This window comes from Helianthus annuus, chromosome 15, assembly GCF_002127325.2.
Source record: "Helianthus annuus cultivar XRQ/B chromosome 15, HanXRQr2.0-SUNRISE, whole genome shotgun sequence".
Taxonomy (NCBI): Eukaryota; Viridiplantae; Streptophyta; class Magnoliopsida; order Asterales; family Asteraceae; genus Helianthus; species Helianthus annuus.
In genome coordinates, this window is record NC_035447.2 from 33,031,496 (window position 1) to 33,103,584 (window position 72,089).

General features: G+C 38.5%; 4 protein-coding genes across 5 annotated transcripts in view; all 4 read left to right on the forward strand.

Moving 5' to 3' along the window:
• Positions 1-14,403: 14,403 nt before the first annotated feature.
• Positions 14,404-19,313, forward strand: LOC110911203 (probable protein S-acyltransferase 7). Its single transcript, XM_022155805.2, has 5 exons — positions 14,404-14,815; positions 15,758-15,940; positions 17,185-17,478; positions 17,562-17,795; positions 18,543-19,313. The coding sequence occupies exons 1-5, from the start codon at positions 14,717-14,719 to the stop codon at positions 19,065-19,067; spliced, it is 1,335 nt and encodes a 444-aa protein (XP_022011497.1). The 5' UTR covers positions 14,404-14,716; the 3' UTR covers positions 19,068-19,313.
• A 3,472-nt stretch (positions 19,314-22,785) lies between these two features.
• On the forward strand, positions 22,786-23,536 carry LOC110913514. The gene is made up of 2 exons (XM_022158336.1): positions 22,786-23,338; positions 23,454-23,536. The coding sequence occupies exons 1-2, from the start codon at positions 22,786-22,788 to the stop codon at positions 23,534-23,536; spliced, it is 636 nt and encodes a 211-aa protein (XP_022014028.1).
• Positions 23,537-24,665: 1,129 nt separating this feature from the next.
• LOC110911202 (glycerophosphodiester phosphodiesterase GDPD2) lies at positions 24,666-28,924 on the forward strand. Its single transcript, XM_022155804.2, has 7 exons — positions 24,666-24,971; positions 25,848-26,032; positions 26,888-26,947; positions 27,030-27,308; positions 27,379-27,474; positions 28,157-28,353; positions 28,458-28,924. Exons 1-7 carry the CDS (start codon positions 24,863-24,865, stop codon positions 28,648-28,650), a joined length of 1,119 nt encoding a protein of 372 aa, XP_022011496.1. The 5' UTR covers positions 24,666-24,862; the 3' UTR covers positions 28,651-28,924.
• A 37,912-nt stretch (positions 28,925-66,836) lies between these two features.
• The window catches only part of LOC110911308 (uncharacterized protein At2g33490), a 6,838-nt gene continuing 1,585 nt past the window's right edge, over positions 66,837-72,089 (forward strand). The window contains exons 1-11 of one of the 2 annotated variants that reach the window (XM_022155913.2): positions 66,837-66,922; positions 67,149-67,253; positions 68,185-68,257; positions 69,283-69,357; positions 69,466-69,527; positions 70,051-70,119; positions 70,230-70,258; positions 70,500-70,707; positions 70,834-71,067; positions 71,595-71,648; positions 71,788-72,089. The exon at positions 71,788-72,089 is cut by the window's right edge and continues 576 nt beyond it. In XM_022155913.2, the coding sequence (XP_022011605.1) occupies positions 67,149-67,253; positions 68,185-68,257; positions 69,283-69,357; positions 69,466-69,527; positions 70,051-70,119; positions 70,230-70,258; positions 70,500-70,707; positions 70,834-71,067; positions 71,595-71,648; positions 71,788-72,089 (1,211 nt within the window). In that variant the 5' untranslated portion in view covers positions 66,837-66,922. Of the gene's footprint in view, positions 66,923-66,998; positions 67,254-68,184; positions 68,258-69,282; positions 69,358-69,465; positions 69,528-70,050; positions 70,120-70,229; positions 70,259-70,499; positions 70,708-70,833; positions 71,068-71,594; positions 71,649-71,787 lie in introns of those variants that run through there. The other variant, XM_022155912.2, reaches the window with a different exon arrangement.

Consider the following 72,089-nt stretch of genomic DNA (forward strand, 5'->3'; position numbering starts at 1 on the left):
TCATTCCTGTTTATGGTTTGATATTGGTACGGCTTTTGGCTGGCAAATGATTGGTGGTGAAAGATGGGTTTTTAGTACTTGAATTTTAAGTTAGCTTGTGTCAACTTTACTGGGCTTGATTTTGTGTAATCAAAGTCGTTTGGTTAATTGAGGTATCTGATATACGGCATCCTTGATTTTGTGGTGGTTATACCTTATCCTTATTGGCCATGTTAAACACTATAGTTTGTGTAGCATAATATGACACGATGGTGGTTCTGCACGGCGGAGACCGGCGGCGGCCGGTGATGGTGGAGGGTGGAGGAGGGTGATGGTGGGTGGAGGTTGAAGATGAAGTGTGGTGGTGGGGTTTTATAAATAAAAATGAAGAAGTTGCCCGGATAGTCCCTGTGGTTTGGCCTTTTAAAGGAAAGGGTAAATTGGTCATTTCACACCCATTTAACAGAGAAAACAAACTGAAGTTAGACCCAGGGACTATCCGGGAACAAAAAATGAAAAGTTGGGGACTATTCAGGTAGTTTTAGAAAGTTGGGGACTATAGGTGAAAAAAGGCGAAACCACAGGGACTATCCGGGCATTTTTCTCTAGTGTTAATTTAATTTATTAACAAAAAAGATGCGATGAAGTGAGAATAATATCCTCACATGCAAAACATGTGAGCGGTGTTTAACTGAGTTTTTAGACGATATTAGTCGTAAAGATTATAGCTTGTAACAAAACATGAATATAAAGTTCAACGGTTTGACCGATTTCATTAAGACACCTGTTTTGAATTATTGAATCAAAATTAAAACTCAATAAAGGATCTAGAAACATACATATGCTTTTCACCATGATTAAGATTAAGTGTCACCACCATAGATATTGCCTTCTGAAAATATGAAATCAGAAAAATGATGTAGATTCAGAAGTTTGGTGACAAAAGCACATTTATCAGAAGTAAAAATAACCGATTACAAAGAGGATTAACCATTTCCAAAATATATAGGGGTGTTTGGGATTGCTTATTTAACTCAAAAAACTTTTTGCTAAAAGAACTTATTGACTTATGACGTATCCAAAAAGAGTTTTTAAAAAAGTGTTTGGATGGGCTTATGAGGTTGGAAAAATCAATAAGTGAATAAATTGTTTTAAAAAAGCGTTTGGATGCGCTTATGAAGTGTCATGAAAAATTAAAAGGAGTTTCAAAAAGCCAAGGTTTCCTAACTTTTCAAAATGACTTTTCCACCTTATACACAAAATTGTTTAGAAAAGTCCTTTTCACTTGTTCAAATATTATTTTGACTTATTGGTTTTCTTCAAAAAGCCAATAAGTCAATAAGTTGTTTCAAAAAAACTAAGCCAAACACCCCCATAATACCTGATGATTGTAGCCTCTGGATCGTCAATGATTCAAGCACAAGTGATACCTAGGTTTCTGAGAAAATGAGATGTAGGTAGAAGAAACGTATGATAGTTAGGGTTTCAGGAAATTATGATAGGTTCTTTTTTAAGATCCGAATATAACATCGGTTTGACCCACTTTGGGACCCATATAAGAAAAAAAAAAACACGCTCACATTTTCCCGTCAAAACCATAACTTAGATGCCTTAATAAGATGTCACATCAGCCCAAATTTCTTTCATTTCTTATATATATTTGATTTTGTTTGGGTATAAGGCTATAGGGTGTGGTCATAACTACCATGACCCTCCACGTAGGCGCCATATCACTCATCATTAATCCACTATCCTAAGGGTGTGGTCATGACCCAAACCACTATCCCCTTTATTTTTTAAATTTATTTTTGTCTCAAAATTATCAAATGGGATGATCGTGGTAAATGTGGTTTAATCTATGGAAACCACCATCAATCAAGGAGAGAGATGGTGTATAATTTAATTAATGGTCCTATGTAGAAATAATGTTCGAACCCACGGCTAGTTTTATAATATAGATGTCTTTAACTTTAATACGGATATGTTTGTTTTATTTTTATTTTAGAACAACATGATATTGTTAATACTCGGCTAGCAAGTGGATATGTTTCATTTTATTTTCAACCGGATATATATCTTGACTTTATTTTCTTTTTCTTTATGTTAACGTTACCTTTTTACACCTAAATTTCAACCGGAGAGATGACTTTTTTTTCTTGTTCCGCTATTGTTCGCATTGGAGGAGGGTAGTTGTGGCGTCTGAGGAAAATCCGCAACAATCTTGATTTCTCACTTCATTCCTCTGTGCCTACTTGTCAAATTTCGGGATGAAATTTCTTTCAAGTTGGGGATGATGTGACAACCCGAACTTTTGAGGTTAGTAACGTTTAAATCTTGTGATCTCAACTCCTCGTTATTCTTTTCATAATGCTACACACCCGTACTCGTACAATTATGTTAATCGTGCATGATAACTTCGTTAAGCAAACACATCAGTGTTTTTGGGCCGCAACTGTAGTGGGCCACATCTTAGTGTGACACTAGTGGAGGCCGGGGTGCCCTGACCCTTGTTGATTTTTCGGGCATAGTGTTATTTTTAGCGAAAATTTTCAAAAAATTGTTTTTTGTATTGTATAATATTGGATTTTCAAGTGTCCACCCCCATTGATTTGGATTTTTAGAGTCCGGCCCCACCGAGTTTCCGTTCAAGTTCCGTCACTGATTGTTCGATTCCTCGAATTTGGCATGCACAAAATATGAAACCTATTTGGCCTTTGTCCCAAGTCCCAACTACTGATTGTTATGTACATGCATCACTTCGAACACCCTTAATAACCTGATCGAAAAAGTGAGCTTATTACTTAGCTTTTTGTGTTTGTTTCTTTGCAATGTTTGGTGCGTTTGAGGTGAAACAATGATATTTCATTACCAAAGTAAAATTACATGTCCATGTGGACCATGTCCTAAGATTTATTGTCCCCCTTTTAATATAAGATCATCCTACCGGCTTTACATTAAAGATACATATCAAACTTTTATCCAATCATTGAAGTTGAATTTTTTTAATCAAGTTGATAAAATTATTCGAACAATCAGATAAATACAATTAAGGAAGCTTAAAGTAGTTGATACGTCGTTTTGGAACTCAGGACCAAGAAAATGGACGAAAGCTTTGAGAGACTTGTGGCGATCACATAGAAAGATGTACTCGCTTCTCCACGCTCGAGAATTGTGTGTGTGCATCTATGAGGATACAACACATCTAGAATGCTTTGTGAACCAAACATTGTATCGCTCTTTTACATAAGCGAAAGAACAAAAAACGAGAGGAAAATCTATTTTGCTCATGTTCGTGTTCCATTTTGTAAAATTTGAGAGAGATATCCCTCTATTTATATGGATGATACGAGTGTTGAAGAATGATTGCATACTCAAAGCGGAGGATCAAGAATTTGCCAAACCTCTAGCTTAATATCCAACAATATTTCCTACCAAACCTATAGTCAAATCACTTCATTAGTCGTTCGTACAAATAGGGGATTACATAGCTAACCGAAGCATCAACACTAACATCAACCTTCTCCCCCAAGAACTTTCTCTTTACCTGTGAAGATACATATCCGAGGCCGGACATGTTCTCTTAGGACGGTCCGGACTCCGCTCGAACGGACATCTCAGATATGTCCATTCCCCCATACCTCCGAGGACGAACCTCCGTTCAAGTGCGTCTGGACGAATGACGTCATCTCAGTTGACCGTTATAAATATCTCACCAAAGTACAAAGCCAAGTACGATTTTCTGAACCTTCGTCCTTATTTTCTCTCTCTACTTTCTCTCTATCAATACTTATCCTCACGCCGGAGGGTGGTCGCAGAGGGGCCCTCCCATCTCTGCAGCGAGCCTAACGGTTTTCTGTTTTGCAGGACGATCCTTCAGCTCACCTACAAGATCCAAACCCTCGATTGCAGGCTTCGGCCTTAGCTCGATTTTTTGGCTCTTCAATTGGCGCCATCCGATTTCATAGCTCATAGTCCTTCACTTTGGTGAATTTCTTGAGCAACGAACCGATCTATGGCGGCCTTGAGTTCTATGAATTCGGGATCCATAGCTGTTAGTACGCAAACTACAGCACCGGCAAGCATTAGTTCCACAGTTTCAGCTTCTTTGAGCTCAGGACCAGGAACAACTCTGCCATTCATACTGATTCCCATTTCGCAAGCATCAGAGTTCGATGCGGAATTTCTGTCTAAAAATGCAAGTCTTCTACGAAGATTAAAAGCCCAACAGGCTAGAGATGACGAGATCCTTGGTTTACGAACCAGACTCTTCCATGATGAAACACCGGTAAGGACTATGGGTCCTACAATTTTCACTTCTCCTACTTTCTCCACAGTAGTTACTTCGGAAACTTATAATGGATACGTGCAGGGATCCTCCGGACCATCCCCAGCGATGGCAATACGAAATGAAATGCAAATGGAAGTAGTTAATGATCCGGAACTCACTAAGCCGTATCATCCGGTTTCCATGACAGCTAAATCCAAATTCAGTGCTCGTATCATACACGCTAAGCTCCCTCCGAAGCTCAAAATGCCAACCACAGTCAAGAAATATGATGGTACTACTGATCCGGACGATCACATGTTTGATTTCGATGGGGCAGCACGTGTAGAACAATGGCCGATGCCGGCATGGTGCTTCATGTTCGCACAAACACTAATCGGGGCTGCTCGGGTATGGTTTGATGCCTTAAACGAAGGAGAGATCAATGATTTTGAAGAGTTCCGAAGGTTATTCCTCCAGAACTTTAGCCAACAAAGGCATTACTCCAAAGAAATCACTGAAGTTCACAACATCCGGAGAAAGGATGGGGAATCTTTGGATAGTTTCATCGACCGGTTCAATCGAGAAAGCATGCAGATCAGTGGAGTAGTGGACCAATTAAGAATTTCCGGATTCTGTCACGGTGTCCGGAATAACCAGCTGGTCGAAAAATTACATGAAAACCTCCTTAAAACAATGGAAGTACTCATGGAGCGAGCTAGAGCATTCGCCCGAGGGAAAAACGCATGTAATCCAGCACCGAAGTCAGATCATAAGATGTCCTCTTGGAAGAAAAATGGTGGGTCCGTGTTCGATAAAACTCCGTCTGGAAGTAGGGGACGATCACACCCTTACAGTAGAAATGATAGGCCTCAACGAGGAAGAAGCTCCGGGTCAAGGTTTTACAACCTATCGGATCTTTCTAAGACTCCCAGTGAAATCCTCAGTGCCGAAGGAGCGAACTTCCCAGCCCCGCCAAAGCTCCGAAATCCAGGTGACAAGAACTCCAAAAAATATTGTGAATACCATCATGCACGAGGCCACAATACAGACGATTGCTGGTCCTTGAAACAAGAAATAGAAAAAGCAGTACGGTCCGGTAAGTTATCGCATCTGGTAAAGAAAGTAAAAGAAGGAAAATCTTCAGGGAATTCGGCAGATAATCCGAACAATCAACCAGCAATTTGCATGATCAGGAAAGTGAATAACCAGGGCATTAAGCGGTCTAATCATCATATGGCCGCTTGGATGCAACAACCGATCGCTTTCCCTCCAATAACCCCTGGAGAAATCAAAGACGGACTAATCATAGTGTCTGCGGTAATAGCAGGCCACAAGGTCCGAAGAATCTATGTTGATAGCGGAAGTGCCACTGAGATCATGTACCAACAGTGTTTCCAACAGCTAGCACCGCAAACTAAGGCAAAATTGATACAAGTCTCCATGCCGTTGGTAAGCTTCTCCGGAGAAGTGGTGCAGCCAATTGGGCAAATCACCCTACCAACAACATTGGGAGACGGAAGCTTGGTCAGAACCGTCAACTTGACATACCTAGTGGTAGGAGCAAGGTCCGTCCATAACATTATACTAGGGAGACCAGGGATGTGCGCTTTCGGTATTATCAGCTCCACCATTCACGGGTTATTAAAGTTTCCCACCGAAGCAGGAGTAGCAACTCTTCACTTCGAATCAGCAATACACGTAGCTGAAGTACGACAAAGCGAAGGTAATGTGCAACCTCCAACCCTCCTTACAGAGGAGTGGGCTATACATCCACATTTTCCAGAACAAAAAATTGCCGTTGGGGCCCAGCTCCCTGAACGTACCAAAAAACGGTTATCGAAGCTTTTGTCTAGTTCACTTGATGTATTTGCGTGGCAAGCTTCTGACATGGTCGGAGTTCCTCGGTTTTTGGCCGAGCACAAGCTGAAAGTATCACATTCGGCAAAGCCAGTCGCTCAAAGAAAAAGAAACATGGCTCCAGCCCGTCACAAAGCCATCTCCGAGGATGTACGGAAGCTTCTAAGCGCTAGAATCATCAGGGAAGTACGGTATCAAACATGGGTCTCCAATCCGGTGATGGTAACAAAGAAAGACAAAACTTGGAGAATGTGCGTTGATTTTTCTGATCTGAACAACGCATGTCCGAAGGATTGTTACCCTCTGCCGGAGATCGATTTGAAGATTGACTCTCTGTCCAGCTTCCGCCTTAAATGCTTCTTAGATGCATATAAAGGTTACCATCAAATACAAATGGCTTTGGAATATGAGGATAAGACGGCGTTCGTAACAAATGAAGGTCTTTTTTGTTATACCAAAATGTCGTTTGGGTTAAAAAACGCCGGAGCGACATACCAGAGGTTGATGGATAAAGTGTTCAAGGATCAGATCGGACGGAGCTTAGAGATATACGTAGACGATCTGGTCATCAAAAGCCAAGTCGAAGATAACATGATCGATGACATACTCGAAACCTTCACTAGGCTTCGGAGTATCAACCTCAAGCTTAATCCCAAAAAATGTTCTTTCGGTTTAGAAGAAGGGAAGTTTCTTGGCGTATGGATAACTCAATCCGGAATCCAGGCACATCCAGATAAAATTAAAGCGGTAATTTCCATGCAACATCCTAAAACGGTCAAGGAAATTCAATCACTAAATGGTAAATTGGTAGCTCTCCATCGTTTCGTCTCAAAAGCGGCCGATCGAACCATTCCTTTCATGAACGTATTGAAAAAACGAACCGGAAAGGGTCAGGTAGAATGGACGACGGAGGCCGACTCAACATTCCAGGAGTTGAAAGTTTGTCTCGGATCTTTACCCACTCTAACCGCTCCAATTACCGGAGAAACCGTCACAGTTTATCTATCCGCTTCACATTTTGCCATCAGAGCAGTACTTGTGGTACACTGAAACCAATCACAAATACCGGTTTACTACGTAAGCCACATTCTGAAAGATTATGAAACTCGATACCCGATGATAGAAAAGCTGGCACTTGCATTGGTGCATGCATCTAGACGTCTCCGAAGATATTTTCAAGCTTTCAATATAGAAGTGCAGACCGACCTCCAGATTCAGCAAATTCTCAGAAAGCTATAAGTTTCTGGACGTCTTACCAAATGGGCGATCGAGCTTAGCGCTTTCGATATTACTTACCGAACTAGAGGTCCGGTAAAAGGCCAGGCTGTGGCAGATTTTCTTACAGAGGTACCAACTGGAGAAAGTATCAAAGAAAAATCCGTCCTCCCGAAGGTATGGAATTTATATACAGACGGAGCCTCCAGTAGAGAAGGGTCGGGGGCCGGTCTAGTTTTGATAGACCCAGATGGAATAGAATATACTTACGCCTTGCGTTTCGAATTTAAAACTTCAAACAACGAAGCAGAGTACGAGGCCCTTCTCGCAGGACTCCAAACCGCAGCCAAGGCTGGTGCAACCTCCGTACTTGCTCATGTCGACTCATTACTAGTTGCTAATCAGGTCAACCGAGAATACGAAGCACGGGAAGAAAACATGATCCGGTATGTAAGCCAAGTTAACAGTTTAATCTCCTCGTTCGACTCTTGCAAGGTAGTTCACATACCACGAAGCAAGAACAAAAAGGCGGATGCCTTAAGCAAACTTGCCTCTGTAGCATTTTGTCACTTGTCTAAAGAAGTATTGGTCGAAACTTTTCAAGCTCCGGCCATCCAGCAGACGAAGTCCGTCATGTCAATCTCCGTGCAAAAAAGATCATGGATGACTCCCATCCTAGACTATTTGAAAGATGACACACTCCTAGAGGAAAAAGCTCAAGCTCGGAAGCTAAAGGTAAAGGCATTAGAGTATCAGGTTCACGATGGGAAACTCTATCGAAAGACCTTTCTAGGTCCGCTCTTAAAATGCCTAACTCCGGAGGAGGCCTGCTATGTCATAAGAGAAATTCACTGGGGGATATGCGGCATCCATTCCGGACCGAGGATGGTCGTAGCCAAAGCTATGAACGACGGATATTTTTGGCCAGGCATGCACCAGAGCGCTGTCAACGAACTGCTAGCATGTGAAGATTGTCAGCGGCATGCTCCTATCAGTCACCGAGCTAAAAACAACCTTGTCCCGTAACTTCGGCATGGCCGTTTCAGAAGTGGGGGATTGACATCGTCGGTCCTTTCCTAATTTCCACCGGAGGAGTGAGGTTCTTGTTGGTGGCCATCGATTACTTTACAAAGTGGATTGAGGCCAAGCCTCTCCGAACTATCACCGGGGATCAAGTGCTGAGGTTCGTCTGGGAAAATATAGTATGCAGGTATGGAATGCCACTTTGCATTATCAGTGACAATGGGAAGCAGTTTGCAGAAAAACCATTCAAAACCCGGTGCGAAAGAATGCATATTGAACAAAATTTCACTTCAGTTGCCCATCCCCAGGCCAACGGGCAGGTAGAAAGAGCCAACCGCAGTATTGTAGAAGGCATAAAAAAGCGTCTGGGGAAAGAAGGCGTTTCATGGGCAGATGAACTTCCGCACGTCTTATGGGCTCACTGGACGATGCCAAAAACAAGCACGAAGGAAACTCCTTTCAGTTTAACGTACGGAACAGAAGCAGTCATTCCCGCCGAAGTCGGAATACCTACCCCTCGCATGCAGCAAAATCAAGGAATGAACGAACAAGAACTCTGCCTTAACTTCGACTTGGCCAAAGAAAGAAGAGAACTAGCGGCTATTCGGGAAGCAAAATACAAAAAAGAATTGGAAAAACATTACAACTCAAAAGTAAATGAGGTTCGGTTCAAGGTGGGGGACTATGTCATGCGGAGCAATGAGGCAAGCCTGGCCGAGAGAACAGGGAAGATGGCTCCGAAGTGGGAAGGCCCTTATCAAGTTAAGACTGCTGGAAAAGATGGTGCCTATACGCTTAGCAGGATGGATGGAACCCCCGTCCCTCGCACTTGGAATGGAGTGCACCTCAAGAAATGTTTTCTTTGAAAACTTCATGATATTTTGAAATAAATTTGTAATACGGAGGCTACGACCTCCGTCATCTTTAATTCCTTGTAATGCGGATGGTTTTACCCGCACCAACAATTTTATATATTTCCAAGAACTGCGGAGGGTTTTACCCGCAGACTATTTTAAATGTTTTACCATGTGTTAACCGGATAAGTATATTCCGGATGGATTAGATAGAATACTTAAAGTTTCTATCAATAAAAAGTTGCAACACAAAAAATATCAATCGGCCGAATCAGGGATGCTAACCCTAAAAGACAAGAACGAACTAACTGGCATTGTTCGTACTCTTTCCTTCACGTAAAATTATCCTAAAAAGTAAAAATCGGATCCGCACCTTGAAAAGAACGTTCTAAAACCAGAAAATGTAAACACAAAAGCATGGACGCATGCACAACAAAGTGATTACATCAAAATTAACCGAACTAATGAAACCGGAAATTACAAAAACCATTTACATGTTAAAAGGATACTTGTCATGAACAAAAGTACGGTAAGAACATCATTACATTCATTCCGAAACAGAACAAGGTGCATATCCCAAGTGGTTGGATATGTCCACCTTCTAAAAACAACAGTTTAACAAACTAAAACCTGCCAAGGTGCATACCCCAAGAAACCAGGCATGTCCACCTCATTCCTTCGAAGACTCTCCACTTGCAAAGTAAAGAACGTCCTTGATCTTGGAGAGCGGCTCGTTAACAAGCTTCGGTAGATCTTCCACTACGAGAAAGGCAAGAGAATCAAAGCAAGCAACCGCCGCATTTAGCTCTTCCACCGCATTGCGATTCAGCATCGGAACTTCAGCATAAGGAGTCTTTTTCTTCAAGGCATGAAGGTAGCTGTTATGGAGACCGGAGTTACACCCACGGCACTCATCGCGTTATTGACAGCGGCCACAGCAGCGGTCATCTCCGGACCTTTGTGAATATTCTTCGCAAGAAGCCTGGCTCCCTCCGAAAGCATCCAAACTTTAGTCGCCTGAAGGTCTTCCACCTTAGCCTTCAAAGCTGCGTTCTCCGCCTTGATCTCTTCCTCGTGCCCCTTCATATCTTCAATCTGAGCTTTTAAATCAGCTTCTCCTGTTTTTAGTGCGTCCCGCTCTAAAGAAAGTGTTAGAAATAATAATGCAAAAGGAATCATAACAAATAAGATACGTACCGACCATCATGTTTGCATAAGTCAGACGAGCATTAGTAAAAGATTCTTCCATCTTCGCCAAGACCGCTTTATGCTCCTCGTCTTTTTTCTGCATGGATTCGGAGAAATCCTTCAACTCCGCAGCTATCCTATCCCTGTCCTCAGCTGCGGAGGCAGCCGCCGCCTGAGACGATTGACTCTGGGTAGTCAAGGACTTGACTTTCTCCTGCTGAGCTTGGAGATCTAGAGTGAGTTGTGCAATCTTTTTCTCCGTCTACGGAGTCCTCTGGATTTTGCGTTTCAGAGAACGGGCCTCCTTTTCCAAGTTTTCCCTCACCAAATCCGCTTCGACCCTCCTCCGATAAAGTTCCGTCACAAGAACATTTGATTGAGCCTGATTGGACAAAACCATAGCACCCAGATCCTGGCTCTTCATTCTCATGCTCCTAGCATGGTCTAGCGGAGTGTTGATGTTGAAAAGAAGCGTTCTTGCAACCAACTCATCCATTACAGAATCTTTGTTCCGGATATCCCAGTCCGGAACAAACTTCTCCTCGGCTGTTGCTGGATCGATCTCCATGTCGTCCGAAAATACATCTGCATATCGAAAGAAGGACATCAACTCAGGTCCGAACCAAGAGGGAGGAAGAGAGGAAACTTGGCCTTCCTCACCACCAACAAAACAGTCCGGACCCAAGGATGAACCCAAAGTCGTACCTGAAAAGGTCACCACCTTATGATCACCAGGAATTTTTCCACCTCCCTTACTTGTAACCTCCGGATTCTCCACCTCCATGCTCTCCACTTCGTTGACCGGGAGAAAACCACCAGAAAAGGCAGGAGTGGGTTTGGATCGTGCCAGCGCAGCTTCCTCCCTCGAAAACTTGCCACCAGTAAGGTGCTCGTCCAACTCAACCATCACATCACTGCTAGAATGAGAAGAACCTTTTTTAATCTTCTTCAACCTCAGCATAGGAAGCGGATCAGAAGTACGGATCTGTAGTGATTCATTTTTTCTCTTAAGAGCTTTCTGACCAACGTCCGGCATAACACCTTTGCTCTTCAAAGAAGCAGAAGAAGAACGATACTGAAGAGCTTCGTCCAAACTGCGAACCTCCGGACCAATGTCCACGTCGTCCAAAATTGACTTCTTACCAGCCTAAGATCCGGAGGAACCAGCAGTATCTTTTATAGGCGTAGGAACGGATGAAGTAGTTTCTACATCAGCTTGTTCGGATGTGTTTTGAGGAATGACGGGCCGAATCTCTTGAGCCGAAGGGGCCACTTGCTTCATTATAGGAACTTTATCTTCGCCTTGATCCTCCAAATCAAAGTAAAAAACATCAAAGCTGGGAACCTTTAGAGCATCTCTAAGAGACATTATGGCACCTGCATTTTCAAAATAAAAAGACAAGTCAGTAAAGTATCACAAGAAAAGTGCCGAAGGGGAGGTAAAAGGCCGGAACTTACGATCACTCTTTCTGCGAGTAACCGGCCAATCCCTATCCCCTTGGCTCCAAGAAAAACAGAGTCGACCCAATAAAAGAAAGTGCTCATGAAGGGGACGGATTGGGGATTTGTGCTCAATCAGGGCACGGGCCAGCTCCTTGTTGAAGACAAAGTCTTCGCCTAGATCAAAGGACATTGACTGATCCTTAAAACGCCACCTCATGTCCTCCGGAAGACAACGATCGTCCAATCAGAAAAAAATTATCCTTCCAATTTTTCAGGCTAGATCGTTCATCGGAGGAAGGGGGAGGTGATAGAGAGAGAAAGTAGAGAGAGAAAATAAGGACGAAGGTTCAGAAAATCGTACTTGGCTTTGTACTTTGGTGAGGTATTTATAATGGTCAACTGAGATGACGTCATTCGTCCAGACGCACTTGAATGGAGGTTAGTCCTCGGAGGTATGGGGGAATGGACATATCTGAGATGTCCGTTCGAGCGGAGTCCGGTCCGTCCTAAGAGATCATGTCCGGCCTCGGATATGTATCTTCAAGTCCCCCAGTTTGTTAAGTTCCGTAAGGGACTTAGCAAAATGTTTGTGCAAGTTGTTTTGTCCAAATGACGTGGCACTGTAGGAGTGGTTCTGGTCATATGACGTGGTGCGATTTGAATCGTGCCAACATGGTGTGGGTGACATAGGTGGTTTGGCCGTCAGTCACCTACGTGTGACGATTACGAAACCCGGTGTTGGGAACCGTGGGTGTCAACTGAAGCGACGGCTTGATTTGACTGCCCCTAAACCGACTTACTTTTCTCTATAAAAACCAGTTTTACTTTTTCATTTTCACCTTTCTTCTCTCTTTCTCTTCTCTCAACTGTTATCCCCTTTTGCTTTCTTATCTTCTTCTGCTTTTAAGAAAAGGTGTGTTCCTCTTTTATTATGACTCCGGGTAAAGATAATATGTCAGCGAGTGTGAGCATTCTTACCCAACGTCAGTTGGATAAGTTTGTTCGAGAATACAGGATCCCTCTGGATCTTCACCCGGTCCTTCCCTCAAAGGACGAAACCATTTACCCCTTTCGTCAAGGGAAGTTTCCCTTTTACACTCGCGTCTGTAATTTTGCGAACTACGTGGTCCCGTTCTCTCGTTTTTTTATTAGGGTTCTTCAATTTTTTAGGGTCCATATTAGTCAAGTTAACCCGTTCGGTCTGAGTCGTATTAGTCACTTTGAAATTTCCTATCGGGCCCAAGATCAGAGACCGGATCTGAATGTCTTCCGGTACTTCTACGAATTTATCACCGCCGGGGATTGGTATACGTTCGTGCATAGGAAAGGTATAAAATACGTATCCTCACGCCGGAGGGTGGTCGCAGAGGGGCCCTCCCATCTCTGCGGCGAGCCTAACTGTTTTCTGTTTTGCAGGACGATCCTCCAGCTCACCTACAAGATCCAAACCCTCGATTGCAGGCTTCGACCTTAGCTCGATTTTTTGGCTCTTCAACCTGAGCATTCCAAATCGAATTCAATGGTTGATCCACCGTCTTCAACACATCTTTAAGATACGAAAGTACCCTTGCATGCTTCCTTATATAAACCCTAGAAACTTACCACGACGTGATCCCTCATATCATATCAACAAAAAAAACATTTGATATTGAAAATATCAAAATGAATAAAAAGTAAAAACACCGCAAGTTACAACACGTGTCACACACTCTAAAAAATGATGGGATGCGGTGTTCATCAGTTCGGACATCAGTATATTCAACTTTAATTTTTTTTTAAGTCTAAGGGTGTCGGCAGCACTAGCGGGGACCCAAATCGGTGACCCCAATCCCCGATCGGGAACACCACCGCCATCACCGCGGGACCCAAATCGGGGAGGGGAATCGGGGAGGAGACACCGCTTGAAGGAGGGAGAGAGATGGTGGGCCACCCTTTTTTCAACCAATCAAAACATTTTTTTTTCTTTTTGAATAAAAAAACAAGTCTCTAAGAGGGGAGTGTCGCCATCAAATTAAGGGTGTGAGGGGAGTTTAAGAGGGGAGTTGACGTGGCATAACCTAATTGTGTGTGCGTAAGAGAGTGAAATCCCCTAAAAGGGGAGTGCCTCTCTCACCCTAACTAAAAACCAAACCAACCCAAATGAAAAATGCATCTAAACCAAACAGAATTCAAATAGGTAAACCGGTTTTTTTTTTTTTTTTTGAACGGCAAATTTGGATCACTGACGGACTACTGGAGTATCATCGTGCCACCAGCAGAACCACCAGATCATATCAATCTCCACTAGGCAATAATGCCTATACACCAATTCAGGAGAAAACCCAATAAATCTGAAAAAACCCCCTTTATGAGAATCAAACCCATAACTTAATGGTAATAAGTCTTATCACACCAATTCAAATAGGTAAACCGGTTTATTACATGACTATGTCATATCACTGACTCATATATACCGTACAAACACATATGACATGGACGTGACAAATGTACAAACAAAAGATGACGTGGCCAATATATTACCACCACGTCAGCATTCACATTTCCATTTTTTAATATCCTGTAAAGCGATATGAGAGATATGGAGAAAAGTAAAGTACACCCCACCCCACTCCACACCTCCAGAAACCCTTTTCCTGTTTCTTCACCACTCTCATGGCTTGTCGCCCAATCAAACCCTAACCTACTCACCGGACCAAATCTCACTCCTTCCACGTTCTCCCACCGATTCTACACATTCTGCACCTGTTAATCCATCCAGTTGCGTGTTCAAATCGTCGGAGAATTGGCTTCCATAGCTTTTACGGTGTTTCGTATCTCTAGAGTGATAGCGCTTGCATTCACAGTGTGTGTTTTGAAGATCTCCAACATTTGAGAACCGATTGAGACTAAGATGTACGTTGTTCCTCCTCCGAAGCGTTCCGATCCGCTTTCTGGATCTACAAACGGTACGGACAGTTTGAGAGTTTATCAGGCGTGGAAAGGAAGCAATGTAAGTGTTCTGGTGCTTGTTGTTGGTAGATCGGTTGTTTTGTTTAGGTTTTGGTGGAATTTGTTGGTGAATGTTGGTTGTGGAGGGTTGATTTGTTGTTTGTTGGTGAATTTGTTTGAAACTGTAGTCGGATTGTTGTTTGGTTTGACCTAGAGTGTTGATATGCTAGTTTTGTTGCTAATGTTTTTGAATGTCAGTGAGTTCTGGTATTTGTTTTGGATTGAGATTCGGTTTCGGTTTCGTCAGCTGGTTTTATCGAAATATGATATGTAAAGCGGACCGGTAGAATTCGTGAATGTAGTTTGTTTAATGGAACTGGTAATGACAGCTAGTGATTGTGGATATTAGCAACCATACAAAAGAAATACCAGAATTTGTTTGAAATTGCAGTCGGATCATTCTGTTTAACCTAAATGTTACGTGCAGTTAATCACGTAATGCGTGTAAACTAATTACGATGTTTTGTTTTGGATTGGCATTTGTTTTCATCAGATGGTTTTATAGAAATTTGCTCTGCAAAGTGGACCGGTAGAATTTGTGAATTTAGTTTTTAATAGAACTGGTAATGAAGTACTGTGGATATAGGATGATAATGAAATTATTAGGCAATCATTTTTTTCAGAAGAAGACAAAAATAACGAAATAAAAAATTCTAATTGATTCAAGTGAAAAAGACTGATGTACAAATGTACAATGTACATCCAATGGTGGTATATGAACTAGGGCAGCCTCTTGAAAGATTATTAATTGTTTTGAAATCTGATTTTACAGTTGACTTTGCTTCTTTTTGTCAGTGCATAAACTGCACTGATGTGAGAATTTTGTGGTCATGTTATGCTACATGTTGATATAAGACATAATTCGATTTGTGTACTTAAGCATTTTAAGACCATATATTTGGAGATGTATAATTGATGTTTGGTACATTGCGTTGCATTGCAGATATTCTTCCTTCAAGGTAGGTTCGTATTTGGACCTGATGTAAGATCACTGGTGCTGACTATATTCCTTATCGTAGCTCCTGTTTCAGTCTTTTGTGTTTTCGTGGCTAGAAAACTGGTCTATGACTTTGATGACGACTGGGGGATATCTGTTATGGTTGTGGCTATTTTATTCACAATACATGTAAGTTTTTCTACGCTACTGAATACTCTTATTTCATATCTTGTATCTGAGCCTTGTAAGAAAACAAGTTATCTCTTATTTTTAAAAAAAATAGTAGCTCTATCCCAGTATCTTGTTTCTTGGGGAAATTATGATTGCAAAACTAGTTTTAGACTTTTAGTAACTTATAACCAAGTCGTTTGTGCTGTAGCATCGTTTTTGCTTGATGGTTCTAATATATTGAGTTGGCTCGCAAATTCTTGATAGAGTGAATTGCAAGTTTTGTCCTTTATCTTTAGGCCATTTTGCAAGTTTTGTCCTTTATGTTTAAATTTGACGAGTTTTGTCCTTTATGTTTGAAAATCAAGCACGTTTTACCCTTTGGGGCAAAACGTGCTTGATTTTTAAGGACAAAACGTGCTTGATTTTTTAAACATAAAGGACAAAACGTGCTTGATTTTTAAACATAAAGGACAAAACGTGCTTGATTTTTAAGGCCCAAAGGGTAAAACATGCTTGATTTTTAAACATAAAGGACAAAACTCGTCAAATTTAAACATAAAGGACAAAACTTGCAAAATGGCCTAAAGATAAAGGACAAAACTTGCAATTCACTCTATTTGATATTATTCTAAGAATACCTTTTTGAAGCTTTATATTAGATATGAATAGTTGCATTATACATGTTAGATCTTGATTCATAACATGTGCTAACTTTCTAAAATGTTAAAGTTTTTTTATGAAGTTTGCACTTAAGATTTTGAGTAAAACATCTCTGTTATGCACAGACACAATTGCTGCACGTTGTCTTTTCACTTAATGGATGCTTATTGACTATTGAGAAAGTCCAGAAAGTGGCTTGTCAGAATTTCTTTTACAAAAGTGACAACACATATAAGAGCGACAAGGTGGTTTAAGAAAGTTCTTATGAAGAAGAATCATGTTTGAATAAATACACTCAAGTGATGAGTGATGACTTTTTGGTTGTGCAATGAGAGGAATATAGTGACTCATTCATAATTTCATAACTAGTTTTAAGTTTTAACTATTTAACCCATTACCAATAAAATACCACCCAAATTGACCCGTTGCTGCAGGCATACTTTGCTTATCGGTTTGTCGCGGTCAAATCTCTATGTAATCATACTTGTCATTTGTATTGACTATTGAACTACTTGATTTGATTCATGTGATATAAATCTTTCCAACTGTTTATCCTTCATATGACATTATGACTATATAGTGTTTGGACATGAATTTCACAGGTTTTAGTACTTCTCCTTTTAACCTCGGGGAGGGACCCGGGTATCATTCCACGTAATGCACATCCACCAGAACCAGAAGGGTTTGATGGTAATACTGAAGGTAGTGCTCAAACCCCACAACTGAGGTTGCCTCGTTTAAAAGAAGTCGAAGTTAATGGCGTGACCGTAAAAATCAAATATTGTGACACCTGCATGCTTTATAGACCTCCTCGCTGCTCACACTGTTCTATCTGCAACAATTGTGTTGAACGGTTTGATCACCATTGCCCCTGGGTTGGCCAATGCATAGGCGTGGTAAGTTCAATACGTCATAGACAAAATTTTAGATTTTGTTGAAAATATGTTTGAATATTAAGATTTGGTTTATGTGTGTGCAGAGAAATTATCGCTTCTTCTTCATGTTTGTGTTCTCCACGACTCTACTTTGTATATATGTTTTTAGTTTCTGCTGGATTTACATAAAGAGGATTATGGATTCAGAGGACATAACGTTATGGAAAGCAATGATCAAGACTCCTGCATCCATTGTGTTAATTGTCTACACCTTCATATCAGTGTGGTTCGTCGGTGGTCTTACCGCATTTCATTTATATCTTATCAGTACAAATCAGGTCATCACTAATTTCCATTACTTTATTACTTTAATAAATATAAAATGAGTAAAATGCTAAAATCGTCCCTGAGGTTTGGTCGTATTTGCTTGTTCCATCCAAAATGACTTTTTTTTTGTGCATTTGAGTCCATGTTTGCGTTTTATCGTCATTTTCATCCAAATCACTAATTTAGATTATTTTTTCTGTTAAGATGAAGGGCATTTTTGTCCATTTGGATGGAACAAGCAAATATGAAACCTCAGGGACGATTTTGGCATTTTACTCTTATATTTTTGTTTATATTTTTTTTAATTACTTGTTTTCCCTTTATATGGCTTAATGTTTATTATTTTTAATACCTTCTTTTTTTTATTAAAATGTCTTTAGTTAAAGAAATTATTAAAAATATAAACATTAAGCTATATAAAGAGGAAACAAGTAATAAAAAATATATAACAAAAATGTAAAAGAGTAAAATGCCAAAATCGTCCCTGAGGTTTGGTCATATTTGCTTGTTCGGTTGTTCCATCCAAAAGGACAGAATTGCCCTTCACCTTAACAGAAAAAATAAACTGAGTTGGTGATTTGGATGGAAATGGCAATAAAACTTAACCTGAAGGACTCAAATGCACAAAAAAAGTCATTTTGGATGGAACAAGCAAGTATGATTAAACTCAGGGACTATTTTGGCACTAATGATATCCGCTCGTTTTGCTACATCTAACTAAACATCTCAAATGTTCCGTTTCCGTCATATTTTTGCAGACTACATATGAGAATTTCAGATACAGGTACGACAGGCGAGCCAATCCTTACAACAAAGGAGTCCTACAGAACTTCGGAGAGATATTTTGCACTAGAATCCCGGAATCAAAGAACAAGTTTAGGGCATATGTGCCAAAAGAACCAGGGATCGGAGGGCGGCCAGTTGGTGGTTTCGTGAGTCCAAACATGGGGAAGGCAGTTGAAGACATTGAAATGGGAAGAAAGGCGGTTTGGGGTGACGGTGGGGCCGGGCTAGACCACCGAGAAGGCCAACTGAGCGACAACGAAGGGCTAAACATCAAAGAAATTGGAACAGGTGAAATGTCACCAGAGATAAGAACAACAGTGGATGAAGGAGACCGTGCAAATATTATACACGCAAGGCGGTCGAGTTGGGGTCGGAAAAGTGGGAACTGGGAAATGTCACCGGAAGTTCTAGCTTTAGCTTCAAGAGTGGGCGGTGGAGGCAGTGGTAGTAGTGGTGCGGGTGGAGCAAGCTCACGGCCTGCAGAACCGAGGTTGTGATAGGCTGATTAATCGAGCGTGGTAGATAGGAGTTGATGTTTGTGTTGGGTTGGGTTGGGTTGGGTTGGACCGGTGTGTGGTTTTTAAGATCTTTATTGGCTGATAAGTTGTAAAATTAGTTGGTGTGATTCTGGCTCTGGCTGTGTGCATGATCCCAATTTCTATATGCTGTGATAGAGATCTTCTAATGTTGTTATCTTTTTATAGTTCAGTGAAAGGATGATGATGTATGGTTTGGTTTGCTTTCTAGTTTGTACATTATTTGCTCTTGGTTAAGTTGATGACCAAAGACTGACCTTCCCCAGCCAAAACGTGACTGTGGCCCAAAACCGTTGAACCAAGCAAACCTAACTGCCGTTTTGCAGACCGGCCAGTCCGAGTCACCAAGCTTGATCTGTTGATCTACCGTTTCGGTTAAATGTTTGCTACCGTGGGTTTCATCATGTTTTGATTTTCGTATACAAGGAAAGTTATTTTTCGAGGTTGGATCATTGAAATGAACCAAATTGACCAAAATTCTAATAATATATGCTTAATGATAAGGAGCACACAATTGTAATCACATAAATTATATCCCGATTAAGCTCTTGCTAAAACACTATGACAACTTCAGAATCTCGACTTCTCTTTCTTTTAGGATTACCATGTCATCGTTCGAAAATTTACAGTATCATTATCTGAAAATACACTACAAATATAAAACATAACAAAAAAGTACTTTCAGTATAAATCCTTCGCTTTACCAATAGAAATATTCCGATCTTCTAAACCAAAGTTTGCCTCACATAATCTCCTTGTTAAATGTTCTTGAACTAATATTATGTTTGGCTACCGAAGTAGTAATGATATACATCTAAATTACATTATAATATAGTTGGGGAGTACAGTTTTGTCTTTTTACATTAACTTTTAAGAGTTTAAGAGGGTAAAATTGTTTATTATAAATTTAATTATTTTAATTATTTTTTACACACATGACAATTATGTGATTAAATACAGATAAAAATTACTGAACAATAATGATTATAAATAACACTAGCTTACAACCCCGTGTATTACACGGGTTAAATGACAAAAAAATATAAATTATAAACTTGTATATAATCCTTATTAATGAAATGACTTATTTAGATAAAATAGTAAAACAAAAGAACAGTTATATTTTCGCTATTCAAAATAATTTTCTAAGTTTTCACTTTTCTTTTGAGATACTACAATCCATTTTATTATATGTCTTAAAAAGAAGTAACGCTAAAAAAAATAACGATCATAAAATTGTAAGTATTTTTAAAAATAATTATAAGTTATGAGGTTATGGTAAATGAATTGTAATTAAATTCTACTATGTATATTACTGATATAAAAAATTCTTTGATATAAATACTATTTTTAGATATAAGGATCATGAGACAAGATACGAATATCATCATTGTATAGAAAACATTACATTTAAAAATCATACTAAAAATAAAGTACACGTTTAAAAAATAGGACTAAAGTTTTTTAAACTATAAATTTGAGCGTCTACAATAACTTTTTTAATTAGTAGTCGACATTAAATATTAAAATTAAAATTTTTATAATATTATATAATGTCTTTATTTAGCATGATGATAATGTTTTTAGTAGCATAATATGATTGAAACTAAGTTTAATATTTAAAACTCAATGTTATTAGGAAGTTGGACCATTTTTTAAGATGAAAACATATTGATATTAACATAAATTTAAAATTGGAAGAAAATATTGAACACATGTATTACACGGCTTAAGTAAATATAATGTTATATACTTAATAGCAAAAAAAGAAATATGCCTTTTAAAAACCATTTAGTGTTCACTTTAAACATAATTTAGTTCTTTATTTAGATAACCCGCTTGTAATTTTAGTCTTCTAAGTTATATACGATAAGTACTTGTACATGTGATTTGATACTTTATTAGTAATTATTGTTTATAATGATATATAGTGTTACATAGTGTTATATGGTATTATATGGTGTTACATATTGTTATACGGTGTTTATATGGTGTTATATAGTATTATATATAGTGTTATAATACACTTCTCACACTTTGAGCACTTTTTACAGGATCCTCTACCATTGTTTATATCCAAATAATATATTTTATCTTAACAAATATATATCGTTAGGGTAAAATGAAAATTTCTACAAGTTGTGAAAACTTAGAGAACTCGGCCTTACAAGAGTTTTTTGAATTTTTTACAGGGGTGTGAATGAGCGGTTAGAGACTCAGGGTGTTAAACTTTTTGATTTTGGATTCAACTGGTTAAAACCACTAAAACATAGGGACTCAAAAAGTAATTTACTATTAATTAAATTTGAAATTATACGTTTGATCTCTAACTATATTAAATAATATTATACTTATTATATTATTTGATACATTTATATTTGTTATAGATAATTATTAATTAAATTTGAATTTATACGTTTATCTCTAACTATATTAATTAATATTATATTATATTTTGTGTATAAAAATTAATATGTAATATTATTATCAAAAAGGAGGAGGCACCAGAGAGTGACACGTGTATAAAAAGATTTTTGTTTATTAGTATAGGAAGATAAGTAGTTAAAAACAACTTCATTTTTTAGTAATTACAATTAATAACAAAATCTATTTAGAAATTTAATTACGTAAACAATTAATTTTCTCTTTTTTCCGGTTTAACTAAGACCATAGGGTATGAGCCTCGTCCCGGTGGATCGTCCCACACCGGCCCCTTGTGGCCCGTCGCGTCGCCAACGTCGGAATCCAGACGGAGGAGACCGGCTTGTTGATTGGCTGTGCAAGTGGGCCCCTCTGACTTCTCTCTATCCCCCCTTTATTTATATATTATATTATATTGATATTGATTTTTATTGTGGGGTTGGGTAGTCTTCCACATCCTTGGGTAGTCACTAAGACTAGAAGGTATGGGGGCCGGCTGAGGATCGGCTAGGACCGGCGCCGGTCCCCCACACCGCCCCCCTGGGACTTGGCTCGGCACACCCGGCACCCCACACCCGGGGTAGCCGGTCCACCTTTTTGAATTATAGCCGTTGGAATAACGGCATTATTAATAAAAAAAATTCATTTTTCTATAAAAACACCTATTTTCACCATAATTTCCCCACTTTCAACCCAAAACCCTCTCACTTTTATACCATTTTCTCCCCACTTTTATAAAAAAAATTATCTTTTCATCCACAATGGCTTCTAATCCTTGGTGGCCCTCGTCTTCGGATGACGAAGAGGAGATGTTTTTCGCAAACGCTGTGCTACGGGCGGGGCAGATTCTAATTGAAGAGGAAGAGGAAGAGGAAGACTTCTCGTCTGAAAATGTTATTACCAGACGAATACGGATTAACAGAGACCGCCAAGGTTTTTCATTACAAAATTTCATTATCCTTATTTTTTTTAACTCGTATTTATATATTTTTTACGACAGGAGCGCACGAGAAATTGGTGAACGATTATTTTTCCGATGAACCACTTTACAACGCCGACATTTTCAGGCGCAGGTTCCGAATGAGTCGCCGCTTATTCACACGGATTGCTAATGATTTGGCAGGGCTAGACCCGTTTTTTCACGCAACGACCTGATGCTCTAAATTATGAAGGGTTCACCACGTTACAAAAGTGTACTGCGGCCATTCGCCAACTGGCGTACGGGACAGTGGCCGACGCTTTGGACGAGTACTTACAGATGTCGGCAAGAACTACGCGGGAATGTTTGTATCGGTTTTGCCATAATGTGGTGAAACTGTATAGCAAAAAATATTTGCGAAAACCAAACGCGTATGATGTTCAACAGTTGTACCAAGCTCATGAAGCAAGGCACGGGTTTCCGGGAATGCTTGGTAGCATTGATTGTATGCATTGGGGGTGGCATAACTGCCCGACTGCGTGGCGCGGCCAATATACGCGAGGTGATCACGACTATCCAACCGTGATACTTGAAGCTGTGTCATCACAAGATTTGTGGATATGGCATTCTTTCTTTGGTCTCCCTGGTTCACTCAACGATCTCAACGTGTTATACCAATCGGCGATCTTTACCGATGTCGTTAATGGAACCGGTCCGGACACACGTTTTACAGTTTCTGGGGTTGAGTATAGACGTGGGTATTATCTTGCTGACGGGATATATCCGTCTTGGTCTACAATTGTAAAGACTATTCCATATCCCGAGGACGAAAAAAGGAAAAAATTCGCCAAGCGTCAAGAAGCTGCAAGAAAAGACATCGAACGTGCTTTTGGTGTCTTACAAAAAAAAATGGGCCGTCCTTGCACAACCGGCACGTGCGTTCACACCGAAAAGGTTGCGCCTTTGTATGTACGCTTGCATTTTGCTCTATAACATGATTATTGAAGACGAAGGTCGGGCGATTTGTGAGTATGATGAGAATGCATCTTACGGGAACACTGTCCCGGTTGATCCGCCACAACAGGATTAAAACTCGTTCTCGCTAACCAACGACTTCACGCATGCAAACCTTCAACAGGATTTGGTTGAACATAATTGGAACAACGTTAACATCGGGGACGGTGACGGAGACGAAGACGAAGACGGGTAGTGTAATTTTTTATTTTTAGGAAATGTAATTTTTTTTTTCCGAAATGTTTTTATTTTTATTTTTAGGAAATGTAATTTTTTTTTATTTTATGAAATGAATTTATTATGTTGTGTTATGTTATATTTATTAACTTAATAAAAAAATTAGGAAATTATAAAATATTAAGGTGGGGCCCCATTCTCCACCCCCCTCAAAAGTGAAGGAGGCCCATCCCCCACGAGCCGGTGATGTGACGCCTAGGTGGCGGCCCATCCTCGTGGGAATGAACCTCACCATACCTTCTAGTCTAAGGGGATGCTCCTCCACCTTTGATGAGGTAACGCCTACGTGACGGGTGGTCTCTTTATGGACTAGCCTCACCATACCCTATAGTCTAAGTTCTCAAAACCTTTTTTTATTTTGTATGATTTCATATTCATATTTGTTGTATTTAATAAACTTTATCAAGCCTTTAAAGTTCACCAATTTATTATTCTAAACACTCGGTTTTAAAAATCGATTTTTAAGATGTGCGGTGCTGGTTGAGTCATGTGTTTCGTGGTATTTGTTATCTTAAGTTTGGAACGGTCGTGGTACACATCACAGATCACACATCATGTATACGACAACCCTTACCCTTTTTTTCTATAATTTACACTTTAACCCCCTACAGAAGCCACAGCTAAAACCCTTTTACACAAAATATATATCTCTTAAAATACATGTATCAGGATTATATTATATTTAGAGTGACTTCCCCTTAGGGTGTTAAACGGGCGTGTTTGTGAGTTAACGGGTTTAACCTGAACCCAAAAATTTTATACGAACCCAAACCCGAACCCGAACCCGAAAAAAGATAAAACAAGACAAAAATAGACATAAAAAGCAGGATATATATTTCCTGTTCGGTTACGATTGTGTGTCTAATCTATTTGCAGCAAAGCGTAAACATAGGACCTATTCGTTCGGGTCAAAAGACAAGTTTCCTAAAATAAACCATACCCAAGGCATATAAATACAAAGAAAGAATCATGAGCACTTGAATCTCAGAGTAATAGAGAACGAACGAACGAATATTCCGAGAGGAGATCCCACCGCCCTGTCACTGTCAGGTGACGGTGACGGGTGACACACATTAGAAACAGAACTCCATTGCTTAAATACCCGGCCTTTTCATTTCAAACACTTTATTTCCCCTTAATTCTCCTCATACAATATACAATAATAATGGCTGCTGTCAAGGCTGCGATTCATATCTCCGATGTTTCTCATTTGGATCAGGTCAACGATGCCACCGCGGCATCATTGTCTCTCTACGCCACTCGCCTTCCCACCGGTATGTTTTTTTAATGTGACTTGAGCGTACTAATTGTTTTTGCAATTGTTTATCGATCATAACGTAACCAACTTGAACTTATACTGACCTATATATAAAAATAAACACATACAACTTGAGTGGGTCAAAATAACAGTTTACAAACTTTTTAGAGAATTATAGGGGTGTAAATGTCAATGTAAAAAGTTAAAAGGGTAAAAGCAAAAAATAAATATAAAAAACATAGTCAAAAGCTAAATGGTCAACCTTTAACGTATTAGAGTTTATAGTTTTAATGAAAAAACCTTTCAAAGTATCTAACCATAAATGAAAAATGAAAATTAAACAAAGTTAAATTTAGATCACGTATCAAAATCCATTTTGTGAAACAATCACGACGATAAATGACAGAAATTCTTAATTTTTTCTTTATCTTAACATTTTCTAACAAGACAAAAATTTGCAGAATTTGGCCTTTTTGAAAAATTTGAAAAATAATGTATGATTTTAGTATATAATCAAGAAAATCTGGCCTTTTTAAACGTGGGGCCCTAAGTGACATACAAATAACCAAAAAAATATATATGATTTTACTATTTTAGTATATAATCAAGAATCTTGGGGACTCTTAAATGTATGGCCATAAGCAACATATACAAGTAAACAAAAACAATGATATATGAATTTACTATTTGAATTCAAGAAACTTAGGGACTCTTGAATGTGAGGGCCAAGAGCCATGATCCTTGGTTGTATAATAATAATTTAAATTGAGAGTGTTGGTGCAATTTTAATGTTTGGGATGTTATTTTTACTAAAGAATATATAGAGTTGTTGTTGTCGTTCAAAAAAAAAATAGTTTAAGATGTGATCGGATCGGATGTTCCGGTGGAACAGGATTGGATGGTGGTCACAATGGGCGGAAAATTATACCTAAATTCATGGTGGTGGGTCACCGTGGTCATGGTATGAACATCTTGCAGTCAACGGATAAGAGACTCAAAGCTTACAAAGAGAATTCCATTCTTTCATTCAACCACGCTGCTAATTATCCACTCGATTTCATTGAATTCGACGTTCAGGTTATTTCTTCTTCACTTTACACGGTTTGGTTTTGACGGTCTAGCTAACGGTTTGAAACTTGGAATCAACCGTCGAGCCAATGGGACATTTAATCTTTTCTATTTATTTATCATTTAATTTTCCCAGCATACATGTAACAGCCCAGCGTAACCGTACCATGATATTATAATGCGCAAGTATTCCCAATTGTTCAAGAATGACGCGTTTTAAATCCATGGGGCGATGGTGGTTCGTCCCAGCCATAGTGGACAATATCATGGTGCGGTTACGCTAGGCTGTTACAATACAATTACATATACATATAGTTATGTAAAATTATCATATTCATTTTAACCTTTAAAAAAGAAAAAGAAACAAAAGGTAGGTTTAAACTATGGGTGAGCATAATCGGTTCAGTTAGGCATGATTATGAGCTAAAATTAAACTTATAGACAATGTTTCGGTTTATATATTTTCGTAATCGATCGGTTTTGGTTATACATGGTTCAGTTAATTTGATTATTGAAAAGACATTTTGATTGATTTGAAGTAAAATAAGCAAAAAAACTAATATATTATTTATAAGATATAAAGGTTGGTTTTAATGTCACTTTGGTTTGGTTAATTTATTTATTTATACATATATAAGCATATCCGTTTTAAAAAACGGATAACCGAACTGGTTTGGCTATTTCGGTTCATCTTTTCAGTTATTTTCTTTACTATTCGTTTTTCGGTTTTCCAACTCACCCATAGTTCAAACTACAAAAATCGGCGTGTCCGGCTGGTTCAGTTTGCGGTTTAAAAAAAAAAAAAAAAAAAAAAAAAACAATAGTTAGCAGTTCGACGCAAAATAAAAATGCATTCTTTTGTAGGTGACAAAAGATGACACACCAATTATCTTCCATGACAATTTCATCCTCTCTGAAGAGAATGTAAGTTCACTTCTCTGAACATGTATGCATGATACATTTCATAAATCATTCATATTTGATGTATTTAAACCGATTATTTCAGGGTAACATAGTTGAAAAACGAGTCACCGATTTGACGTTGGATGAGTTCTTCAGTTATGGTCCTCAAAGAGAAACAGGCCAGGTGGGAAAATCTTTGCTAAGAAACTATGATGGAACCATTGTCGGATGGAACGTTGAGATCGATGATCATTCTTGTACTCTCGAAGAAGCATTCCAAAAAGTAAACCCATGTTTGGGATTCAACATCGAGTTGAAATTCGATGATTACGTTGTGTACGAACTTGAGTATCTCGTTCATGTTCTTCAAGTTATCTTAAAGGTAACTTCAGTTGAAGCAGTGATCTTTCTTATTGATTTTGTGCTCATCTTGATGTTTTGTAACGGTTCAGGTGGTACACGAAAACGCTCAAGAAAGACCTGTAATTTTCTCTAGCTTCCAGCCTGATGCGGCCTTGCTTATGAAGAAGCTTCAGGATAAATACCCGGTTAGTAATTTTCTGTTTTCGTTATGGGCCGAGTTAGTTGAATAACGGGTCAAAATAGGTTTGGATTGAAATGGGTCAGGCCATGTGGGGTTGAGCTGCAACTCACTTATTTGGAGCATTTTTTTGTTATATTATAGATTGTTTATGTTTATGTTAGCTGAAAAACGGGCCGAAATGGGTCGGGTTGGGTCGAGTAACATATCAAAGTAGGTTCGGGTTGAAAAAGATCAGGCCCAATGGGGTTAAGCCGCAAATCACTTATTTTTAGAATTTTTTTTTGTTTCATTATAGGTGGTTTGCTAAAATCGGGCCGAGATGGTTGGGTTGAATAACGGGTCAAAATCTATTAGGCCATGTCGGCTTGAGCCCTAGACGCAACCCACTTGTAGTATTGTTTTGTATCATTATAGGTGGTTTGGGTTAGTTGAATAATGGGTTAACACTTATATGTCAATTTATTTTCTAAATACTTAGCGGATTGACTATGCTTATAACAAAACGATTTAGGAGGCTGTATGCATGTACACATTCAAAATAGCTTTTAGTTAACTTTCAACTGACCCGTTTAATCTATTTCCCTTTCCTAAATTTTAGGTTTTGACATTTTGACCTGTTTGAGATAAAAACACAACCGGAATTGACCCACTCATAAATAAATAAATAAATGCATATGCATTGACAGGTGTACTTCTTGACAAATGGCGGGACCGAGCTATTCGATGACGAGCGTATGAATTCATTAGACGAGGCTAAAAAGCTCGCCATATCTGGTGGATTGGACGGAGTTGTTTCCGAAGCAAATGGTATATTCAGAAACCCTACAGTAGTAAGAGAGATTAAAGAATCAAATCTTTCCCTTCTTACTTATGGCAATTTAAAGTAAGCTTTCTATTTACTTCGTTTATAATCATATAGTTAACCCTTTTATTATATCGGATAAAATACTAATCAAACGCGTCACGTTTTAATCATACTTTTAACAGCAACGTCCCTGAAGCGGTACACGCGCAATACCTTATGGGCGTAGAGGGCGTAATCGTTGATTTAGTACAAGAAATCACAAGTGCAGTTGCGTGTTTAAAAACCGGAGATGAAGGAGTGGAGGTGACAGAGAACACAGACAAGATTGAACTGTCGTCTTTGCTCAATTTGGTGTCACAAGTGATGCAGCATTGAAGTTTTGTATATTCGAGTCGGGTCGGGTCGGGTCATTTGTTAGTATAATATATTACATTTATTATTATCCAGTGGGGGAATTGAGTTTGGTTAGGATGATAAGTAGTGGAGTTCTGTTTAATAATTACTGGATCTTCAACAGTAGCAGCATGGAAAGGTGTAAGTTGATTGATCATCATAGATTCATGATCATTGATACGAATTGTGTTGTAAGATCAACTTTGTGCCCAAAAAAAGGAATTCGTAATAACAACAATTTATTATAATACTTGGATATTCTCTCTTATTATATATATTTGTGTTTATACGGTTCTTGTACTAAACATACCCGAATGTTTAAAGCTTAATACGTATTCGATTGGATGTTGGGATCGTGTTTGGCATGAAGAAAATTGGACTAATGAGCAGCGGATGGGTTAACAAGATCTACAACAATTGTACCCTGTAAATCACACTTATAGCAAAGCTATTGGTAGGGTCTGGAGATGGTGAGATGTAGGGGTGTTCAGGAAAAACCGAACTGTAACCGTAACCGAAAAAACCAATCCGAATAACAAATTCGGTTTTTGGTTTGGTTTTAAACCCGAACCGAATTGTGAATTTGGTTTTGGTTCCATATTTTCTTTATTTGGTTTATTGGAATAATCGAATAAACCGCTAAGTTAATTAATTGTTAAACAAAAATAGTAATATTTAATTGCCCGGATGGTCCCTGTGGTTTCACGTTTAGTCCCCACCTTTTGGAAATAGCAGGTATGCTCCCTATGGTTTGTCATTTTGTTACTCGGATAGTCCCTATATTTTGTCATTTTGGAAATATCCACATAAAATTAACTCTACATTTTATTGGTCCACATGATAAATATAAAGCCCAATTCACAAATTAAGCCCACTCATTTTTATAGTTTTACTCTTCAAAATATAGTAGGGATTTTAAATTTTCACATATAAGGTTAAAATATGATCTATGTTAACTATTTCTAATTTCTATGTTCTATGTTTTGAATTTTTAACTTTGTAGTTGTGTGTACGACTATTTTCTAGATGTGGTTGTTTTATTTTGCATTGAAACTTTCTGTTATTTACATATCGTTCGATTTAAATTAGTTGCTGACTTGATATTCGGAAGTTGGAACACAAACATGAAAAAATATAAGTTAGGAAAAAAAATACTTAGGAACAATTTGACCCTTTATCATATGAATTGAAAGAGGTTTTATAGAACACTAAAAAAAGAAATAAGTTTTTAGGTTACCTAGCTTGATGAAGAAATGAGAAAGATAACAAAAAGAAAAAGCTCCAAGTTGTTGATAGGCTTAATGTCCAAATTGCAAAGTGGGGAGGAAATGAGTAGGTGATTGTTATGGGGATTCAATTTTGAGGGTGAATGTTGGAACTTTTGGTTTTAGTTGTGGTGTTCTAAGAATAAGATGCAAATGATGCATTGTTTTGATATTTAATTAGCATAATGATTGAACATAAGTGTGCATTTAGTCTAGCCATTAATAGACAATTAATGAGGACATTAAGCAATCCTTAAGGGTGAGAAATGAAGAGTGTAGAGGTTATCGGATGCACGAAACGGTTTTTGCACAAAAAGAAACTCTGCAGGTCATTTTAGTTTGCAACAGGTGACTTTCGTATGGCAGTATACAACCTTCGTTTGGACCTTCATTTGAAACATATTCACCATCGTTTGAGATGATAACCTTCGTTTAGGTTGACCATCGTTTGAGGATGATGACTGTCGTTTAGGTAGCTGATATATTAATTTGATTATTGTTTTTAGTATAATAAAACAATAAATAACAAGGAATTAATTAACAACTAAAAATCACAAGAAATTCATACTTTCATTTATTTCGTTTAGGTTCCGGTTTTACAAACAAGTTATTATAGATCAAGTGTCCAACCGAGATCTTTATAAAATTAATGTTTTTAAATCTCTAAAATATTTATATTAATTAAATTATTACACGACAAAATATAACTAATAAGTTATAAACATTCACTTTTATATTTTTCACGGTTAGGATCCGATTTTTAAAACGGGTTGGTTTTTTTAGGATCCATTTTTGGTGGATATTATATTACGGTCCAAGTTGCAGGCGTTCCCTGCCCTCAACTTGCGGAGGAATGTTAGACTATGCTAATTAAGTTAGAATCGTATTTTTGTATTATTTATTGTATAGGGTATTAAACTGTAATATCTTGCTTTATATATAGAGTCTCCAATTCTAATCAAGGGAAAAGATCAAATAGGAAGTTAATTTTCGCTAGAAAGGATAGGAAGCCATAGGATTATGACATGTGGCAAATTTTAAAATAAAGAGAAAGGGTATTTTAGTCAATCCAACTCCTTTCTTCTTCCTTTTTCAAAATCCAGTAAATTCAAAAACCCACCATCTTCAACTATTTCTTCACTTTCTATCTCAATAATCACTACATTATAGTGCGATTTTCATCACCAATCAATGATTCAGAACCCGATCAACGTGTTCTTCAGCTTTTTTTTTGAAGAAAACCCAGTTTAATTTCATAAAAAAATCTCGTTTTTTCCGGTGATTTTGGAGATAATCACTCGATTCGTTCGATTCGAGCGTTGATAAGTGTTTCTATCATTCAAATTTTGTCAATTGATGAAGAAATCGGCTTCGATCCATGTAAGAAATTGTTTAATTTCATTTTCATGATCTGGGTTTTTGATTTAGTCATTGCGTTTTACGATCTTTGCGGGGGTCCGGGGGCGGCAGCCCCCGGTAGCGGGGTCCCAGGGGCGGCAGCCCCTGGCGGGGTCCAAGGGGCAGAGCCCCTGGCTGGGGTTGAATGAGTCATTTAGGTAAAACACATTTTTTAGGTGTTTTCAGTCCATTGCGTTTTAGAATGAGTCATTTTTAAGTGTTTTCTGGCCATTGCGTTTTACATATAAGACATTTCTTTGTGTTTTTGGTGCATTGCGTTTTAGGTAAAACACTTTTTTATGTGTTTTCTAGGCATTGCGTTTTACAAATAAGACATTTCTGTGTGTTTTCTGACCATTGCGTTTTACAAATAAGTCATTTCTTTGTGTTTTTTGTGCATTGCGTTTGAGGTAAAACACATTTTTATGTGTTTTCTGGCCATTGCGTTTTACAAATAAGACATTTCTGTGTGTTTTCTGGCCATTGCGTTTTACAAATAAGTCATTTCTTTGTGTTTTTTGTGCATTGCGTTTTAGAAAAATGTCATTTTTTAGGTTTTTTTTCATTGCGTTTTACGTAACTGGTGGTTTTTCTATTGAGTTTTACGCAACTGGGTTAATTTTTTTTTTTAAATATAGCAATAGTATACTCGTTTTAAAGATAAAAAAACGCTCGTTTTTTTGGTGCAATTTTTATAAAAAAATAATGTCGTATGAAAGAGTTATTAACGTTTAAAAAATGGGGAGGAATTGGAGGAGAGAAAAACTATTGGCTTGGATTGAGTAGAATGCCCTTGAACAAACTCACGCGCCTCTATTCTTCCTTTCAATTTCCCTGATTTAATCTTAGCCCTTGATTAACTTAATGAATGGTCAAGATCACTTCTTATCCTTCCTAGCCAAATAAACTTCCTATTGTATCTCCACCCTTCTAATCAATATCAATATTATTCAATCAATACAAATCCTAATTTCATACCCCAGTAAGCTAAGCACGAGAGCGATTTGTCTTATTGGATTTATTCAATGAAACAGGCTTTAGCTTAGCTTGTCATGCAATCGAAGATTAACCGAGTTAACTAAACCGGTTTCCGATCTAATAAAAAAGGCAGTACAAAACTCTAAAATGTATTAAACCCATAAACAAGGGTGGTCCATACAATGGAGAGGATTTAGAAATCAAACTTCTAAATTGCTCTAATTGTTGTATGGTGAAGGCTCCTCGGAGACTAGAGAAACGTAGACGCAAGAAACCAAATTAGCTTTCCATCTCATATATACGCACAAGATTTATGAACAAATATAGATTGCAAACCCCTTAACCCTCCAATATTCAAGTTTCTAAAGCTCGAAGATCAACATGGCTACTAGTTTGATGCAATGAAAAGAAGGGGAACATCTTTCCAGTCTTCTATGAGTACCAAGAATCATATTATCTCACACTCATGATATTTGTTTTTGAATGGCGAACTAAATCACTAGATAAACATCCTAGGATGTCTTCAATCGAGTAAATGCATCTCCTCCTCCGTACGGCCAGAGTTGGATGCATATCCGAGCCACCTAGCCACCAGTTCCGGGGAAAACCCACCCGCCCGAAGGCCCACTGAAGTAAAACCCGGTTCGGCTCGATTTCGAACTGACGACCTCCAGAGAGGCCTAGTTCTAAATTTCATTGTCACCACCAACGTCTTTCAAAGTGATGCTAGTGGGAGTTGAACTTAAGATCTCAAGGAGAAAAACCATGACTAACCACTAAACCAACTCTCACAACCCTGATATTATCTTTTGTTCATGGAATAACCATATGTTAGCTTGTGGAAAAATGATCTAAAGACACAGAAACACTTATAGAGAGCGTGGGTGGGAGGGGGCTTGAATGTGGGAGATGTACAATACGTATGTGACAGTATAACCTTTTAGTTGCCTTTAACTTATGCCACTTAGGGTTTGGCCTGATGGTTAAGAGAATTAATTCATATGGAAAAACTGGTGGCAGATGTACCCTTTGAGTAGGGTGGGCAGCCTAAACAAGAGTTAAGAAAGAGGTCGGCCCAAGAAAAAGTTATGCAATCATACATTCATACACCTAGTTTCAAAGAATAATAATTTTTATATATGTGTGTGGATGATTTTTCCAAATGAAAAACACCTACATACATATCAACATAATAAGACCTAAAATTACACGTATTCTTCCAATATGATCTATATTATCTGTTAGGTATTTACATAAGTTTTTTAAATCTATTAAATTGTTATTTTTTTTTTCTTATTTATTTACTCAATTGGTTTTATTTTTTGGTATCCAATTCTTCTCAAATTTATCATATTATTACTAAACAAAAATAAGTATGCCTAGTTTTACAGTATATTAAATGGATAAGTATGAACTCATTTAGGCTTAGCCGCCGTCTATTTTGATCAGAGTTGTTTTGACCCACCTTCTTTTAACCCTACGAATTTTGTGCCCTCATCAAAAAAATCTGGATTCGTTACTGGAAAAGACCAAAGTTTAATTCTTAGGAGGTGTAATTTAATATAGAATTTAGGGGAAGAACACTTGGTTGCTGAAAACAAAGTTGCCCCTAAGCCTAGGTTTTTCATGGACAGACTATGTGTAAACTCATTCTATGTCTAAACTAGTAATGAGGTCCGCCCGCGTTGCGGCGCGGGTACATTGGAAACATTGAATGAATTAGTCCAATCCTTATATGATGCGTTAACCTTATCAAAACACGCGTTCTGGTATATCTGACTCAATATAACCTATATATGCATTGCGATTGGATCGAAACGTATAGTAAATCAAAATCATACCGTACAATCATAACGTTTTATATATTATATATGAAACAACTTATACATAGAAAATGTAACGGGTATAATGGAAAAACTGATTTGTATAATTAAAAGGGCTTTATTAATGCTTTTTAAAAAATACGCACTAAAAAGTTTTATATTTGACTTGACTCGATTTTTCAAAAAAATTTATGTCGAAACGTAAATCAACTCAAATTTATACCGACACATACAAATAAATATGTGCACGCAAAAATGTGTTTTTAAATGAAAACGTATTATATTTAATCGAAGTTGTTTTCGAAAAAAAAAAATAACGTCAAAACGTAGAACAACTCAAATTTATGCGAACACAGATGTAAAAATATACACATAAAAATAGTTTTTTTTTAAGTAAACATATGTAAATAATGTCTATCAAGTTTGTTTACATATATTTAACAATAAATAAGTTACAAAATTAAATAATTTAGTTATAAAATATTAATTTATTGGATAGAATCTAAGAGTTTATCCAAAGGAAATAGTGATATTATAGAAAATGATAAGTCATAAACATGATTAGAGTAATCGGTAGTAATGACAAATCTAACAAACAATAACGTAAAATATATATATATATATATATATATTAAATAAATAATACAAAGTGAAAAAAATTAGAATTGATGAAGTAAAAAAAGAAGAAATAATTATTTGATATATATTTTGTTGGATCAGTTCTGTTTAAATGTAATGGAAAACATGAATAATACCTGTTACAGTAGACAGGCCAGCAGAGAATCCAGTCAGAGATGCAGCCATTGAGTTCGACATGATTGTCAGGATGATCTGGTTCCTCCTTAGGGTGTAAGTTAATGATGGTGATGAAACCGAAAGTAGGGAGGTTTCGGTTATGGGGAGAGAGAGACGAATTTGATGTTATTGAGGGTTTGTGATTGTGTAATGTGTGTAACCCTTTAACTCTCTAATAAGCCCCTTATTTATACACCCAAGAGGAAACCCAATTAGTTAATAAGGGTAATATGGATTCCTTACAAGGATGCTTCTAAGGTTCAAAAGCCAAATCCAAATCCTAATACAAGTGCACCTTCCAGCTCTAAGAACTCCTTAGGCAAACCCTATTGCAAGTTCTGTAAAAAGACAGGACATAAGCAAAAGGAATGCCCTGACTTCAAGGAGTGGCTGGCTAAGAAAGGTAACGATTTTTTCATGATACTTGAGTCCTTTAATTTAAGTGTTCCTGCTAATTCTTGGTGGTTTGATTCTGGTTCTATGGTTCATGTTACCAATTCACTTCAGGGATTCCTTACAATCCGGAAGCTGGGAAGAAACCAAAGAACACTTAAAGTTGGGGATGATCGGGAATTAGAAGTGAAGGCCATAGGAACATTACAATTATTTTTTAAAACTGGTTTATGTATTAAACTTTATGATACCTTATATGTTCCTGAGGTAACTCGGAACCTTGTATCAGGACCAAAGTTAGACATGGACGGTTTTGTCGTTTCTTATGGTCATCGCAAACTCTCTATTCTCTATGATTCCGTTGTTTATGGTACTGGCATTCTGGATGGTGGTCTCTATAGATTAGAACTAGATGATAATTTTTCCAAATCTTTGTTGTCATATAATATAAATGAATCACTCACAAAGATGGAAAAGAAACAAATTCGAGACTTAGAGACTTCATCTATGTTGTGGCATCAACGTTTAGGCCACATCTCAAGAGAACGATTAAATTGTCTCGTAAAGGATGAAGTCTTACCTCCTCTCGATTTCACTGATTTTGGAACATGTGTCAAATGTCTTAAAGGCAAAATGACATCAGCGAATAAGAAAGGTGCCACTAGGAGCTCTAATTTATTAGAACTCATTCACACTGACATTAGTGGTCCCTATCAAATCGCTGGCATCACAGGACATACTTCATTTATCACTTTCATTGATGATTATTCTCGTTACATGTACTTGTATCTTATAAAGGAAAAGTCTGAATCTCTAACAACTTTTAAAGATTATAAAGCTGAAGTTGAAAAGCAATTAGATCGTCAAATTAAAGTTGTGAGATCAGACAGAGGCGGTGAATATTATGGAAGACATACTGATGTGGGTCAAGCTCCTGGTCCATTTTATGAGTTTTGTAAGGGCCAGGGGATTGTGAACCAATACACCATGCCTGGTACACCTCAGCAGAATGGTGTCGCTGAACGAAGAAATCGTACCCTTATGAACATGGTGCGCAGTATGTTAGCCAACACTAATTTACCATTATTCCTCTGGACTGAAGCGTTAAAAGCAGCTGTTCATATACTCAATAGAGTTCCTTCTAAGTCTGTCCCTAAAACTCCTTATGAACTTTGGACAGGAAGGAAACCGAGTCTTAAATATATGAAAGTATGGGGCTGCATTGCTGAAGCAAAATTATATAATCCTTTCCTAAGGAAACTTGACCCTAAAACAGTTACCTGCTTCTTTATCGGGTATCCTGATCATTCAAAGGGTTATCGTTTCTATTGTCCTTCCCATGTCACCCGTATTGTTGAAACCAAGCGTGCTGCGTTCCTGGAGGATTTCAAGGTCAGTGGGAGCAGTACCAACCCTTACGAAGAATTGCAAGAAGTACAAGACGCGGGGGGGAGAGACTCGTCGCTTACCATTACTCCGTTTACTCCTCTTGTACCCCATGCAACTGCACCTGAAGCCACTGCACAAACTCCATCTCCACAACCAGAACCCATCATATGTGACAACCCTCACTAAACCAGGTATCCGTACGATTTAATTAACTATTGATTGTTGCTTAATTACTGTGCTTAACTGAGATTACTGATGAACTGCTACTTGACTGTTGATACTTGTACATGTCTGCATCATACTTTGATTTTCGTCACTACATTATTTACTTACTGAACTCTAGTGACAAACATGATGCACAAAAGCACAGTAGCATTTGAACGGATAACCTATTGAACATGCTGATAAAGCCAGCATCAGGCAGACACTGCCTCTAAAGGCCTGAATGAGCCAGAAATATTTTTACTACACCCAGAGTGTGTGTAGGGATACAAGGGTTGTAGAACTGCGTCTCTAGGAATAAGATAAAATGATTGGATGTGCCTAAAACGTACTCTAAGCACAGGACACAGCACTTTTATTAACATACCAGCTTCTAGCTAACTAATAAAGTGCCAAAACATGAGGAAATATTCCTGACACTTTTGGAAATAAATTGTGTCACTAAAAATATCATTTACGACGCTTAAAAGATTACTTAAGCACTTTAACGGATTACTATCCAACCGAACAACCGGACTATACCCGGAACATAAGAATATTGCCAAAAATATTGTTAGTCTTTTTCTGAGCTAGTTAGGGTCCCTGATTACCCTAACACCCGCGATATAACGCATCACACCACTAACCGAGTTAACCCCTATCTAACTTGGTTTAGTATAACTAATCTCTAACTATAAGGTTGAAATCGAACCAAGTGACCCCCCCCCCCCTTTGGGCCGGTTTGGTCCTCATGTAACTAGCTAGTACCACTTTTGATTATTATAATGGTTTATGCTTAATATCTAGATGACACATTGACCATTGGATTTGGAATTTGTTTATGTCTATAAATACATGAGCTTACACAAGAGATTATCACTTCACTAAACCAACACCAAAAACTCTCTCTTGCTCTCCCCACTCTCGGCCGAACCCTCATCCATCCACCCACCCATTGTCGAGCTTTGATCCATCCATTCCTACATCATACAAGCCTTACGGGTCACGTATTAGGAGCTTTGGAGCAAATGGAAGCGGAAGGACCTCGTTACTTTGCTTTTATCCACCACCTTTTCGCCTAGATTCTTCCCTAGCCCCGAGCTAGAGGTATAATGTTTAAAACTCACTCTCGAACATATTTAAGGTGGTTAATATGATGTATAACGGTTAAAATGCGGAAACCCATCTTTTGAATCTTTAAAGTTTACTAAAACTTGAATTTTGTTGGATAAAATATCATAACTTGTGTAAAAGTTGTAGTGTTTGAATATGGTGATTATTTAGGCCCGATCTACGATGTGGTGGCTCGGATCATCGTTTAACCCGACTTTGTTAAGATCATAGATCTTGACATAAGCTTGTTTCTATCGGTACGAGGGTTAAAAGGTGAAACTCTACCACACGACAGACATGAACTTGTGTAAAAGTAATTTTACTAGTAAAATGGTGTTTAAAACTAGCGGATCTACGTATCTGCAAGTGGTATTTTCGTAGAACCAAGTATTGAGAAAATCATGTTTTATAAAAGTCGGATGACACCTTAACGAATATGATTTTTACAAACTACAAGTGTATAAACACTTGTGAAACGAAAGATCCGACAAAGTAACAATTTTTATAAAAGTTGTCGGGAAGTTGTAAAGAATGATTTATTCTAAAAACGGGGTTTTTACAAGATTAAACTATCTTATGCAAAGATCCACCAAATATAAGGAGATCTACACTATAGTTTTCGGAAAAAAAACTACAAGTTCATGTAATAATGCGATTTACATACTAGTCGGCAAGTTTGGTGTGTTGAAACTAGTTTGATGTGTCGGAAATTGTTTGATTGAATCAAGAAGTTTTTGAAGTGATTTTGTAAAAGAAAATGATACGCTTGAAAGCGTGGCCACCTCCAGTTACAGGGGAAACTCTGGCGAAATTTTTCTAAAACCTAACACTTAGAATTATTTACAAGTGTTAGAATTATTTTTGATATGTTGTCAAAATATATTTCGCCATGACTTTATTTATTAAATAATCGGAGGTGGGATTTTCACAAAACTAAACGTGATAAATATATATTTAGTAAATATATTTTTCACTTCACTGTTTATGATTATTTTGTGAAAATATATAAATATTATTTTTAGAGTAAAAATAATATTTACAAACGTTGACGAACCCAAAATAATACAAACGCTTACACGACAAACATATAAGTTACACCGGTAATTACTATTACCACACGATTACTAAAACGTAACTTACGCATTATACGAAAATATTCATGAACGCGTATTTTGTCAACGTATTATTTTTGGAAGTATTATGTGAAGTGAAAATATAATATTTTTGAGAAAAATATTTATATTTTGGAATTAGAAGAAAAAAAAATATATTAAGTGAGACTTAATATTATAAATTGAACGCACATGTATTAAATCCCCCATCCTTGGGAAGGAGATTAACTACCAAGTATATACAAGGAACGGTTGTCTAACTGTTTCCCGAAACTTAAACTATAAAGCTAAGGCACGGCCATCCGTCTAATAGAATTAGCACATGTAGGTCGTTGCACAGCTGCCTGACATTCGGAGTACTTGGTATAGCGACGCACTGACTGTGAGTTCATGTCCCCCTTTTCTCTTAACTGTTTTCAGTTTTCTAAACTGCGGGGGTGAAATACATGTTACAATGGTTATGATTACTTTATACATGGTATGGTTAGCGTAAGGAGGGTTACTTTTAGATCATGTGAATGGGTAGGCGGAAACTTGAGGTCATTAATCCTCAGGGTAGGACCGAGGGGCAGGAGCGGTAGATCTATTTGGGTGTAGCGAGCCCAGTCCCAGGTCCAGCATAACGGACCTTGGGATGACTTTGTTCCCGACGCATAAATTTGCTAGGTTTGAGCCTTCCTACTTGCATTTCACACATATCAATGGCCTTGCAAACCATTGGTGATCTCTTTTTCCTTATTTGCTACATACCAGGGTTTTTGATAAATACAAAGGTTTATTTACTCACTTTCGCATGAACTCGCTCAACATTATTGTTGATTTTTCAACTTACATGTATTTCAGGGAATTAAAGATCTGGCACGGTATGGCATGTTTTCCGTTGCATTAGTCACCGAGGTCATCCAGGGTTTGGGGAATGTGACTCTTTCCTGGACAAGTCACAGTCCTCGAATCATGTTATGTTATGTTACGTTTAGGGTTGTAATGTTTGTGGGACAAGTTTATGGTTGATAGGGTGTTAACCCGTTAAGACAATGTTTTGATATTTTTATTTTAATGGATGATCTTGCATATTTTTAATTCATATAGCTTTATTATGATTAAGCTATGGTATTAAGAAGTCACACCAAATTAACCACGCTTCCGCAAAGCCAGGGTGTGACAGCTTGGTATCAGAGCTCTGATCATTGCGAACTAGGATTCCTTCTTGAGTTTAGACTATGATCACTAGGGCTCTCACGAAAACATTTTTACTGCATACCACTTAACTCCAGATCCAAAACCTTTTTATAAACAAATGTTGAGCGCATTTTATTTATTATTTTTAGGCTCAGTCTGGGAGGCTGAGGCTCGGTCTGGGAGACTGAGGCTCGGTCTGGGAGGCCGAGGCTCGATCTAATGGATCGAGGTAGTTGTCTAGTGGGACTAGGGAGTCAGTCTGGGAGGCTGGGAGAATTGACTAGTGGGACTAGGGAGTCAGTCTGGGAGGCTGGAAAAATTTGCTAGTGGGACTAGGAAGAGCAGTCTGGGAGGCTGGGAGGCTAGTGGGACTAGGTGGATTATGTGATTATTATTTTGTAACTTATGTGATTACCTGATTTACTGATTATTCGTGCATATTTATGTTACAGACATCATGAGTCACCCGTGCCATGCGACATGTTTGTGCGTATGTGATTCGGATACCACCGGACCTTTACCCATAGTATCTGACGACATTATATCCTCAGAGCACGAGGTGCATACCTCCGATTACACGAGCACTGATGACGATGACTTCCAGCCCTTCGCTCTGCCCGATGGCGCTGATGAGCCTATTGATGACCCTCCTGCTGAGTACTTACCCCTAGTTGTGATTCCAGCTCCTATTCCTTTAGCCGTCTATCCCGCATACGACTTGCTACTCGACGCCGAGGCTGACGGCGATATCGATTTGTTTGAGGACGAGCCTATTGAGGATGAGATTCCGGATGCAGCCCTTCTTCCCGCTGGCGATCTTCTGATGATCGCTGACGCCCCTGCTGAGGACTCACCCGCACATTCACCGGTCCCAGACTCCTTTGAGTCTGTGGCATCTGCACCTTCTCACGAGGTGAGCGCACAGCATTTTGCACACGACTCGGATCCTGACCAGGCATCCTCTGCTGCACCTATTCCGAGCTTTGCATTTGAGCATGACGATATAGAGGATTCTGATCCCATTTTTCCTCCGGGATTCGACCCGGATCATGATATCGAGTTTATCCCGATGGACCAGCTCATGGAGGACCCCGCTGATCCAGTTGACCCTATTGATCCTGAGTTCGACTTTGATATGGCTTTTGGTGACCATGAGCCTGCCTTGGCTCCTGAGCAGGCAGCTGCTCTAGATCCTATGCCCGAGCATGACCCCGTACATGCTGGCATCCCAGTTGAGCCCGTTCTAGCTGACCCGCCCGTTGATGATCATCTGGAGGGTGATCATGTTGTTGCTATCGATCCTGTTGTTGATCCACCTTTTGTTGCTGATATACCGGTCGACCATCCTGTTGCACCAGTTGACCCTGTCATTGTTCCTCCATTTGATCCCATTCCACTCGAGCCTGAGCACGCACTATTTGCTGACCACATGGATCCACCCGATGAGGATGCTCAGCACGGTTGGATACCTGCTGACGAGGACGTCCCACCTTTGCCCCCTCAGATCCCTGTTACACGACCTGTTGATTTTACTTTTCAGGTTCCTCAGTTTGTACCTCCAGCGAGGCCTGGAGAGGGCTCTTCAGCCCATCCTTTTGGGCACGTACCGATGTCTATTCCCTTCATGCCCCAGATGTCATCTGTTCCACCCTCTACTTCACCATTTCATGTGGCACCATTTGACCCCACCAGTGAGCCTTTGCTTTGGTCGACGCCACCAGCCATGCCACCTACTAATCCATACCATCCGTTTCATGTTGGACACACTATAGAGGACGTTTTGATGTCCTTCGTTCATCAGCATGAGTCACACACGCAGCGTCTCCAGGAGCTCGAGAGAGCTCAGCTGCCACCATGTTCATGCCATGGTCAGATACACTCCCCTCTTCAGCCATGTCGATCATTACCCCCAGATTTTGCTGCTCGTCTCTTTACACTAGAGCAGCAGGTTGCCTCTGTCATTCGCACTCAGCAGGCTATGGAGGAGGACTGGCTTCAGCTACGCCGCTTGCTTTACCCTCACTTTCCCCCTCCTCCCCCGCCATCCGCATAGAGCTCATCAGTGCTGTATAGGTAGGCGTTGGTGAGACGACAGCGATTGTGACTGCACAGCATTTTGGAGACCATCTGATGATACTGACTTTTGTTGATACTTATTTGATGTACTTGATGTATTTGACACTGACATGATATAGTTTTTGGACAGGGGTGATGTAGCCCCTAATTGATTGATGATTGTATGACACAATGATGTACTGATACACTTACTACATTGTGGTCTCGATATATATGGCAATCGCAGTATTCTCACCATATCTGATTCACTTGATTGCTTATTTATATTTTTGTGACATGGGATGTTGGGACATGGGATGTTGTGTATAATATTTGTGACATGGGATGTTGTGTGTATAATGATCGTAACATGGGATGTTGTGTGTGATATATCGATAACATGAGATGTTATGTGCTATTACTATTACTATATACGTATGCTTACTATGGCCTGACCGACGTATACATCTTTAGAAGATGCCGCCAAGACGTCAACCTCAGCCAATGCCTACGACTCAGGACGAACTACAGCAAGTCATTGCTGCTGCTATTGCTCAATATGCTGCCTCTCAAGGAGGAATGAGTGGAAGCAACTCTGGCAACACTGGCAACAACAACAACCACCTCATGGGTGCACCTACAAACAGTTCTTGGACTGCAAGCCCGTAAACTTCGATGGCATAGGTGGTGCTGTTGCTTTCGTCCGCTGGGCTGAGAAAACCGAGTCCGTACTTCGCATGAGCAAATGCGCGCTGGATCAACAAGTCACTTACATCTCAGGGCTATTTTTGGATGGAGCCCTATCATGGTGGAATCTACAAGTCCAAACACTTGGCGAAGCTGCTGCTTACGCACTGACGTGGACCGAGCTGAAAGAACTCATGCGCAAGAAGTACTGTTCTCGCGCTGAAATTCAGAGATTGGAGACCGAGTTCTGGCATCTAAAAATGGAAGGTCCTAAGATAGCAGAGTATGTTCAGAGGTTCCACGACTTGTCGCATGTGGTACCCTACATGGTTACACCTGAGTTCAAGAGAATTGAACGCTTCATTTGGGGATTGGCTCCTCAAATAATCAGCATGGTGACCTCCTCCAAACCTGCAACTATCACAGAAGCCATTGATTTGAGTGTGGCTCTCACCGAAGAGGCAATTCGTTTGAACAAGTTTGATGAAACTGAGCCCAAGAAAAAGGAGACTCATGTGGAGTCATCTGGAGGAAACAAGAGGAAGTTTTCGAATTTCAAGCAGGGCACCGGGATGGTGGTTAAGAAAGGGGAATCGAATGTGCCAGCTCAAGATACGGCTGGTGGGAGAAAGAAAAGTAAGGGGTATATGGGTGCACAACCCAAGTGCAACTCATGCCAACGACATCACTCTGGTCGTTGTGGGTTAAAGGTTTGTGAAGCATGTGGGAAGGCTGGCCACCTGAAGGAGACTTGTTGGGCAACTGCTGGCCGGGGAGGCCAAGGAGGATATGGGAATAGGAACAACCGTGGTGGTGCTGGGAACCGCCCACAAGGAAACCAGGGAGGTGATGGAAACCGTGCCAATCATACTAACCAAGCGGGCGCCATGAATCGAAATCAGGGAAACAACCAAGCGGGAAACAATGGTGGGAACGGGCAGAGGCCCGAATGTTTTAACTGCGGTGATGTTGGGCATTACAAAAGGAATTGCCCGGAATTGAACCAAGCCCGCGGAAGGGTTTTCAACATAGAAGCAAGGGAAGCGCGCCAGGATCCCAATGTTGTCACTGGTACGTTCCCTGTAAACCAACGCTATGCATCCGTTTTATTTGATACTAGCGCCGATTATAGCTTCGTATTGCTAGAATTTAAGAATATGCTTGGTTTAGCCGCTAGTAAACTAGATATTCCATACTCGATCGAATTAGCGAATGGGAAGTTAGTAGAGGCTAACGAGGTGATTCGAGGTTGCGTAATCGAATTGGGAGAGCGTGAGTTCGCTCTGGATCTACTACCAGTCCAGTTGGGAAGCTTCGACGTGGTAGTAGGGATGGATTGGTTAGCGAGTAACAAGGCCGAGATAGTTTGTCACGAGAAGATTATACGTATCCCGACCGATGATGGTGAGACCATTGTTGTTCATGGGGAGAAGCGTGAGACGCCGTTAAGGATGATTAGCTGCCTGAAAGCGAGAAAGTGTTTGCAGAAGGGATGTGTTGCTTTTCTAGCACACATTGTGGATAAAAAGGCTGCTGAGCCGAAGATCGAAGACATCCCTGTCGTGAGGGAATACCCAGAAGTCTTTCCAGAAGATTTGCCTGGCTTGCCGCCTCAAAGGCAAGTGGAGTTTAGCATTGACTTAGTTCCAGGCGCCGCGCCTGTGGCTAAAGCACCTTACAGACTTGCTCCGTCTGAGATGCAAGAACTGTCAACACAACTTCAGGAGTTGCTCGATAAGGGATTTATCCGACCAAGCTTCTCGCCTTGGGGAGCTCCAGTTTTGTTTGTCAAGAAGAAGGACGGCAGTTTCCGCATGTGCATTGACTACAGAGAGTTGAACAAGTTGACGATCAAGAATAGGTATCCCCTGCCAAGAATCGATGATCTATTTGACCAACTACAAGGTTCAAGCTTCTATTCAAAGATCGATCTTCGATCTGGATACCATCAGTTACGGATACAGGAGGAGAGTATCCCAAAGACAGCCTTCAGAACTCGATATGGACACTACGAGTTTCTCGTTATGCTGTTTGGTCTGACAAACGCACCTGCCGTGTTCATGGATTTGATGAATCGGGTTTGCAAGCCGTACTTGGATAAGTTCGTGATTGTATTCATCGATGATATTTTGATTTATTCAAAGACGAAGGCTGAGCACGAGCAGCATCTTAGAGCCATTCTGGAGCTGCTAAAGAAAGAACAGTTGTACGCCAGATTCTCTAAGTGCGAGTTTTGGCTAAGGAAAGTGCAATCACGTGGTGAATGGAGATGGAATACATGTTGATCCCACAAAGATCGAGGCGATCAAGGATTGGGAAACGCCAAAGACGCCAACCGAGATTCGGCAATTCTTGGGTTTGGCTGGCTATTATCGAAGGTTCATCGAGAACTTTTCAAAGATCGCTCAACCATTGACACTCCTCACGCAGAAGGATAAGTTTGATTGGGGAATCAAATAGGAGGAAGCATTTCAGATATTGAAAGATAAGCTTTGTAACGCACCAATCTTAGCTCTACCAGAAGGTACTGATGATTTTGTGGTATACTGCGACGCCTCGCGTCAAGGATTGGGTTGTGTGTTGATGCAACGTCAAAAGGTTATTGCCTACGCGTCATGCCAACTGAAAGTGCACGAAAAGAACTATACCACTCATGATTTGGAGCTAGGCGCAGTGGTCTTTGCTTTGAAGATCTGGAGACACTACCTTTATGGTACGAAGTGTACAATCTTCACAGATCACAAGAGCCTCCAGCATATATTCAACCAGAACGAGTTGAACATGAGGCAAAGACGATGGGTCGAGCTGTTGAACGACTACGACTGTGAGATAAAGTATCACCCAGGGAAGGCGAATGTGGTCGCCGATGCCCTAAGTCGTAAAGAGAGAATTAAGCCCATAAGGGTTAGAGCTTTGGAGATGATTATTCAAACCGATCTTTCCTCGCGCGTTCGTGCAGCGCAGCAAGAAGCTCTCAAGGAAAGAAACCGTGCAGAAGAGTATCTCCGTGGGATGGAGAAGTTGTTGGTACCAAACAAGGAAGGAACGTTATGTTTTGAGAAAAGGATTTGGGTTCCTTTGTTTGGTGGTTTACGGAAGGTTATTTTCGATGAAGCTCACAAGTCGCGGTACTCTATCCACCCTGGAGCGGATAAGATGTACCAGGATCTTAAGAATTACTATTGGTGGCCTAGGATGAAAGGCGATGTTGCTGTTTATGTGAGCAAGTGCTTAACATGCGCCAAGGTTAAGGCAGAATACCAGAAGCCTTCAGGACTTCTGCAACAACCAGAGATTCCCAAGTGGAAGTGGGAACAAATCTCTATGGATTTTGTTACGAAACTGCCAAGAACGCCAAGAGGCCATGACACTATCTGGGTGATAGTGGATCGATTAACGAAGTCAGCACACTTCTTGCCTATCCGCGAAAAGGATAACACAAGCAAATTGGCTGAAATTTACATGAGAGAGATTGTTACGCGCCATGGAGTACCTCTCTCGATTATCTTCGATAGAGACGGAAGGTTCGTATCGAGGATATGGCAATCCTTTCAGGAAGCTTTTGGCTCAAAGTTGAATCTGAGCACTGCTTTTCACCCGCAGACCGACGGCCAAAGTGAGCGGACGATTCAGACGTTAGAAGACATGCTGAGAGCATGTGTGATGGATTTGGGTTGTAGCTGGGATAAGCATTTACCCCTGGTTGAGTTTTCATACAACAACAGCTACCACACCAGTATTGGTGCCGCGCCGTTTGAGGCTTTATATGGGCGCAAGTGCAGATCGCCGCTTTGTTGGGCTGACGCAGGTGATAGACAATTGGTTGGTCCTGAAATGGTACAGGAAACCACAGATAAGATCGCGCAAATCCGAGACCGTATCAGCGCGGCTCGTGACAGGCAGAAAGCCTACGCGGATCGAAGCAGGAAACCTCTAGAGTTTGAGGTTGGTGAGATGGTTTTGTTGAAGGTATCACCCTGGAAGGGTGTGGCACGCTTTGGGAAACGTGGAAAGTTGAACCCAAGGTATATTGGACCATTCAAGATCTTGGAGAGAATCGGGTTAGTAGCATACAAGTTGGACCTACCTGCCGAACTAAATGGTGTTCACGATACATTTCATGTATCCAATCTGAAGAAAAGTCCAACACAAGATAACGTTGCCATTCCTACCGACGAAATTCATGTTGATGACACGCTCCACTTCGTTGAAGAACCTGTTGAGGTCACGGATTGGAAAGTAAACAAGACCCGCCGGAGCAGTGTCAAGCTCGTCAAAGTTCGTTGGAATGCTAGACATGGTCCTGAATTCACCTGGGAGCGTGAGGACCAAATGAAAGAGAAATACCCCCACTTATTTCCTAAGAACCCTGCTTCTACAAGCAGAATTTAAAATTTCGGGACGAAATTTTTCTAACGGGGGGAGAATGTGACAACCCTCACTAAACCAGGTATCCGTACGATTTAATTAACTATTAATTGTTGCTTAATTACTGTGCTTAACTGAGATTACTGATGAACTGCTACTTGACTGTTGATACTTGTACATGTCTGCATCATACTTTGATTTCCGTCACTACATTATTTACTTACTGAACTCTAGTGACAAACATGATGCACAAAAGCACAGTAGCATTTGAACGGATAACCTATTGAACATGCTGATAAAGCCAGCATCAGGCAGACACTGCCTCTAAAGGCCTGAATGAGCCAGAAATATTTTTACTACACCCAGAGTGTGTGTAGGGATACAAGGGTTGTAGAACTGCGTCTCTAGGAATAAGATAAAATGATTGGATGTGCCTAAAACGTACTCTAAGAACAGGACACAGCACTTTTATTAACATACCAGCTTCTAGCTAACTAATAAAGTGCCAAAACATGAGGAAATATTCCTGACACTTTTGGAAATAAATTGTGTCACTAAAAATATCATTTACGACGCTTAAAAGATTACTTAAGCACTTTAACAGATTACTATCCAACCGAACAACCGGACTATACCCGGAACATAAGAATATTGCCAAAAATATTGTTAGTCTTTTTCTGAGCCAGTTAGGGTCCCTGATTACCCTAACACCCGCGATATAACGCATCACACCACTAACCGAGTTAACCCCTATCTAACTTGGTTTAGTATAACTAATCTCTAACTATAAGGTTGAAATCGAACCAAGTGACCCCCCCCCTTTGGGCCGGTTTGGTCCTCATGTAACTAGCTAGTACCACTTTTGATTATTATAATGGTTTATGCTTAATATCTAGATGACACATTGACCATTGGATTTGGAATTTGTTTATGTCTATAAATACATGAGCTTACACAAGAGATTATCACTTCACTAAACCAACACCAAAAACTCTCTCTTGCTCTCCCCACTCTCGGCCGAACCCTCATCCATCCACCCACCCATTGTCGAGCTTTGATCCATCCATTCCTACATCATACAAGCCTTACGGGTCACGTATTAGGAGCTTTGGAGCAAACGGAAGCGGAAGGACCTCGTTACTTTGCTTTTATCCACCACCTTTTCGCCTAGATTCTTCCCTAGCCCCGAGCTAGAGGTATAATGTTTAAAACTCACTCTCGAACATATCTAAGGTGGTTAATATGATTTATAACGGTTAAAATGCGGAAACCCATCTTTTGAATCTTTAAAGTTTACTAAAACTTGAATTTTGTTGGATAAAAGATCATAACTTGTGTAAAAGTTGTAGTGTTTGAATATGGTGATTATTTAGGCCCGATCTACGATGTGGTGGCTCGGATCATCGTTTAACCCGACTTTGTTAAGATCATAGATCTTGACATAAGCTTGTTTCTATCGGTACGAGGGTTAAAAGGTGAAACTCTACCACACGACAGACATGAACTTGTGTAAAAGTAATTTTACTAGTAAAATGGTGTTTAAAACTAGCGGATCTACGTATCTGCAAGTGGTATTTTCGTAGAACCAAGTATTGAGAAAATCATGTTTTATAAAAGTCGGATGACACCTTAACGAATATGATTTTTACAAACTACAAGTGTATAAACACCTGTGAAACGAAAGATCCGACAAAGTAACAATTTTTATAAAAGTTGTCTGGAAGTTGTAAAGAATGATTTATTCTAAAAACGGGGTTTTTACAAGATTAAACTATCTTATGCAACGATCCACCAAATATAAGGAGATCTACACTATAGTTTTCGGAAAAAAACTACAAGTTCATGTAATAATGCGATTTACATACTAGTCGGCAAGTTTGGTGTGTTGAAACTAGTTTGATGTGTCGGAAATTGTTTGATTGAATCAAGAAGTTTTTGAAGTGATTTTGTAAAAGAAAATGATACGCTTGAAAGCGTGGCCACCTCCAGTTACAGGGGAAACTCTGGCGAAATTTTTCTAAAACCTAACACTTAGAATTATTTACAAGTGTTAGAATTATTTTTGATATGTTGTCAAAATATATTTCGCCATGACTTTATTTATTAAATAATCGGAGGTGGGATTTTCACAAAACTAAACGTGATAAATATATATTTAGTAAATATATTTTCACTTCACTGTTTATGATTATTTTGTGAAAATATATAAATATTATTTTTAGAGTAAAAATAATATTTACAAACGTTGACGAACCCAAAATAATACAAACGCTTACACGACAAACATATAAGTTACACCGGTAATTACTATTACCACACGATTAGTAAAACGTAACTTACGCATTATACGAAAATATTCATGAACGCGTATTTTGTCAATGTATTATTTTTGGAAGTATTATGTGAAGTGAAAATATAATATTTTTGAGAAAAATATTTATATTTTGGAATTAGAAGAAAAAAAAATATATTAAGTGAGACTTAATATTATAAATTGAACGCACATGTATTAAATCCCCCATCCTTGGGAAGGAGATTAACTACCAAGTATATACAAGGAACGGTTGTCTAACTGTTTCCCGAAACTTAAACTATAAAGCTAAGGCACGGCCATCCGTCTAATAGAATTAGCACATGTAGGTCGTTGCACAGCTGCCTGACATTCGGAGTACTTGGTATAGCGACGCACTGACTGTGAGTTCATGTCCCCCTTTTCTCTTAACTGTTTTCAGTTTTCTAAACTGCGGGGGTGAAATACATGTTACAATGGTTATGATTACTTTATACATGGTATGGTTAGCGTAAGGAGGGTTACTTTTAGATCATGTGAATGGGTAGGCGGAAACTTGAGGTCATTAATCCTCAGGGTAGGACCGAGGGGCAGGAGCGGTAGATCTATTTGGGTGTAGCGAGCCCAGTCCCAGGTCCAGCATAACGGACCTTGGGATGACTTTGTTCCCGACGCATAAATTTGCTAGGTTTGAGCCTTCCTACTTGCATTTCACACATATCAATGGCCTTGCAAACCATTGGTGATCTCTTTTTCCTTATTTGCTACATACCAGGGTTTTTGATAAATACAAAGGTTTATTTACTCACTTTCGCATGAACTCGCTCAACATTATTGTTGATTTTTCAACTTACATGTATTTCAGGGAATTAAAGATCTGGCACGGTATGGCATGTTTTCCGCTGCATTAGTCACCGAGGTCATCCAGGGTTTGGGGAATGTGACTCTTTCCTGGACAAGTCACAGTCCTCGAATCATGTTATGTTATGTTACGTTTAGGGTTGTAATGTTTGTGGGACAAGTTTATGGTTGATAGGGTGTTAACCCGTTAAGACAATGTTTTGATATTTTTATTTTAATGGATGATCTTGCATATTTTTAATTCATATAGCTTTATTATGATTAAGCTATGGTATTAAGAAGTCACACCAAATTAACCACGCTTCCGCAAAGCCAGGGTGTGACATCATACCTCATAACGAAGGCACATCAAACGCTCAAAACCAAGACAACGCTGAACCCGAAAATTAGCTCAGGAGGTCATCTAGGCAGAAACGGCCTACGAATTGGGATGATTATGTTACCTACCTGACTGAAATGGATGCTGGAAAGCTCAATGATCCTATCTCTTATAATGAAGCCATTAGCAGTGATCAGTCTTCTGAATGGAACAAAGCAATGATTGATGAGCTTGAATCCATGAAGAAAAATGACGTTTGGGATTTGGTAGAATTACCCATCGGTGTCAAACCTGTAGGTTGTAAATGGGTGTTCAAAACAAAACTGGATCCGAATGGGAACGTTGAACGCTATAAAGCGAGATTGGTTGCAAAGGGCTACACTTAGAAAGAGGGAATTGATTATCAAGAGACGTTTTCACCTGTCTCTCGTAAAGATTCATTAAGGATCGTTATGGCCCTAGTAGCTCATTTTGATTTAGAGCTACATCAGATGGACGTCAAAACTGCTTTCCTTAACTGAGACTTAGACGAAGATGTTTACATGAAACAACCTGAAGGCTTTAAACCTGAAGGTCAGGAGCATCTAGTCTGTAAGTTGAAGAAATCCATTTATGGGTTAAAACAAGCATCACGTCAATGGTACCTCAAGTTTGATGAAGTCATGAAGAGGCAAGGTTTTATGAAGAATCAAGTGGATCAATGCACCTACCTCAAGATGAGTGGGAGTAATTTTACTATACTTGTCCTTTATGTAGATGATATTCTATTGGCAAGTAATAGTTTAGACATGTTGCATGAGTCGAAGCGGTTACTTTCGCATAACTTCGACATGAAGGATCTCGGAGATGCTTCTTACGTCATTGGCATCGAAATTCACCGAGATAGACACAAAGGAATCTTAGGATTGTCTCAAAGACTTACATAGATCGTGTCCTTACACGTTATAACATGCAACAGTGCAAACCCTCCGTTGCTCCAGTAGTTAAGGGAGATGTTTTCGGTTCATTCCAGTGTCCGACAACAGAGGTTGAAAAGGAGCAAATGAGCCAGATACCTTACGCGTCAGTAGTCGGGAGCCTGATGTATGCTCAAGTCTGTACTCGCCCAGATATCACTTATATTGCTGGAATGCTAGGCCGTTATCAGACTAATCCTGGTCTAGATCACTGGAAAGCAGCTAAGAAGGTCCTCAGATATCTGCAAGGGACGAAAGACTAATAAACTGACTTATAAAGAAGTGGGATCACTTAGAAGTGGTAGGTATTCTAAGTCGTGACTTTGCCAAAAAATTTTGCGAGTTAACCCCTATCTAACTTGGTTTAGTAACTAATCTCTAACTATAAGGTTGAAATCGAACCAAGTGACACCCCCCCTTTGGGCCGGTTTGGTCCTCATGTAACTAGCTAGTACCACTTTTGATTATTATAATGGTTTATGCTTAATATCTAGATGACACATTGACCATTGGATTTGGAATTTGTTTATGTCTATAAATACATGAGCTTACACAAGAGATTATCACTTCACTAAACCAACACCAAAAACTCTCTCTTGCTCTCCCCACTCTCGGCCGAACCCTCATCCATCCACCCACCCATTGTCGAGCTTTGATCCATCCATTCCTACATCATACAAGCTTACGGGTCACGTCATATAGGAGCTTTAGGAGCTTGGAGCAAACGGAAGCGGAAGGACCTCGTTACTTTGCTTTTATCCACCACCTTTTCGCCTAGATTCTTCCCTAGCCCCAGCTAGAGGTATAATGTTTAAAACTCACTCTCGAACATATCTAAGGTGGTTAATATGATTTATAACGGTTAAAATGCGGAAACCCATCTTTTGAATCTTTAAAGTTTACTAAAACTTGAATTTTGTTGGATAAAAGATCATAACTTGTGTAAAAGTTGTAGTGTTTGAATATGGTGATTATTTAGGCCCGATCTACGATGTGGTGGCTCGGATCATCGTTTAACCCGACTTTGTTAAGATCATAGATCTTGACATAAGCTTGTTTCTATCGGTACGAGGGTTAAAAGGTGAAACTCTACCACACGACAGACATGAACTTGTGTAAAAGTAATTTTACTAGTAAAATGGTGTTTAAAACTAGCGGATCTACGTATCTGCAAGTGGTATTTTCGTAGAACCAAGTATTGAGAAAATCATGTTTTATAAAAGTCGGATGACACCTTAACGAATATGATTTTTACAAACTACAAGTGTATAAACACCTGTGAAACGAAAGATCCGACAAAAGTAACAATTTTTATAAAAGTTGTCTGGAAGTTGTAAAGAATGATTTATTCTAAAAACGGGGTTTTTACAAGATTAAACTATCTTATGCAACGATCCACCAAATATAAGGAGATCTACACTATAGTTTTCGGAAAAAAACTACAAGTTCATGTAATAATGCGATTTACATACTAGTCGGCAAGTTTGGTGTGTTGAAACTAGTTTGATGTGTCGGAAATTGTTTGATTGAATCAAGAAGTTTTTGAAGTGATTTTGTAAAAGAAAATGATACGCTTGAAAGCGTGGCCACCTCCAGTTACAGGGGAAACTCTGGCGAAATTTTTCTAAAACCTAACACTTAGAATTATTTACAAGTGTTAGAATTATTTTTGATATGTTGTCAAAATATATTTCGCCATGACTTTATTTATTAAATAATCGGAGGTGGGATTTTCACAAAACTAAACGTGATAAATATATATTTAGTAAATATATTTTTCACTTCACTGTTTATGATTATTTTGTGAAAATATATAAATATTATTTTTAGAGTAAAAATAATATTTACAAACGTTGACGAACCCAAAATAATACAAACGCTTACACGACAAACATATAAGTTACACCGGTAATTACTATTACCACACGATTAGTAAAACGTAACTTACGCATTATACGAAAATATTCATGAACGCGTATTTTGTCAATGTATTATTTTTGGAAGTATTATGTGAAGTGAAAATATAATATTTTTGAGAAAAATATTTATATTTTGGAATTAGAAGAAAAAAAAATATATTAAGTGAGACTTAATATTATAAATTGAACGCACATGTATTAAATCCCCCATCCTTGGGAAGGAGATTAACTACCAAGTATATACAAGGAACGGTTGTCTAACTGTTTCCCGAAACTTAAACTATAAAGCTAAGGCACGGCCATCCGTCTAATAGAATTAGCACATGTAGGTCGTTGCACAGCTGCCTGACATTCGGAGTACTTGGTATAGCGACGCACTGACTGTGAGTTCATGTCCCCCTTTTCTCTTAACTGTTTTCAGTTTTCTAAACTGCGGGGGTGAAATACATGTTACAATGGTTATGATTACTTTATACATGGTATGGTTAGCGTAAGGAGGGTTACTTTTAGATCATGTGAATGGGTAGGCGGAAACTTGAGGTCATTAATCCTCAGGGTAGGACCGAGGGGCAGGAGCGGTAGATCTATTTGGGTGTAGCGAGCCCAGTCCCAGGTCCAGCATAACGGACCTTGGGATGACTTTGTTCCCGACGCATAAATTTGCTAGGTTTGAGCCTTCCTACTTGCATTTCACACATATCAATGGCCTTGCAAACCATTGGTGATCTCTTTTTCCTTATTTGCTACATACCAGGGTTTTTGATAAATACAAAGGTTTATTTACTCACTTTCGCATGAACTCGCTCAACATTATTGTTGATTTTTCAACTTACATGTATTTCAGGGAATTAAAGATCTGGCACGGTATGGCATGTTTTCCGCTGCATTAGTCACCGAGGTCATCCAGGGTTTGGGGAATGTGACTCTTTCCTGGACAAGTCACAGTCCTCGAATCATGTTATGTTATGTTACGTTTAGGGTTGTAATGTTTGTGGGACAAGTTTATGGTTGATAGGGTGTTAACCCGTTAAGACAATGTTTTGATATTTTTATTTTAATGGATGATCTTGCATATTTTTAATTCATATAGCTTTATTATGATTAAGCTATGGTATTAAGAAGTCACACCAAATTAACCACGCTTCCGCAAAGCCAGGGTGTGACATCATACCTCATAACGAAGGCACATCAAACGCTCAAAACCAAGACAACGCTGAACCCGAAAATTAGCTCAGGAGGTCATCTAGGCAGAAACGGCCTACGAATTGGGATGATTATGTTACCTACCTGACTGAAATGGATGCTGGAAAGCTCAATGATCCTATCTCTTATAATGAAGCCATTAGCAGTGATCAGTCTTCTGAATGGAACAAAGCAATGATTGATGAGCTTGAATCCATGAAGAAAAATGACGTTTGGGATTTGGTAGAATTACCCATCGGTGTCAAACCTGTAGGTTGTAAATGGGTGTTCAAAACAAAACTGGATCCGAATGGGAACGTTGAACGCTATAAAGCGAGATTGGTTGCAAAGGGCTACACTTAGAAAGAGGGAATTGATTATCAAGAGACGTTTTCACCTGTCTCTCGTAAAGATTCATTAAGGATCGTTATGGCCCTAGTAGCTCATTTTGATTTAGAGCTACATCAGATGGACGTCAAAACTGCTTTCCTTAACTGAGACTTAGACGAAGATGTTTACATGAAACAACCTGAAGGCTTTAAACCTGAAGGTCAGGAGCATCTAGTCTGTAAGTTGAAGAAATCCATTTATGGGTTAAAACAAGCATCACGTCAATGGTACCTCAAGTTTGATGAAGTCATGAAGAGGCAAGGTTTTATGAAGAATCAAGTGGATCAATGCACCTACCTCAAGATGAGTGGGAGTAATTTTACTATACTTGTCCTTTATGTAGATGATATTCTATTGGCAAGTAATAGTTTAGACATGTTGCATGAGTCGAAGCGGTTACTTTCGCATAACTTCGACATGAAGGATCTCGGAGATGCTTCTTACGTCATTGGCATCGAAATTCACCGAGATAGACACAAAGGAATCTTAGGATTGTCTCAAAAGACTTACATAGATCGTGTCCTTACACGTTATAACATGCAACAGTGCAAACCCTCCGTTGCTCCAGTAGTTAAGGGAGATGTTTTCGGTTCATTCCAGTGTCCGACAACAGAGGTTGAAAAGGAGCAAATGAGCCAGATACCTTACGCGTCAGTAGTCGGGAGCCTGATGTATGCTCAAGTCTGTACTCGCCCAGATATCACTTATATTGCTGGAATGCTAGGCCGTTATCAGACTAATCCTGGTCTAGATCACTGGAAAGCAGCTAAGAAGGTCCTCAGATATCTGCAAGGGACGAAAGACTATAAACTGACTTATAGAAGAAGTGATCACTTAGAAGTGGTAGGTTATTCTAAGTCTGACTTTGCCAAATGCAAAGATGACAAGAAATCCACTTCGGGCTACATCTTTATGTTAGCAGGCGGACCTATCTCATGGAAGAGTCATAAACAACAGTTAACTACAACTTCCACAATGATGGCAGAATACATTGCTGTTTACAACGCAACCTGTCATGGAATGTTGCTTAGAAATCTGATCACTGGACTCAAAATCGTTAATTCCATTTCTAGACCATTGAAGCTTTACTGTGATAACTCAGCTGCCGTTAATTTCTCGAACAGTAACAGTTCGACTGGAGCTGGTTTATATCTCGATACAAAATATTTGTTCGTACGTGAACGAGTTGAGGAAAATAATCTTTGTATTGAGTATATTAGTACTAAAGATATGCTGGCGGATCCGATGACTAAAGGTCTCCCACCTAAAGTTTTCGAAGAACATGTATCGAATATGGGACTTACTAAAGACCTTATTTAATGGCATATTGTACTAGCTTATGTTTTAATTAATAAAATTTCCTCAGTTTGATTTTGTATGTCTCTAACATATGTTCTGCCGGTGTAATGACATATAGATAAATATAAATACAAATCAGACGCTAAAGGGCTTATACATATTTTGATCGTAACTATTAGGTTTTAAATTGAGGCTATAGTATGACTAATGGGGGTCCTGAGTCGAATGATGATTCAACGGCTGTATTTCTCTGCTATAGTTCTTGGTTTAAAGCTAAAATGAGTGTTAACTCCTGGCCAGGCTTACCTAATACTCATGATAAATGATTACTTGGCTAAGTGGGAGAATGTGAGATTAAATATATAAATGTAATATTTAATCTTGTAGCCTATATAATCATTTATATTATATTAGATCAAAATATATTAATAACCTATTAATAATTAGTTGGTAATTGTTGATGGACCATATTACCCTTATTAACTAATTAGGTTTCCTCTTGGGTGTATAAATAAAGGGCTTATTAAAGAGTTAAAGGGTTACACACATTACACAATCACAAACCCTCAATAACATCAAATTCGTCTCTCTCTCCCCATAACCGAAACCTCCCTACTTTCGGTTTCATCACCATCATTAACTTACACCCTAAGGAGGAACCAGATCATCCTGACAATCATGTCGAACTCAATGGCTGCATCTCTGACTGGATTCTCTGCTGGCCTGTCTGCTGTAACAGGTATTATTCATGTTTTCCATTACATTTAAACAGAACTGATCCAACAAAATATATATCAAATAATTATTTCTTCTTTTTTTACTTCATCAATTCTAATTTTTTTCACTTTGTATTATTTATTTAGTCCCAGACTGAGCCTAAAAATAATAAATAAAATGCGCTCAACATTTGTTTATAAAAAGGTTTTGGATCTGGAGTTAAGTGGTATGCAGTAAAAATGTTTTCGTGAGAGCCCTAGTGATCATAGTCTAAACTCAAGAAGGAATCCTAGTTCGCTATGATCAGAGCTCTGATACCAAGCTGTCACACCCTGGCTTTGCGGAAGCGTGGTTAATTTGGTGTGACTTCTTAATACCATAGCTTAATCATAATAAAGCTATATGAATTAAAAATATGCAAGATCATCCATTAAAATAAAAATATCAAAACATTGTCTTAACGGGTTAACACCCTATCAACCATAAACTTGTCCCACAAACATTACAACCCTAAACGTAACATAACATAACATGATTCGAGGACTGTGACTTGTCCAGGAAAGAGTCACATTCCCCAAACCCTGGATGACCTCGGTGACTAATGCAGCGGAAAACATGCCATACCGTGCCAGATCTTTAATTCCCTGAAATACATGTAAGTTGAAAAATCAACAATAATGTTGAGCGAGTTCATGCGAAAGTGAGTAAATAAACCTTTGTATTTATCAAAAACCCTGGTATGTAGCAAATAAGGAAAAAGAGATCACCAATGGTTTGCAAGGCCATTGATATGTGTGAAATGCAAGTAGGAAGGCTCAAACCTAGCAAATTTATGCGTCGGGAACAAAGTCATCCCAAGGTCCGTTATGCTGGACCTGGGACTGGGCTCGCTACACCCAAATAGATCTACCGCTCCTGCCCCTCGGTCCTACCCTGAGGATTAATGACCTCAAGTTTCCGCCTACCCATTCACATGATCTAAAAGTAACCCTCCTTACGCTAACCATACCATGTATAAAGTAATCATAACCATTGTAACATGTATTTCACCCCCGCAGTTTAGAAAACTGAAAACAGTTAAGAGAAAAGGGGGACATGAACTCACAGTCAGTGCGTCGCTATACCAAGTACTCCGAATGTCAGGCAGCTGTGCAACGACCTACATGTGCTAATTCTATTAGACGGATGGCCGTGCCTTAGCTTTATAGTTTAAGTTTCGGGAAACAGTTAGACAACCGTTCCTTGTATATACTTGGTAGTTAATCTCCTTCCCAAGGATGGGGGATTTAATACATGTGCGTTCAATTTATAATATTAAGTCTCACTTAATATATTTTTTTTCTTCTAATTCCAAAATATAAATATTTTTCTCAAAAATATTATATTTTCACTTCACATAATACTTCCAAAAATAATACGTTGACAAAATACGCGTTCATGAATATTTTCGTATAATGCGTAAGTTACGTTTTAGTAATCGTGTGGTAATAGTAATTACCGGTGTAACTTATATGTTTGTCGTGTAAGCGTTTGTATTATTTTGGGTTCGTCAACGTTTGTAAATATTATTTTTACTCTAAAAATAATATTTATATATTTTCACAAAATAATCATAAACAGTGAAGTGAAAAATATATTTACTAAATATATATTTATCACGTTTAGTTTTGTGAAAATCCCACCTCCGATTATTTAATAAATAAAGTCATGGCGAAATATATTTTGACAACATATCAAAAATAATTCTAACACTTGTAAATAATTCTAAGTGTTAGGTTTTAGAAAAATTTCGCCAGAGTTTCCCCTGTAACTGGAGGTGGCCACGCTTTCAAGCGTATCATTTTCTTTTACAAAATCACTTCAAAAACTTCTTGATTCAATCAAACAATTTCCGACACATCAAACTAGTTTCAACACACCAAACTTGCCGACTAGTATGTAAATCGCATTATTACATGAACTTGTAGTTTTTTTTCCGAAAACTATAGTGTAGATCTCCTTATATTTGGTGGATCTTTGCATAAGATAGTTTAATCTTGTAAAAACCCCGTTTTTAGAATAAATCATTCTTTACAACTTCCCGACAACTTTTATAAAAATTGTTACTTTGTCGGATCTTTCGTTTCACAAGTGTTTATACACTTGTAGTTTGTAAAAATCATATTCGTTAAGGTGTCATCCGACTTTTATAAAACATGATTTTCTCAATACTTGGTTCTACGAAAATACCACTTGCAGATACGTAGATCCGCTAGTTTTAAACACCATTTTACTAGTAAAATTACTTTTACACAAGTTCATGTCTGTCGTGTGGTAGAGTTTCACCTTTTAACCCTCGTACCGATAGAAACAAGCTTATGTCAAGATCTATGATCTTAACAAAGTCGGGTTAAACGATGATCCGAGCCACCACATCGTAGATCGGGCCTAAATAATCACCATATTCAAACACTACAACTTTTACACAAGTTATGATCTTTTATCCAACAAAATTCAAGTTTTAGTAAACTTTAAAGATTCAAAAGATGGGTTTCCGCATTTTAACCGTTATACATCATATTAACCACCTTAAATATGTTCGAGAGTGAGTTTTAAACATTATACCTCTAGCTCGGGGCTAGGGAAGAATCTAGGCGAAAAGGTGGTGGATAAAAGCAAAGTAACGAGGTCCTTCCGCTTCCGTTTGCTCCAAAGCTCCTAATACGTGACCCGTAAGGCTTGTATGATGTAGGAATGGATGGATCAAAGCTCGACAATGGGTGGGTGGATGGATGAGGGTTCGGCCGAGAGTGGGGAGAGCAAGAGAGAGTTTTTGGTGTTGGTTTAGTGAAGTGATAATCTCTTGTGTAAGCTCATGTATTTATAGACATAAACAAATTCCAAATCCAATGGTCAATGTGTCATCTAGATATTAAGCATAAACCATTATAATAATCAAAAGTGGTACTAGCTAGTTACATGAGGACCAAACCGGCCCAAAGGGGGGGGGGGTCACTTGGTTCGATTTCAACCTTATAGTTAGAGATTAGTTATACTAAACCAAGTTAGATAGGGGTTAACTCGGTTAGTGGTGTGATGCGTTATATCGCGGGTGTTAGGGTAATCAGGGACCCTAACTGGCTCAGAAAAAGACTAACAATATTTTTGGCAATATTCTTATGTTCCGGGTATAGTCCGGTTGTTCGGTTGGATAGTAATCCGTTAAAGTGCTTAAGTAATCTTTTAAGCGTCGTAAATGATATTTTTAGTGACACAATTTATTTCCAAAAGTGTCAGGAATATTTCCTCATGTTTTGGCACTTTATTAGTTAGCTAGAAGCTGGTATGTTAATAAAAGTGCTGTGTCCTGTGCTTAGAGTACGTTTTAGGCACATCCAATCATTTTATCTTATTCCTAGAGATGCAGTTCTACAACCCTTGTATCCCTACACACACTCTGGGTGTAGTAAAAATATTTCTGGCTCATTCAGGCCTTTAGAGGCAGTGTCTGCCTGATGCTGGCTTTATCAGCATGTTCAATAGGTTATCCGTTCAAATGCTACTGTGCTTTTGTGCATCATGTTTGTCACTAGAGTTCAGTAAGTAAATAATGTAGTGACGAAAATCAAAGTATGATGCAGACATGTACAAGTATCAACAGTCAAGTAGCAGTTCATCAGTAATCTCAGTTAAGCACAGTAATTAAGCAACAATCAATAGTTAATTAAATCGTACGGATACCTGGTTTAGTGAGGGTTGTCACATATGATGGGTTCTGGTTGTGGAGATGGAGTTTGTGCAGTGGCTTCAGGTGCAGTTGCATGGGGTACAAGAGGAGTAAACGGAGTAATGGTAAGCGACGAGTCTCTCCCCCCCGCGTCTTGTACTTCTTGCAATTCTTCGTAAGGGTTGGTACTGCTCCCACTGACCTTGAAATCCTCCAGGAACGCAGCACGCTTGGTTTCAACAATACGGGTGAATGGGAAGGACAATAGAAACGATAACCCTTTGAATGATCAAGATACCCGATAAAGAAGCAGGTAACTGTTTTAGGGTCAAGTTTCCTTAGGAAAGGATTATATAATTTTGCTTCAGCAATGCAGCCCCATACTTTCATATATTTAAGACTCGGTTTCCTTCCTGTCCAAAGTTCATAAGGAGTTTTAGGGACAGACTTAGAAGGAACTCTATTGAGTATATGAACAGCTGCTTTTAACGCTTCAGTCCAGAGGAATAATAGTAAATTAGTGTTGGCTAACATACTGCGCACCATGTTCATAAGGGTACGATTTCTTCGTTCAGCGACACCATTCTGCTGAGGTGTACCGGGCATGGTGTATTGGTTCACAATCCCCTGGCCCTTACAAAACTCATAAAATGGACCAGGAGCTTGACCCACATCAGTATGTCTTCCATAATATTCACCGCCTCTGTCTGATCTCACAACTTTAATTTGACGATCTAATTGCTTTTCAACTTCAGCTTTATAATCTTTAAAAGTTGTTAGAGATTCAGACTTTTCCTTTATAAGATACAAGTACATGTAACGAGAATAATCATCAATGAAAGTGATAAATGAAGTATGTCCTGTGATGCCAGCGATTTGATAGGGACCACTAATGTCAGTGTGAATGAGTTCTAATAAATTAGAGCTCCTAGTGGCACCTTTCTTATTCGCTGATGTCATTTTGCCTTTAAGACATTTGACACATGTTCCAAAATCAGTGAAATCGAGAGGAGGTAAGACTTCATCCTTTACGAGACAATTTAATCGTTCTCTTGAGATGTGGCCTAAACGTTGATGCCACAACATAGATGAAGTCTCTAAGTCTCAAATTTGTTTCTTTTCCATCTTTGTGAGTGATTCATTTATATTATATGACAACAAAGATTTGGAAAAATTATCATCTAGTTCTAATCTATAGAGACCACCATCCAGAATGCCAGTACCATAAACAACGGAATCATAGAGAATAGAGAGTTTGCGATGACCATAAGAAACGACAAAACCGTCCATGTCTAACTTTGGTCCTGATACAAGGTTCCGAGTTACCTCAGGAACATATAAGGTATCATAAAGTTTAATACATAAACCAGTTTTAAAAAATAATTGTAATGTTCCTATGGCCTTCACTTCTAATTCCCGATCATCCCCAACTTTAAGTGTTCTTTGGTTTCTTCCCAGCTTCCGGATTGTAAGGAATCCCTGAAGTGAATTGGTAACATGAACCATAGAACCAGAATCAAACCACCAAGAATTAGCAGGAACACTTAAATTAAAGGACTCAAGTATCATGAAAAAATTGTTACCTTTCTTAGCCAGCCACTCCTTGAAGTCAGGGCATTCCTTTTGCTTATGTCCTGTCTTTTTACAGAACTTGCAATAGGGTTTGCCTAAGGAGTTCTTAGAGCTGGAAGGTGCACTTGTATTAGGATTTGGATTTGGCTTTTGAACCTTAGAAGCATCCTTGTAAGGAATCCATATTACCCTTATTAACTAATTGGGTTTCCTCTTGGGTGTATAAATAAGGGGCTTATTAGAGAGTTAAAGGGTTACACACATTACACAATCACAAACCCTCAATAACATCAAATTCGTCTCTCTCTCCCCATAACCGAAACCTCCCTACTTTCGGTTTCATCACCATCATTAACTTACACCCTAAGGAGGAACCAGATCATCCTGACAATCATGTCGAACTCAATGGCTGCATCTCTGACTGGATTCTCTGCTGGCCTGTCTGCTGTAACAGGTATTATTCATGTTTTCCATTACATTTAAACAGAACTGATCCAACATGTGGTATCAGAGCATATGTTGATAAACCAGTTCTGTTTTCGTATCCATTATTCTGGGATCAAAAATCTAGAAAACGGAAGTTTTTGAAGTCATTAAAATCACGGCTGATTTCGAGTTCTAATGAGCCGAAATCACTGTTTCGGAAAAGTATGATTGACAAAATTGACTCGAAATCGTAATGGGTAACTTAGTATCCGAAATCTGTTAACTGAAATCTTAAAATCTAGATTTCGGAACCCAGAATTATGTTTATATTTTTTAGGGTTCATCATAATGTTCTAAGAAAACTCGAAAAATTCATTAAGTTTTGGAATATAATCCGGATTAGTGGGTGTTTTACTGTTTTTTGATCTGAATTTTATCTACTAAAAATTTCGGAAACTGTTAAAAGATAATCAGTTATTATTTTCAAAATCTTTTGATAAGTTTAGATCAGCATTAAAACAGGAAACATTATCCCACAATCCCTAAAATTTCGAGTTTTCAGTTATCATCACAAAACAGCTGTTAATGAGGTTGCAACTCGAGACCATGAGGTTGCTACTCGAGACCATAAGGTTGCTACTCGAGACCATGAGGTTGCTACTCGAGACCATAAGGTTGCTACTCGAGACCATAAGGTTGCTACTTGAGACCATAAGGTTGCTACTCGAGACCATAAGGTTGCTACTCGAGACCAAGGTTGCTACTCGAAAGCATAAGGTCATAACTCGAGACTAAGGTTGCTACTCGAGACCAAGGTTGCTACTCGAGACCAAGGTTGCTACTCGAGATAATAAGGCTACAACTCGAGACTAAGGTTGCGACTGGAGACCTCATAACTCGAGATCTCAAAACTCAGTCGAAACCATGACTCGAGACCATGACTCGAGACCTCACTCGAGATCTCAAAACTTAGGCTGTTTAAATGTGAACTAAAATACTTGGTTTTGTTAACACTTAATTAATTTATCAGAATCAGATAATTTTTGCAAAACCAAAATAGCTTTACTTGAATAAGCTTCTGATGTATTAATTCTGGCCAAAGCTGATTTAGTACATCTATTTATTGTTCAAGTATTATGAAAGCTATGTTGAGTATGCATTACAAACCTGAAATGTCTTAATTCTGGCCAAAGCTGATTTAATTCATTTATGTTTAGCATGCTTGACAAGTGCATAACTAAAGTGATTGTCTCATTTCTGGCCAAAGCTGATTTGTCACGATTACTTTGCACACATACTTAAATGATTACACTTCTGGCCAAAGCTGATTTGTCTTCGTTTAAGTAGAATTTTTACTAAGTCTATTATTTTGATGTTAGTAATAGACATTATCACAGCTTCATAATTAAAATGGTCATTATTTATGCCTGCCTTAGTATAACAAGCCCATTAGATCACATTAGGACTTCTTTTTTTTGTATCATAACTTGCTCATCTTATTTCCACTATCAGCACCCAATTGCGGGATTCCACCTTTGACTGGTGATAACTTTGCTGAATGGAAGGATGCCCTCATGCTTACTCTAGGATTGCTAGACTTTGATTATGCTTTAAGAGAGAATAAGCCAGCGGACCTTACCGCTACAAGTACTGCTGCTGAGCAGATAGTCCATGATAAATGGACTAGGTGTAACCGCATGTCTCTCATGTTCATGAAGCAGTCCATTCATAACTCAATCAGAGGGGCCATTCCTGATTCTGAAGATGCTAAAACCTATTTGGCTTCTGTGGAGAATCAATTCAAGGGAACATCAAAGGCACACGCAAGCACTCTTATCCTCAAGCTGGTGACAACTAAATATGATGGGAGGAGCGGCATTCGCGAACACATCATGATGATGCATGACATGGCCAATAAGCTGAAGGGCCTTGAGATGGAAATCAGTGATGGTTTTCTTGTTCACTTCATCATCACTTCGCTTCCTTCGTCCTATGAAGCATTCAAGATCAATTACAACACTCAGAAGGACAAATGGACGATGAGTGAGATGATCGCTATGTGCGTGCAGGAGGAAGAGCGTATGAAGATGGATCGCACTACTGATGTTGCTAACTTCACCACCTCCAGCTCAAAGAAGAGGAAACCCAATTAGTTAATAAGGGTAATATGGTCCATCAACAATTACCAACTAATTATTAATAGGTTATTAATATATTTTGATCTAATATAATATAAATGATTATATAGGCTACAAGATTAAATATTACATTTATATATTTAATCTCACATATTTTTTTGCATGCCTTGGGGCTTGGGCTCCTTACCATTCAACAACCGAATTCCTTCTCAATTGAATTGACCTTGTGTAAAAGTAGGAAAAAAGAAAGGACTATAATAGTAAAATACACCCACATTTCATTTTAAGGTTATATAAATTTGTTTCCAAAGAAAATTTTTGCCATCATGCCATCCTTATAATGTGCCATTCACAATATATCTTGCGTTAGACATAAACAAATCGTGTTTGGCATGTGATTGCTGCATACTTATTCTTGGTGTGTATCCTTAAAACTTAAAAGTTCATGTGTAACTAGCACTAACTTGATTGTCTAAGCTTCATTCCAATATTTACTCCAAAACACCCGACCCTAGTATCAACACTTGACCAACAATCTCTGATTCTCAGTCACATTATTCTTAACACTTACGTACTCGAATATCGATTTGTGTGTTTGCGAATAGCTTATCAAGACATGCTAAAGGAAACTTGTATTATGATTTAAATCTAATACTAATAAAAAAGTATATTTAATGCCACATGGCATTCTTATACTAAAACAAAAGCCTACTTAATGCCACATTACATTATTTCCTTCAATTCACTATTATTATTAATTAATTAATACCAAAAAAAAACTTAACAACTTAATACTAATAAATATTTTATTGTTTACTTAGATAATGATTATTTACGTTTGACTAATCTAAAATATATAGTTAGTTATTAGTAATAATTCTACTTATAATAAACAATTTCAAATGATGTCAATGTGATAACACATTCTTATTCTTTAAAAGGATTTTTTTACTAAATGTTTAAAACATCTATTAAATAAAATATTATTTTATATTATAAAAATAAAAATGGTAAAGAATAAGTTAATCCGATATTTGAAAACCGGTTTACTTCCATGTTTTGAAAACACTTTTAATGTTATTAGACCCGTGTAATAAACGAGTTTAAGGATAGAATATCTTCATAATAATTTTGATGCAATTCTACACTCATTGAATCTCCTAAATAGAGTTATATTTTTAGGCTTGCCAAACCATTAATAATTACCAAAGGTCAGTGTTCCAGTGACGTTTTCAAGAAATATTAATCAAAATAATGGTTTATGTAATGAAACTCGACTATAGGTCCTATCACTGGGTGATCAGGTTATTGAGACATTCATATTATCCGGAAGTAACACTGGCACTTGAACGTTTATCCCTATATTTCGTTTAATATCGCCAAATAGAAGGATCCCGTTTAAATTAAAAAGAAGACAGTTTCCTTTCGCCCTATGTTTTGCCATGACGATAAATAAAGTTGGTTTATTTGTAAAAGAATAATATAAGATAATTAAATATCTTTTTAGTTAAAGATCAATTTGATTATTGACTTGGTTAATGGCAGCCATTAGTGGAAACCAAATCAAATACAACCAAAAGCCATGAATGCACATGGAACATAACTCTCACCGTTTGTCATTTTCATCAGCATATTATTATATTATATTAGTCAAAATCAAATGTATCTGGATCACTGATTCATCGGAGATTTGAGAATCAACTCACCAAGTTGAAAAAAACTGGTCAAACTTCAACTCACAAATTTAATTTAATTTAATTTATTAATAATAATAACGACTTTTATCACCATCATTAAACTTTGCTTCTTTCTCACTCGAATGTTGTTCAAATAAACAAACAACCACCATTCGCTGATAAAATTTATTTGCATAAATATCTAATTTGTTTCCGGCTAACTTGTTGTTGCTGCTGATATATTGTATCGTGTTTGATTATATCTATACAAAGATGTTATCGATCGGGAAGATTGGGCGCAAATTGTCGATGCAGAAGAGCGATGTGAGAGATCATCAGGCTTCTGCGACTTTAGATGACCTTGCTCTGGCTTCCAAGGTAGGGTTTCTGTTGTATGTAATGTTTATTTAGGTTGTTTTTCTGTGAATTAGGGTTTGAGTATGTAGTATGTTGATTTATTTCTTTCTTTCATTTTGTGATTTAGTTATGTGATTGTTCAATGTGGTTTGCACTGTGTTATGGTAACTTATGTATATATTTAGATGAGCTTCTTTTGGCTTTGAAGGTAGGGTTTGTGTTAGGGGTGATGTTGTATGTGCTGATTTTGGTTAAGAGTTTGAAGTTTTTGTGTAAATTGAGTGTGTTAGGGTTTGAGATTGATTATGTATTATGTTGATTTTTTTCTTTGATTTTGAAATATAATGTGCATGTTTAGATGAGTGAGTTTGCTCTGGCTTTGAAGGTAGGATTTCTGTTGGATGTAATGTGATATGTGTTGATTTTGGCTGTGTATTTGCTGATTTTTGTGTATATTGAGCGTGTTAGGGTTTGAGATGATTGACTATGCAGCGTGTTGATTTTCTCTTTGAATTTGAAATATAATTGTGCAACGTGTTTGCGCTGTGTTATGGTACCTCATGTACATGATTATGCACATTTGTTTGAGCTTGCTCGGGTTTCGAAGGTAGGGTTTGTGTTAGATGTAATGTTCTATGTGTTGATTTTGATTCTGAATCGTTTTTTTTTTTTGGTAAATCGAGTGTGTTAGGGTTTGAGATTGATTGAGTATGCGGTGTGTTGATTTTTTTTCTTTGATTTTGAAATATAATTGTGCAATGTGGTTTGCATTGTGTTACGGTAATACGGTACCTCGTGTATATGATTATATTCTGAAAGTAAGAAATTTGGATAATTCAAGGTCAACTGGTTTGAGATTGCATGTTGCAAGTCAATTATTAAGTTGCCATCGATGACCACAGGCAATGCTGCTAGAAACTGATTGTAGTTCTTCTTTTTTTTTTTTTTTCAGGATATGCAAGATATGAGAAACTGCTATGATTGCTTATTAGCTGCAGCTGCTGCAACCGCAAATAGTATATATGGTAAGCGTTTGAATAAATGAATTAGTGGGAAAATGCCATACTTTCTGCATCAAAATTAGGGTTAATGAAGTGAAATAGAAGATCATCAGGGAATCAGGGATTATTAACTGCTACCTGAAATCATCCTTGTACAATGTGAGATATTTGATTTGAATGTCATTCGGAACGCTTTTGGTAACAGTATGTTGTAAAACTAGAAGGTATGATGTTAAGATTTTATTGTGATTGATACTTGGATTTGCTTGTGTTAATGAGATCATACCGAGTTGCAAGAAAGTGCGTTCAGGATCTAAAATTCCTTATAAGGCTGAAGGGTGTAGGGGTCATGGTTGGGACATGATTCGCCACGTAGGAACATGAATGGAAGGCTACACCACCCCTTGTCTGATCCACCATGGTTCGGATGGATTAAACCATGGCAACCATGGTCCTCTTTTCCATTTTCCAATATTTTTCCTTTTTCTTAGAAAAAAATAAATTAAAATAAATAAGGGGATAGTGGTTTGGGTCATGACCACACCCTTAGGGTAGTGGTTTTGGATGATGGATTAGAGGTGGGTGACATGGCGCTGATGTTGAGGGTCATGGTGTGGTCATAAGGGTCATGACCACACCCTATAGCCTAAGTGACATCACAAGAAAGTCAACTGTCAACCCTAAGCTGAGAATGGACGTTACTGCCCCTAGTAAGAATTGTAAAACGTGAAAGAGGAAAGTTTAACCGTGGCGGCCTAAGAGGAAACTAAGGCTTACACTTGAATATACAAAATCTTTACTGCCATTCTCTCAAGGTTTTTTTTATATGGTAACCATGAGAATCCGCTAGGGGAAACTCACAGGGCCCCACAAATACCCTGCTAACCAGTGAGGGGACTAGGTAAATCGCAGCTTGTGATACGTATTGCGTACATCATGTTTTTATGAAGTTTGGTCTCACATAAATAGCTAGCAGTAACTTATTTCTCTTTCAAATACAGAAAATTAGAAATATATAAATATATAACTATAAATAACTTGTTTCGCAGAATTTTCGGAGTCGCTAAACGAAATGGGGAACTGTTTGCTGGGGAAAACTGCTGCGGTCTGTGATTCTGAAAAGGGTAATAAGAATTGTTTATTTATATTATCTCTGTTTCTTGCCTATGCAGACTGTAACTCACATGCACATTATTTCAGCATCACGCTCTTTATATTTTCATTCCATGCAGGAAACGTGTTAACAACTTTGGGGAATTTGCAATTGGAACTTCAGAAAATTGCTGATACTTATGTAAGTGTTTTATTTTATGAGTAAAATGCCATTTTCGACCCTGAGGTTTGGCCAGTTTTGCGACTTTCGTCCAAATTGTTTTTCCGTGTCTGGATCCAAAAGGTTTGAAATCTTGCCATTTTCATCCGGCTCATTAACTCCATCCATTTTTTCTCAGTTAAGTCAGGGGTATTTCCTTCTTTTTTGTTAATTTAAAGGGCAATGCGGTCTTTTTCGGGGGTAATCAGTCTTTTCACATAAAGTGAAAAAGACCGAATTGCCCTTTAAGTTGGCAAAAAAGACGGAAATACCCATGACTTAACCGAGAAAAATGGATGGAGTTAACGAGCCGGATGAAAATGACAAGGTTTAAAATCTTTCGGATCCAGATGCAGAAAAACAAACGTTCAGACAAAAGTCGCAAAACTGGCCAAACCTCAGGGACGAAAATGGCATTTTACTCTTATTTTATTGTCCTAACTCCTAATGTAGCTGCATAAGTTCATGTATTATAAACCTTTTCTCGTTTCCCTCTAATTGCCAGCGTTCTTACGTAATTGTGACAATCACCAACCCAGCAGAGTCTCTCCTCAGTGAGCTACTAAAAGTGGAGGTCCGTCTTTCTGTTTACAAATACTGCGTAACTGTATAATCTATATGTATATTTGCATAGTGTCGTATCTATTATGAACACTTATCATGTTTCCTTTGCTGCTGGTGCAGGAGATGAAACTTCAATGTCAAGAGAAAAGGTAAGTTGCGTTTTAAAACATAAAGGGCAACTGTTGTAAAGAAATTAAAACATAAAGGACATCTACTGTAAACAAATTAGACCATAAAGGACATTTGTTGTAATTTCGTTAGTTAAAGGACAGCGCTTGAAATTCTGCTGAAACTTAAAGGACGTAAAATGCAATTTACCATTAATTTTATTCTATACTTGGTCATTGAAGTAAAAAGGTTTATTGATTGAATATGAATATGAATATGCAGAGAAGTGTACGATCACATGATGGCTCAACATAGAGAGAAGAGAAAACTGAAGAACGGTAAATTCGAAAGTTCAATTGCACAAAAACTGCAAGAAGCTCAAGATGAATATGATGAAATGGCTAGACTATGTGTATTTCGGGTGAAATCGCTCAAGGATGGACAATGGCACAGTCTTTTGACACAAGCTGCTCGCCATCATGCCGCACAGGTTACATCTTTTTTTTTTTGTCTTGAATACACGTTTAATGTGACCGAGCTGGGCTTTATGTGCGCCTCTACTCCACGTGTTGAGAAAAAAAATTGATTAGGTTTCCCTTTCTACTCCTTGGAACAGTTGAATTTCTTTCGCAAGGGACTTAAAGCTGTTGAAGCAGTTGAACCTTTAATAAGAAATGTTGCCGAAAAGCATCACATCGATTGCCAACTCAGGGGATTGTTTGATCGTGGGTCCCAGGAAGGTGAACCTATGAGTGGCCATGAAATTGTTAATGATGGAGATTTAAGTTTTGATTATAAACAAAAGAAACAAGGACTCGATGATGATGACACCTCGCCAAATCCAATGGAGGTAACTTAATACATTTAGAAGAATAAATATAGAGTTAACTGCCATTTTCGTCCTTGTGGTTTGTCCAATTATGCCAGTCCAAGCCAAATATCAAATTTGTACCATTTCCGTCCCTGACATTCTTAAAACATGCCTTGTCCAAAAAACTAACGTCTGTTAAAACCTACTGTTTAATGAAGGGTAAAACCGTCATTATCCTTTTTTATTCTCCCTTTTTTAAACCCTATTAATAGGGTTTATGAAAATAAAGAAAATTGACGTTTTTACCCTTCATTGAATGGTAGCTTTTAACAGACGTTAAGTTTTTGGACGGAGCTGGCATATTTCAAGAATGTCAGGGGGTGGAAATGGTACAAATTTGAAATTTGGTTGGCATAATTGGATAAACCACAAGGACGAAAATGACGGTTAACTCAAAAATATATTTTGTATAATCGTTAGTTCTTTGCTTGTAAAATATCCAACTCATTTACAACCTTTGGAAGGGTAAACCAGTAATTTTACATTTATTATATTTTGTTTTTAAGCTGGACCCGGTAGATTTCCCATATTCTCAAGCTTCAATTTTAGAAGATTCAGAGGTAATACGATCATCAACTATCAGTCTTGTTCTCCTTGAAGCATTTAGTTCTTCAAACTGCTTGTCGGATGATGTGTCAAAACGGGTCATTTTTGGTACGGGTCGGTTGGATTGACCCGATCCTTTGGTTCTTTTTGCAGATAAATCAGAATAGACATAAAGGGGAGCAACTTTTCGGTAGACAAACTAGAGTTAGCAGCTATTCCGCCCCACTATACCCAGAAAAAACTAAGGCATCTGAAAAGCTTAAAGAAACGCAACCCGCACCAAAATCATACTCGTATGTACTACCTCCACCCGTCGTGGATACCCGAAATCCAATTTTAAAACCTGCTACATCTCTTTCTCATAGCACATCATCGGCTGCTTTGACCTCAAAAGCCCAGTCAACAATAAAAACCATTAACAATATTACTCCATCCATCCAGTTACCCTCTCCCGC

Excerpts from the sequence above, each read along its gene's own strand:
- LOC110911203 (XM_022155805.2), top strand. The coding sequence starts at position 14,717 with ATGTACGTTGTTCCTCCTCCGAAGCGTTCCGATCCGCTTTCTGGATCT. Across the intron at positions 14,816-15,757 it reads AGGCGTGGAAAGGAAGCAAT|ATATTCTTCCTTCAAGGTAG; the intron begins GTAAGTGTTCTG and ends GTTGCATTGCAG. Across the intron at positions 17,479-17,561 it reads TTGGCCAATGCATAGGCGTG|AGAAATTATCGCTTCTTCTT; the intron begins GTAAGTTCAATA and ends ATGTGTGTGCAG.
- LOC110913514 (XM_022158336.1), top strand. The coding sequence starts at position 22,786 with ATGTCGGCAAGAACTACGCGGGAATGTTTGTATCGGTTTTGCCATAAT. Across the intron at positions 23,339-23,453 it reads AGACATCGAACGTGCTTTTG|ACGAAGGTCGGGCGATTTGT; the intron begins GTGTCTTACAAA and ends TGATTATTGAAG.
- LOC110911202 (XM_022155804.2), top strand. The coding sequence starts at position 24,863 with ATGGCTGCTGTCAAGGCTGCGATTCATATCTCCGATGTTTCTCATTTG. Across the intron at positions 26,033-26,887 it reads TCATTGAATTCGACGTTCAG|GTGACAAAAGATGACACACC; the intron begins GTTATTTCTTCT and ends ATTCTTTTGTAG. Across the intron at positions 26,948-27,029 it reads TCATCCTCTCTGAAGAGAAT|GGTAACATAGTTGAAAAACG; the intron begins GTAAGTTCACTT and ends CGATTATTTCAG.